This window comes from Magnolia sinica, chromosome 14 (assembly GCF_029962835.1).
Source record: "Magnolia sinica isolate HGM2019 chromosome 14, MsV1, whole genome shotgun sequence".
Taxonomy (NCBI): Eukaryota; Viridiplantae; Streptophyta; class Magnoliopsida; order Magnoliales; family Magnoliaceae; genus Magnolia; species Magnolia sinica.
The window spans coordinates 64168714-64240802 of record NC_080586.1 but is presented as its reverse complement, the minus strand read 5'-3'; the positions used below and the strand labels follow the sequence as shown (position 1 = coordinate 64240802).

Below are 72089 nucleotides of genomic sequence, written 5' to 3'. Positions count from 1 at the left end.
AAGATCGAAGGTGAGAGAGAGAAGGCTACGGTGGTTTGCGTGGGTCCGCGCAACCAGACTGCCCTGCAATCTATGAAGATAAAGGGCTGTTATGCTGCCGAAATGGTTGAAGTCTTCAAGTTCCCTTTGTTCAAGTCTAAAGGAGAATAATCAGCAGAAGAGCATATTCCTCCTAAGTCCTAGGAGATGATTGAAATCACTGACGAAATGCTGCCGAATTTAATATTTGACTATGATACTTAAACTCATAATAATTTCTTTATTTCGAGTAATCTATCTTAAATTCAAGGGATACTAGAAGGGTGTAAATGAACTCAGTATTAATAAAGTGTGATGATCATTTTAAATACTCTTGCTCTGTTATGTTTAAATAAGATAATCTCCCAAATCAAATGCATTTGTTTCCTGTTCGAAACAGCAGATCCAAATCTTAGGTAAGCGCCCACCATTTATATATGTTTTATCCAGGCTGTCCATTTATTTTAACGTCAACAAGTCCAGCAACCTAATGTGTTGGCTGTCCAGCAGTGGCCCACCTGTTGTGTGTTTTGTAAGCCACGCTGACCATCTCTGTGGGGCCCATTGGTGATATGTGGGGCCCCCACACCCTCCACCTGATTCCCCGAGCCCACTCCATGGTGTGGGCCTAATTCAAATGTAGTAGATCCAATCTCAAGTGGACGCACTACAGGGAGCAGTGCGGACTGGGACGTCCACTGTGCTACTCTCTTGTGCAGTGCATCATGAGTGTATGTTATATACACACTGTTTATCTAATTGGACCGTGGGCCCATTACCTTGTGCGGCTCACCGTGATGTGTGTGTGTGTCATATACACAATGTTCTTTCATTTTTTTAGGGTCGTGGGCCCCATTGCCTTGTGAGGCCCACCCTGATGTATGTGTATAGGCCCATTGAAGGGCTGCCTTGTGAGGCCCACCATGATGTGTGTGTCGCATACATGCTGTCCACCCATTCCTACCAGCTATCATAGGGCCGTGGGCCCCATTGAGAGTCAGATCCAAATCCCAAGTGGACCGCACCATAGGAATAGTGGTGGTTAAACGTCCACCGTTGAAAACCATACCTTGTACAGCCCACTGAGATGTATTAGGCTCATGTGATGTGACCCATTGTGATGTCTATTAGGCCCATGCGATATGACCCATTGCGATGTGTAAGGCCCATGTAATGTGGACCAGTGTGATGTATATGAGCCCATGTGATGCAGCCCATTGTGATATGTGAGGCCCATATGATGAGGCCCAGAGTAATGTATGTGAAGCCTATGTGATGAGGCCCGATGTGATGTATATGTGGCCCATGCAATGCGACCCACTTGATGTATATGAGGCCCATGTGATCCGGCCCATTGTGATATGTGAGGCCTATTATGTTGTATGTGAGGCCATAGGCCTCACTATATGTTTGGCCCTATGAGGGCCACTCCTTGGGTGCAATGTTGGTTGAATATCTACATTGATGGGCAATGATGGTTAAATGCCCACATTGTGACCTTCCCTTAGGCCTCGTTAGGCCCATTCTTGATATGAGTAGGTCGTCTAGGCTCATCCTTGACATGAGAAAAGTACATCATCATCATATAACATGCTTAGTATAGCTCCACGATCCATGCCCATATGCATCATATGTATGCTTGTAATGATGAGTGATTGATCATAGCACATGCCGTTAGGTGGATTATTGCATGACTGGATAATATGACTCATGCATCTTGCATTTTGTGATATGATCATCATACACCCTAGCAACATTAGGGTCGTGGACTCCACAGGCATGTCGTGGATGGCTAAATGGGACATTGAAAATCTTTTTCTACATGGGGTGCCATAGATGTCCCTAGGTGAAAGTCCTTAGACCCTCTTAGTACTAGAGGACGCTCTAATGTCGAGACCGAGTGGATACATGAGCGTACGAGGGCTATAGACCAGTAGGCCGCGTCTCCCACTGTGTTGTGGTGGGTTGGAAAGGGGTGTGACCTTACCCGCCTGAGTGAGGGGGCAATATCTAGGTTGAGTTTAACCAGCTTGAGGAATGGGTCAGCTATTGATGAGCCGGGCCCGATATTAGCAGGCAAATAGTGAGGTCTCTTCCACTTACCCAGTTGTGCAATCGGATAGGGGCGGCAAGCTGGTGTAGAGTGTACTATACCCCAATGATGATCCCAGAGATTTACAGTACTGATATGAATATGTATTAAGTAGGAGTTGGATACTTAGCATTTTACTCATTCATTCATTCTTTCACTATCCACTCGGGCTCGTGGTTTACAACTAATTGTTATATGTACCTTCGCGATAGCCAGGATTTAGTTGGGGCGCACGACCAACCTGAGATCAGGATTTTACCACATTGAGTCTGCCTATCCAAATTTAGGTATGGGACTAGTTTAGATAAAATTTTCTTGTAATGGACCCCATAGCCTGCGATGATACGTACTATCATCCCGATTTCACACTCCAACTTGATCATTTCATTCGCACTGCATATTGCATTACATCCTCAACATATAGTATTTGGTTTACTATGCTTCTATATTGCATAGCCTGAATAAGCTTGACGGTATTATGGACTTGTCAGGATCTACATATTGCATTACATCTGCAGCATATGGCATTTTGAGTTGCTATATTTCTACATTTATATGGCCTAAATGAGGTTGACGGTATTCATGGACTCGTCAGGATTTGCATATTGCATGACATCCATAGTATATGATATTTGGCTTATTATGTCTCCGTATTGCATAGCTGATATACATTGCTTCCTCAGTATATGATATTGGTTATTATGTTTTTGCATCGCATAGCCTGAATAAGGCTAATGGTATTTATGGACTTATCAGCATGCTTTCGCATTGTTTTGATACTGCACACTTGACACTTACCTTACGTACACACTTACACCACCCTTTAAGCTTTTTATAAGCTTATGCACGATAGATGCGTACAGGTGTCGTTAAGTCGTAGCAGCGTTGAGCTTGGAGCGTGCAGTTGTCTTCTAGAGCTTCAATTTTTGATATATATATTTCCCTTTCAGCACTATATTCAAATGTTTATATTAGTAGATATGTGATGATGATGTTGCCATTGTGATTTAGGCAAACTTGTGGTTATGCTTCTTACGAGATAAATGTATGTTGAAAAATTCTCCTTATAGGATTTCAGGATCGAAATTTAGCGTATAGGCGTTGGGAGCCGAGAATGAGGTACTACGGAGGCTATCGGCACCAGATTCAGCAATCGAAAATTTTGTGAGCCTGGTTTCCAAGTTTGGGGCATGACAGACAGTATCCCAAGTGCAAAAGATTTTCAGAGCAATTGACCTCTATGATATAATGACTATGACCCGGTCCTAGCGATGCACTTACTGTACATGGACTCGAACCACTTGCAGTTTAACTAGAAAGTGTTCTTAAACCAGAACCAGAATAATAGAAAGAGTTTTTAGAAGAGGAGAATAAAATAATTTTCGTACTTTAAAAGATAGAACGGAAGTCCTTATATAGACTCTAAAGTGGTGCAAAAGCACCCTTTAGAAAGGGTTAGGTCTGTTGGGTTTAAACCCAACAGATGCGACTAACCGGAACGACACATCTCTTTTATTTAAAATGAAAAGGGTGCAAGTGCGAGTACACTCTCATAAATAAAGTCCTGCGAGTATCTATATACACACACACGCGCGAGTACACTCGCACCGCACTAGCGCACTCACACGCGCACACGCACACAGACTCGGACTCGATTAAAGCTATTGGCATAGCCCCCCACAGGACCAAATTCACATACCCCCTGAATGGGGCTCAAGCCCCAAGGCAAAAAGTCTATCTTATATACACGATATTTTTCTTTGTCAAATTCGATGTAGGACAATCCACAACTTAAAAGCACCAAAATTTTCAATTGTAAACGGAAACCAAAATATTTGAAACTCAATTTTAATGTTTATTTTGAAACAAAATACAATAATCCCCCACATGTTTCAAAATAAAAAAAATCTTTCGGGTTAAAGTGTTATAGTTGTGCAATGGTGTCGATGTCACCATACACTTAAACCAATATTAGAGTAAGCAAGACAGGTTTACAGGAATTAGGTGACACCATAATCTTGAATCTAAATCCTTTTAATATAAATTGCAAGTACATGCCACTCACACAACTCTTCCTCTGCAAGTAATTCTACGAGTCGGTGCATTTTGGCCATACACTATTACCTAGATTTCATGAGCACTCTAGAGAATTTGCCTAGATTCTCATAGGAAGCAGCCTCCACCTCCACACCCATATAAGTGAATTTCATCAAGTGTATGCAGCAATTGTATACACCACCAAATATATATAACTATAGATCCATTAAGAGTTCTAAAAAACTCATCTTTCTACGTTGCTGCTCGCACTGTACATCATAGAAGGGGCTCATATAACTCAGTATAATCGTCTACCTCATGTCTTATTGCTTACCCATTGAACCTATCTCATGGGATCTCTACTTGTATAGGTTGGGTGGCCGACACTGGCAGCTCATATATTAGGCTCAGCCCCATTCCCTTTGATATATCATTGACTAATATTTTAAATAGTCCTTTGGTCAAAGGATCTACCAAATTCTTTTCTTACCTCAGAAAGTCAATAGATATGACTCCATTACGCAACATGTGTTCCACTGTATTGTGTCTAAGTCTAATATACCTGCTCTTTCCATTATATATTTTACTATTTGCTTTTGCTATAGCTGTTTGACAATCACAATGAATAGACACAGCCGAAATAGGCTTTGGCTACAATGGTATATCAGTCAAGAGATTTGTAACTCACTCGGCTTCTGATCGAGCCTTTTCTAAGGCAATAAACTCAGATTTCATAGTTAACCGAGCGATACATGTCTGTTTGGTAGACTTCCAAGAGACTACTCCTCCACCCAAAGTGAAAACATATCAGCTAGTGGATTTTGTCTCATCTGAATCACTGATACAGTTAGCATCATTGTATCCTTCTAATACAAAAGGATAACCATTATAATATAAACCATAGGCCATATTGCTTTTTAGGTATCTTAAAATCTTAAACAAGACATTCCAATGCTCTTTTCTAAGTTTATGTGTATATCTATTTAGCCTTCTTACTACAAAAGTTATGTCTGGTCTAGTGCAGTTTGTTAGATAATAATGCTACTAATTATTCTGGAATATTCTAATTGAGACATACTGCTACCTGTATTTTTCATTAGAGTCACACTATAATCATAAGGAGTACTGACAGGTAAACATTTAAAATGGTTAAATTTTCTCAGTAACTTTTCAATGCAATGAGATTGTGATAATACAATAATACTATTTTTCCTGGTTACTTCAGTATCCAATATTACATTAGTCTCTCCTAAGTCTTTCATATCAAATTTAGATGACAAGAATTTCTTAGTTACAATAACTAATTTAATATTAGTTTCAAAAATAAGTATGCCATCAACATAAAGGCGTATAATAACATAATCATTTTCAGAAATTTTACTATATACACATCTATCTACATAATTTATATGATAACCATTTGATTTTAAAACACCATCAAATTTTTCATGCCATTGTTTAGGAGCCTGTTTTAGACTTTATAGTGATTTAATTAGTTTACATACTTTATTTGCTTTACCTAATATCTTATAACTATCAGGTTACTCCATATATATTTCTTCTTATAAATCTTCATTTAGAAAAGTTGTCTTAACGTTCATTTGATGTACCACTAGTTTATATATGGAGACAATCACTATTAAGACCCTAATAGTTGTAATTCTAGTTACAGGGGAATATGTATCAAAATAATCTATTCATTCTTTTAGTTTAAAGCCTTTTACTACCAACTTGGCCTTAAACTTATCAATAGTCTCATCTGATTTTAGTTTCTTTCTAAACACCTATTTATAGCCTATTGGTTTGTTTTCAGGTGGTAGATATATAAGTTCCCAAGTGTTATTAGATACAATTGATTTCAACTCACCACTTATTGCTTCCTTCCAAAAGGTTGCATCTGGATACTTAATCGCTTCTTTATAAGTTGTAGGATTATCTTTTATTAAAAAGGTGAAAAAACCATTTCTTAAGTTATTTTTTCTTCTAACCCTAGTATTTTTTTGGTTGTATCTCTTCTACTACTTTCTCGTAAGTACTTTTACTTTTAGACGCGATATCTGATTCATTAACTTCCTCTATTCCTATAGATTTAGATTTCATAGGGAATACATTCTCAAAGAACTTTGCATCTTTAACTTCTATAATTATATTAGGATTAAAACATTATCTTTAATTCTTAAAACTAGAAACGTGTAGGCTGCACTATTTTATGCATAACCTATAAATACACAGTCGGTCGTTTTAGGGCCTAATTTTCTTTTCTTAGTTTTAAGTAATTCTACTTTAATAAGACACCCCCACACTTTAATATATTTATAACTAGGAACATAATTCTTCCAAAGTTCATAAGGTGTTTGTTCAGAAGAATTAGAAAGAATCCTATTTAGGATATAATAAGTAGATAGAATTACTTCTCTCTACATATTTGATTGTAAGCTTGAACTATTTAACATAGCATTTATCATCTCCTTTAGAGTTCTATTCTTATGTTCTGTTATTCCATTCTGTTCTGGTGTATAAGGAGCCGTAGTTTCGTGAATTATTCCACTCTTTTTATATAATTTTCTAAATTGAAAAGATCCATAGTCACCTCCTCTATCAGTTCTAAGTCTTTTAATTTTTATATTTAACGGATTTTCAACTTCAATTTTATACTTAGAAAAATTATTTAAAGCTTCATCTTTGTTCCTTAACAGATATACACTAATAAACTTAGAGTAGTTATGTACAAAAGTTATGTAATATTTTTTTTCACCTCTAGACATGTGATTTCTAAATTTACTTAAGTCACTGTGTATCAACTCTAATAGAATAGAGGATCGTTCTATTTATTTAAAAGGTTTTCTAATGAATTTTGATTCTACACATATTTCACATTTATCGAATTCTTTATTAAATATATTAGGTAATAAACCTAATCTTTTCATTTTCTTCAAAGATATTACATTCACATGACCTAATTTACTATGTCATAGATAAAAGGATTCAACGATATAAACAGAACTAAATGTCTTCTTATTATTATCACTGTATATATTTACAATGAATAAATTATCATTACAGTATCCCTTACTAACAAAAGTTTGTTTCTTGATCATTACAAGCTTATCTGAATCAAATACTAACTTGACACCAGCCTTATTGAGGAGTACAGTATCCCTTACTAACAAAAGTTTGTTTCTTAGTCATTACAAGCTTATCTGAATCAAATACTAACTTGACACCAGCCTTATTGAGGAGTGAACCAAAGACCAAGTTTATTCTAATATTAGACATATGTAGGACATCATTCAACATTAGAGCTTTTCTATAAGTGAGTTTCAAAAGTACTTTCATTTTTTCTATAACTGGAAATGTTCTAGCATTACCCATGAACACTTGTTCATCATCTCCTGATCTTGGTAGGAAGTAAACATGCTACGATCCTTGCACACGTGCCTAGTCACACCAATGTCTAATACCCACTCCAAGTTATTTATAAGGAAGACTTCTGACACCACAGCTACTATCATGTTAGACTCATTATCTGTTTCTGTAAGATTAGCCTTTAGCTTATCTTTGTTTTTTTAAGCCTGCAGGTTTTAATGTGATGCCTAGGTTTTCCACAGTTGTAGCAATTTCATTTTTTCTTGAATTGATTGTTTACATTATTCTTTTTGAGCCTGCATCCATTTGTATAATGTCCAGGTTTGCCACAGTTATGACATTTGCCATTTTTCTTATTATTTTTTCGACTTGATTCCATAAGATTCGCATTTTAATCTATCTTATTTTCATTTTTTTGGTCCCTAATTCTATTAGTCTCCTCTATTCGTATGTGTACGATAATAGTTTCCAAAGAAACATTGTTCTTTTTATATTTCATTCTATTCTTATATTCTTTTCATGAGGGCAGTAGCTTTTCTATTAGTGCTCCTGATAGAAACGCTTCATCCAACTTAATTCCTTCAGTCGACAACTTATGAACTAGATTTTGAAAATCATAAATCTGATTTGTGACACGTTTATCGTCTGTAATTTTATAATGAAGGAAATTAGCGATTGCATGTTTCTTAGTGCATGTATATTTCAATATATACTTCTTTTATAAAGTAGTTCATATGTCTTTAGCAGACTCGTAAGAAGCATACACGTCATATAGTTCATTAGACAAATAGTTTAAAATATAATTTTTACAATTATTTTCATCTGCTACTTCGGTTTGATTTGCTGGATCTATAGTAAATGATTCAGATAGAATGTATGAAACTTTAAGGGTGGTCAGTGCGAACATCAGTTTCTGTTTCCACCGTTTAAAGCATTGTCCAGCGAACGGTTTGATTTTGGCTAACTCAGTAGAAGCATTTACTATTACGATAGCCAAATCTATGTAATTCAACAAATTCAAGATTGTTGGAATATTTGGTTGAATTAAATAGACTATTAAAAATCAAGAACTAAAAAAGAAAATAAAATTTGAGAAAGAGGACTTATTAAATTGAGTCGAGGCGTGACATGAGTCACTCGGCTTGAAATCGAATTTGCTCCCCTTAGACAGCATCCCACGCCCAACCCAGCCCGTTACGTCGCATCGCGCACACACACACGGACTCTGCTCAGCTTGGTGCGCGTGCATGTGTGTGGTCAATGACATATATTAGAACTATTGGCATAGCCTCCCCCCTCCCCCCCAGGACCAAATTCACATGCCTCCTTAATAGGGCTCAAGCCCCAAGGCAAAAAGTCTATCTTATATACAAGATATTTTTCTTTGTCAAATCCGATGTGGGACAAAACCCACAACTCAAAAGCACCAAAAATTTCAAATGTGGAGGGAAACCAAAATATTTGAAATTCAATTCTTAATGTTTATTTTGAAACAAAATATAACATGTTACACACGTGTGACTCTTAGCATATAAATGAAGTTTCAAAAGGACCTATTAATGTATTATACTTCGTATGTTGGCCATCTCGGATCCATTAAAATGAAATTTTTTTCCAAGAGACATCTAAGACTCTCTTGGAGACCACAAATTAATTAATTAATTACAAAAGAAAAACAACTATTAAAAAATAGAAACAGATCACATATAGTAACGTTGTACATTAAGAATTCTAAATCCTAATAGGATACAACCGCTACATAATCAGAAGATTTATGCGTGAATCACTAGACTTATGTGCAACCACTACCTCTTAAAAATCTATAAAAACAACACTCGGAAAAGAGAGTGGAACCTCACCAACAACAATAATCAAACACTTCATAGTTATTTATTTAGCTTCTTAGCTTGGTCACTCTAATTCTATCCAGCCATGCTACAACAAGTCTAGAGCCTTAGTGCATCGCTACAACATGCCCTTAGGAGTGGGTGAAATATCCATGACCCTATCATCGGAACCCCTATATTATCAAGTTCTTATTTGATACGTTTTCAATTATATCTTGCTTACTTCACACCACGACCGTCTCATGACCGTTTAGTTGTTTCCACAATCATTTTGCCAGCACAAAGTCACCGTAGATATTTTATTTCACGGCAATTAAACCGATATTGACCATGGTCAGGGCAAACGAAAGAAGATTGAATTTTCATATCTCAGTTATCATCCCCAATGAATCTAACTTACCCACCCGACCATGGAAAGACAAATCAGCTATTTGCATATTTTCAATAAAAACCAGTTCGCCAAAAATCACATAGGCATCCTTATTGGAGATAATCATGCAGGCTAGATCATATTTATAAAAATCATTTGTAATTAATATACAAAAAACCCACAAAGCATCACTCCTTAATGTGGGGGTGACTTTTATAAAAAATTAAAAATTAAAAAGAGCGTCAACCTTTCGAGGCACCAAGAGATCTTCCATATCTCTGACTGGGGGGTAGCGCAGAAGCAAATAAGATCTAACAACTCTCGGTTTCCCCGAAACCGTTGGGTCTACATGTGCACAAAGTATGGTCAGTCTGGACTCATAGTGATAGAACGGTCGTACTAAATATTAATGCTATAAATGGATGGCAGGCCAAGTCCTAGTCAAAGAAACTGTTCGAAAAGGTGGAAAAGACAAATTGTAACATAAGTATCAAAACCAACAGAGTACGCGAAAAGGGATCACCTACACATACCTGATCTCGAATATTTGCATACCTTGATCGAGTCCAAGTCGGGGTAATGAGATCCCTTTAAGGCCGCAGAAAGTGCAGGATAAGCTAACCACTTTTGATGATCAAAGGAAACAAGTACTCCTGGGGTGATAAGAGAAGTAATGGACATTTCAATGCCAAACTATATATTCATAAGGCCACAGAAAGCGTATGGGCTCTATTGTATTGGGTTCTCCCAATGTTAGTACCGATCAGGATCGAAGATGTTGCGATTGGTTGTCCATAAATCCGCGAAAAGTGCAAGGACAATCATAATGTTTTTACCAAACCCTGGTGATATGTGCAGTCATCTACTTTCGAATAATCAACTAACTAAGATATAAAAGCAGGCAATGAGTCTATACTGCATCTTAATCTGACTACAGAGGGTATGTTGTCTACTCGATTTGGCATAGAGTTAGCATAACCTCTACTAGAGAGGAGCATTTGTAAACACCCCACCTAGGGCCGATAAACTTGATTGAACAGAAACCTCAATTCGTACCCTTAACCCTAATCTGAACCCTAAACCCTAATTTAAACCCTAATCCATACCCTTAACACTAATTCGAACCCTAATTCAAACACTAAATCCTTATTCAAACCCTAATCCAAACCTTAGAACCCAAACCTTAAAACTGGTTCTAAACCCAAACTTTAGGAAAAACCTAACTGTAGAGTCGACCCTTAAGTCAACCCACTAAGTCAACTCACATTATAAAACCAAGTCCATAAATCCATTTTGGCCCAAGCCCATTTCAAAGCCCAATTTGAAGAAAAGGGGAGATAGCAGGGTAGCTTCTGAGGACTAAACCTATCCACATATACAAGGGGAGCCTCCCTTTAAAGCTAAAGCAAAAATGAATGGCGAGTAGCACATAGGGGTGCCGCTCGTCGCGTGGCACTACCTGTACTTTGGCCAGCTGCTCACTTATGTGTTATTGTCCTCATTGTTTATTTCATGCATGTGCAAATCTATAAATTACTTTGATGCCCCTCCCATGATTCAAAATTAGACCCTATTCCATCCAAACCAATACATGAGATCTTGTTATTGTATTTGATGTCTTAAATCTAATTAGATTCTGCACAATTTTTTTTCGCAAAACTGCGAAAGTGCGGGATTTATTTTCGATTTCGTTTATGATTCTTTCTAAAACTATATATATATATATATATATATATATATATATATATATATATATATATATATATATATATAAAGAAATATATATATATATATATATATATATATATATAAAGGTGGTATTTTAGGGGATTCTAAGGTTTTCTAAAAGGGTTCTAGGGTTTCTAAAAGGGTGGACCAAGGGAGAGATTTGAGGATTGCTCAAGTCTAGTAAGTCCTTCCTCTTTGTAATTTCCTCTTTCATAATGAAGATCTGTAGCTTTGTGCCATGGTTTTTTTTCAAAAGATTTTTTCACGTTAAATCTTTGTATTCTCTTGTGTTTGCTTGGTGCTCCTGGATTATTATCCTAGATCCATCTCTATGTGATTCTGCAGTCCAAAACCCAATAAGTGGTATCAGAGCAATCGTTGGGGCACGGATCTGGATACGCAGGATTAACATCAATGGGAAACACCACGTTTGATATTGAGAAGTACTCGGGAAAAAAATAATTTTGAGTTATGGAAGATTAAGATGATTAGTCTATTAACTAAGTAAGGCGAAGTTAAGGCTCTTGAGGAGCGAAAATCGACTATAAATGACGAAGACTGGAATACTCTTGACATGAATGTTTTACCTTCCATCCATTTATGTCTCATGGATGAGGTTTTCTACAATGTTTTGAGGGAGAAAACTGCGACTAGTTTATTAGCGAAGTTAGAGGATATCTGTGCGAAAAAATTCTCTGAAAATCACCTACACTTGAAGCTACATTGGTACACCTTCAAGATAGCAGAGGGTGGACATCCAGAGGCCCACATCAGCAACTTTAATAAATTGTTTTGCAAACTGTTGGATATGGAGGAAGTGATCAAAGATGAGGAATAAGTATGTATGTTGTTGAATTCTCTTCCGACATCGTATGAGTCATTCAAGGACACAATGTGCACTGCAAATAAAATCCTGAGTGTCGACACTGTTATTTCAACCCTTCAAGGGAAGGCTATGAGAAAGTTAAACGGCGGCATGGGGACATCTTCCGATGCACTGATTACGAGAGGCAAGAATACTGATCAAGGTATAGGATCCTCAAGACCTAGATCCAAATCCAAGGGTAAGTATAAATGAAAACTAAAGTGCTAGAATTGTGGGATGGCTGGACACATGAAAAAGGATTATACTAATCCTAAAGCGAAAAAAGAAAACTCATAGACTTTTTTCAAGGAGGCCAATGTTATCATATTTGATGAAGAGACAAATGGTGGTAATGTTCTGTCTGTGTCCATGATTGGTCACTTGCACGATAATCATAAAGATGAATGGATCCTTGACACAGGAGCATCATATCACATGACTCCTTATCATATTTGGTTCACCAATCACAAGGAATGCGTTGTGGACACGTCTTTATGGGGCAATGACAATGCCTATAATGTTATGCCTATTGGTACGGTGAGCATCAAGATATTTAATGAGATGGAACGTACCTTGACTGATGTCAGATACATTCCTGATATGAAGAAAAGTCTGATTTTTCTCAGTGCACCCAAGACTATAGGGTGCAAGTTCACTGGTATTAATGGTGTCCTTAAAGTTTCAAAAGGGACACTTGTGGTTATGAGAGGGCAAAGGCACGGAAACCTTTACAGGTTGATCGGGAACACTTCAGCAGGTGGAGCGGCAGTAGCTGTTGCAGATTTCATGTCTGTATTATGTAGCATGTTCGTCTAGGCCACATGAGCGAGTGGGGCATGAAGATACTATCTGATCGTTGTTTGATTCCAACTTTTAAGAATTTTGATTTAGATATATACGAGTATTGTATATGTAAGACCCGTATCCTAGCCCGTACTGTTCTGTAGGCTTCCGCGATCCTCTTAGTCGAATTCCGACAACCTGCGACGCATAAACTGCATTTGCACGCAATCCTGAGTCATGTCCCGTATTCCATAGTCGGCTCGACCCGAGACTTGTACCCTAGTGACCGCGTCGTCGCCGCGTCTCGAGGGCCGAGGAGATACCCAGGCCAGGAGATGTGGGCCTGCGTTTAGTTCGAGAAAAACACCACGGTTTGCAATCCTATGAGAATCTCTACAACATGTCCCATCACTCAATCAATCAATCAATCAATCACCTTATGTCAAGTACAAGAGCAACCCTAAAGTCAACTCTCTCCCTCTCTCTCTCTTACACACCCATACATGTCAAGTATAACTATCACCTCACATCCATCACCTCTTTTACAACCACCCATTTTCTCTCTTTCTCTTCACATTTTCTAAGCAAGCAAAGGAGTGCACGTCCAAGCACTTCCAAGAGAGAAAAGAGTGAGTTGTGTGGCTCACTTCCTATGCCAAGATCCATCATCCCAGCCCTTCATTTCTCATCATCTTCCATTAAAGATGGACACAAAGAGATCAGTGTTCCGTTGGACCAAGAAGATCGAACGGTGGGTGTTCTATAGGCCTAGATTTCATTATTTTGATGATGGGCCAAGTGGGACCTACCGATTGATGGTATGGATCTCACTTTGGACCCTAGATGTGGCCGATGTCCCACTATGACTCTCATGATCATTCCGTGATGGGGCCATTCTCCATGGACCCCATCATGATATTTACTTTCTAGTTTGATAGAGGTCATCTAGACCTTCCATTTTGGTGGAGAAGGAATCTCCACCGTTAAATCTTGATTTGGTGGGCCCACATGTATTGGGACCCACTTGATGTATGATTGAATGCATGGAAGGGAGGGTCCATAGTGTCGGGGTCCCTCCATCGCGCATGTCTCTCTCTCTCTCCCTTATTTTGTGGCCCACATGATGAGTGTATGTGACATCTGACCGCCCATCCAACGGACCATATGGCGGTCCAAACATGGGGATTAACCCACCTTGCTACCCTTTTATTTGAAGGGTCTAGATGATGGGGAAGTGCAAGCATTTGGTGGACCCCAACACGGCCAGATGGGCCAGCCCAGAACTTGCTGGATGTCCATTGTCCAGACCATCCAGCAAGGTCTGGATGTTGCTGTGAACAAAACAAAAATATCAACTTGGTTCAAAGCTTTGGGCTGAGCTGCTCATGTAGGCCCCACCTTGATGTATGGATTTAATCCACGCTGTCCATCCTACTTCCCAACTCATTTTAGACATTGAGTCGAAAAATGAAGCTAATCCGACTTTTTGGCGGGCCATAGCATAGAAAACAATGATATTTACCATTCAAATCAATTAGGGGCCACTTTAATTTTTCTATCTGCCAAAACACATTGAATATTGGGCTCATTTGGACTGTCTTGAGCCATAGAATCCAATGGTTGGGTTGGATTTTCCAAATGTGGGTCCCACCTAGGAAAAACCTTAGATTTAAAATAATAATAATAATAATGTGCAGCAGCGTCCTGCTGCTGCGTAGGCGTAAGAGAGGCAGGGACCGTTGGGTCCCAGCCATGGGCCCCACCGTGATATGTGTAGAACATCAACACCGTGCATTTGGTGGGCCCCCTTATAACTGTGGGCCACCCCAAAAATCAGCCGCATGTGGAACTCAGGTGGTCCACACTACAAGGAACAATGGTGAATTTAACGTTTGCCATTGAACTCCTCTGGATTCCCAGAAGTTTTGCATAAATATGAAATTTATTATTTATTTATTTATTTGGGTCTGTGTGATCGTGTCAACAGATGGGATGAGAAATAAACGTTATGGTGGGCCCCAAGTGGGACCCACCTCCAATGGGATTGGATTGGCAGGTGTACCACACACCAACCCTATAGCTGCTGTAGTGGCGTCACCAAGTTCTGTGGGTCCCACTTGTTTCATCCACACCATCCATCTATGGGACCCACCATGATGCATGTGTTGTATCCATACCGCCCAACCATTTTGGCAAGCTCATTTTAAGGCTTGAAGTAAAAATAAGATAGATCTATTTATTAAGTAGACCACACTGCACAGTGAGGATTGAACGTTTGCTATTGAAATCCTTTGGGAGTGTAGAAGTTTTGGATCAATAGGAAATTTATTTTTCCTCTTAATTCAGGTTTGTGTGACCTTATGATCAGATTGGATGGGAAATAAATGTTATGGTGGGCCTTGAGGATTTTAATAGTGGAAATCATTATTACCATTTATATTTGGGTGTGGCCCATTTGATATACATATGGCCCATGTGATGTGGCCCACTTGCCATATGAGGGCCCATTGTGATGTATCCAAGGCCCATGGGTTATGGGCCATTGCAATGTACATAAGGTCCATTGGTACAGCCCACTTAATGAATATAAGGCCCATGTGATGCAGCTCATTTGATGTATTTAAGGCCCAATGAGATATATATAGGTCCATTGGAATGTGTGATTTCATCATGGTTTATGTAATGATATTTATGGCAGGCTATGCCTTGAGAGCAATGATGGTTTGACGTCCACATTGTAAGAATAATGTTGGTTAAATGTCCGCATTATAACTCTCCCTAGGGCCCATTAATAGGTTCATACTTGTTATGTGTAGGCCGTCTAGGCCCATCTTTGTTGTGAGGATAGTTCATCACCACATAACATGCTTAGTATAACTCCATGATTCATGCCCATACGCATCATATGTATGCTTGATATGAGGAATGTTTGATCATAGCATAAGCTGTTGGGTTAAGACATTTACGGGACTCCTTATGAGACGAACTGCCCCACATGATCGCGCGGTATGCACAGGATTGCTGCATGACTGGTCGGTGTGACTCATGCATCTTGCATATGTGTGACATGATCATTGTACGCCCTAACGACATCAGGGCCGTAGCCTCCACTGGCACATCGTGGATGGCCGGCTTAGATACCGGAAATATTGGCTCAACACTATAGGCACGTAGGATGTCCTTGGGTGAAAGTCTCAGAACCTTTTTGGTATAAGGCGATGCTCCAACGTCTAGACCGAGTAGATACACGAGCGCCCGAGTGTCGAATACCAGTAGGCCGCATCTCTCACTGTATCGTGGTCAGTTGGAAGGGGGTGTGGCCTTATCCGCCCGAGTGAGGGGGTTGTAAGCTAGGCTGAGTTTGACCAGCTCACAAATGAGTCTGCTATCAACGAGTCGGGTAAGTATTGGCAGACTACTGGTCAGGCGGATAGTGTGGTTTATTCCGCTTGCTGGGCTGTGCGGCTAGGGAGGTGGCAGTCGGTGTGGAGTGTACTAGACCCTGGTGATATCCCAGAGAGGAACGGTGCTGATATATGTACTTGATGAGGACTGACATGCTTGTATTGCATCTCGCACATGACATCTGGCTATGTAGGTCTCGCATCACATGGCCTTGGTATGGCCGATAACATTCATGTCTTGCATCGCATAGCCTTAGTGTGACTGATGGTATTCATGGACTTACCAGTATTCTTGTGCATTACTCTGATACTGCATACTTGGCACTTGTCTTATGCACACACTTACACCACCCTCTAAGCTTTTATAAGCTTATGCACGATCGTTGCGTGCAGGTGGCGTTGGATCGCAGCAGCGCTGAGGCAGGAGCGCGCATTAGATTATTTTGAGCCTTTTGATCACCTTGTATTTCCCTTTCCACACTGTACTTAAAGTTTTTGATATAGTAGATATGTGGTGATGTTGTTTTGTGACTTGGTTATACTTGTGGTTATGCTCCATTACAAAAAAAAATCATACTGAAAATCCTCCTTGTAGGATCCCAGGATCGGAATCTGGCATATGATGTCAGGAGCCGAGAATGGGACAATACGGAGGCTGTCGACGCCAGATTCGGCGATCGAAAATTTTGTGAGCCCGCTTTCTAAATTTGGGGCATGACAGTATATATGGTAAACAATCTAGATTATCTTTTAAATCTGGAAAAGATGTATGTAAGGGAGTACTTGATTATATGCACTCTGATTTATAGGGATCATCGTCAGATGTTTCCATTGGGGGGAGGGGGGTCGTCATGATTTGTTTCATTTATTGACAACTACTTCAGGAAAGTTTGGGTTTACTTCATAAAACGTAAAATTGAAGTTTTCACCATATTCAAACAATGAAAGATAATAATGAAAAAACAGTCAAGGTGAAAAATAAAGGTTTGGAGGACTGACAATGGTGGAGAATTTACTTCCACTAGTTTTAATGAATATTGTAAAGATGAATAGATCATTAGACATAACACAGTGCGCCACATGTCCGAACAAAACGGTGTGATTGAGCGGATGAATCGGTCTCTCTTGAAGAGGGCCCGATGCATGTTAAGTAATGCTACATTGGGTAAAGACTTATAGACTGAGGCTATTAACACGGCTTGCTACTTGGTGAACCGATCTCCATTTATGACAATTGAATATAAAATATCAAAGTATGGAGTGGTCATACGCTGGACTACTTAGATTTGCACATATTTGGTTGTGAGACTTACTCTCATGTACTGTCAGTTGAGAGAGATAAGCTAAACCATAGAACCAAAAGTATATCTTTGTCGGTTATAATATTGATGTAAAAGGTTATAGGTTATTTGACAAGGTCACACGCAAGGCCATCATTAGCCGTGGCGTTAGATTCGATGAAAGCTCCTTATTCTATAAGAATGGTTAAGAGGAGCAAGGGGAACCAGAAAGGTTGATCATATACGTCCAGATTGACACAGATGATACTCAAGCAGAAATAGACGTGTAGATAGAGGTATAGGAGAAGGTGGAGCGGCCACCTGTGAGAAGGAACCTATTGCCTGATCATAGGTTAGCGGCAAGATATAGGGACAACTCTAATATCGCACTGCCCTCATTACTGATGAGGGAGACCCATTTACTATTCAGGAGACTCTTAATGAGACTGACGCAGAAAAGTGGAAGGCGGCTATGTATGATGAGATGGATTTGTTGCACAAAAACTATACATGGGAGCCGATGGAGCTTCCAGTGGGTCGAGAAGTGATCATATATAAGTAGTTATTTAAAAGGAAATATGATAGATACAAAGCGAGACTGATAGCGAAGGGATATGCTCAGAGAGAAGGAATCGACTTCACAGAGATATTCGCTCCGGTGGTTAAGCAAGTATCTATCAGATTCGTGTTGGCGCTAGTTGCCTAATACGATCTCGAGCTGGAACAGATGGATGTCAAGACTGCATTCCTACACGGGGAGTTGGAAGAACAGATCTACATGAAGCAACTAAAGAGTTACGAAATTAAAGGGGTAGAGAAAAATGTTTGCAGGTTAACGAGGTTGTTGTACGACCTGAAACAGTTCCTTAGGCAGTGGTATAAAAAATTTGATTCTTTCATGTTGAGTCAAAAATTTACTCGGATTGAATACGATCACTGTCTATTACAAAACAATGAGTGATGAAAAATTCATCATCCTAGTATTGTATATTAATGATATGTTGATCGTATGTTATGATATATATGAGATCAACGTACTGAATACTTAGTTATCAGGGACATTTAAGATGAAAGATTTGAGGGCTACAAAGAAGGTTCTTGGCATAGATATTCATAAAGACAGGAGGAGGAGCAAGCTTAAAAAATGCTAATCAAGTATGGGATGGACTAGGCAACCGATGAGCATTCCCCACATGGCTCACTTCAAACTTTCCTCAAAACAATGTACTAAATCAAATAAGAATAAATAACTTATATCTCATGTGCCTTATTTAAATACGGTTGGCAGTTTAATGTATGTCATAATCTGTACGATACCAGATATTTTACACGCTGTCGGTGTTGTGAGTAGATATATATCAAACCTCGACAAGCAACATTGGGAAGCGATGAAATGACTACTTCGATACCTTCGAGGTATAAAAAATTATATCTTAACTTTTGAGAAGATAGGAGCAAAGTTGGTAGGGTATGTGGATTCAGACTACGTAAGCAGTGTGGATTCTAGAAAGTCGACTTCATGTTACTCGTTTGTTTTAATATGTGGAGCAATTAGTTAGATGTCGAAGCTTCAGTCTATTGTGGCTTTTTTAACGATCGAAGTAGAATATATGGTAGTGATAGAACGTTTAAGGAAGGTGTCTGGTTAAGAAACATAATAAATCAGTTGGGGCTTCAGCAGGAGGCCGTGCCGGTTAATTGTAATAGCGAGAGCGCTATTAAGTTGGCTAAAAATTCTGTTTATCACTTTCGTACTAAACACATTGATGTTCGTCACCACTTTTTTTTACATGTGCTTAAAGAATGAGAGTGACTTTGGAGAAGATTCACACCAGCGTGAATCTAGCGGACATGCTCACCAGGGTTGTTCCTACAGAGAAGTTCAAGTTCTATGTAACTTCTCTGGGCTTGGCGATGACGTAAAGGGAAGATAGAGTGTGCACGAGAAGCATTGATAAAGCTATGATGTGAGACAGAGATGAGAGAAGAGGACAATGAGCTACACGTTTAAAGATTAAAGACATGGTAGGATTGTTGTATTTGATGTCTTAAATCTAATTAGATTCTATGTAGATTTTTTTGCAAAACTGCAAAAGTGCGGCATTTGTTTCCAATTTAGTTTACGATTCTTTCAAAAACTATATATATGGGTGTAAACGGGATTGAGATGAATTCTAGGGGATTTTAGGGCTTTCTAAAGGGGTTATAGGGTTTCTAAAAGGGTGGAGCAAGGGAGAGATTTGAGGATTGCTCAAGTTTGGTAAGACCTTCCTATTTGTAATTTTTACTTTCATAGTGAAGATTTGTCGCTTTGTGCTGTGGTTTTTTCCCGAAAAGGTTTTGTCATGCCCTAAACTCGGAAACCGGGCTCACAAAATTCTCGATCGTCGAATCCGGCGCCGACAGCCTCCGTAGAACCCCATTCTCGGCTCCCAGCGCCCATTTGCCAGGTTCCGATTCTGGGATACTACGAGGAGGATTTTTTTTAACATCAGTTTGATTCGTAATAAGCATAACCAAAGGCATAACCCACAAACAATAACCAAAAACTCCATCACATTTTCACTATGATAAAAAATTTTACAAGTACAATGAGCATAAAGGGAAATACAATGATGATGAACAAAACTCCAAAATAATCTGCCACGTGCTCAAGCCTCAGCGCTGCTGCGATCCAACGTTACCTGCACGCAACGGTCGTGCATAAGTTTATAGAAAGCTTAGAGGGTAGTGAAAGTATGTGCTCAAGGTGGTAATACAGTTATGCCGTATTAGAGTAATGCGGAACATGCTGATGAAAGCCAAGAATACCATAGTCGTACCAAGGCCATGCGGTGCAAAGCATGAATGATGTCGGCCCTACCAAGGCCATGCAACGCGAAATGCAACTCAAGCATACAAATCCTCATCTAAGTCCACATATCAATACAGCTTAAAATCTAAAATATCACCGGGGTCTAGTACACCCCAACCAGATTGTCGCCCCATCACGTGCAATAAGGTGAGTGGAAGAGACCTCACTATCCGCCTGCCAATATCGAGCTCGGCTCGTCAATAGCAGACCCATTCCTCGAGCCGGTTAGACTTAGCCTAGCTTTGCCCCCTCCTCTCGGACGGGTAAGGCCGCACCCCCTTCCAACCGACCATGACATAATGGAAAGCGCAACCATCTGATAATCGGCACTCAGCGCTTATGCACCCACTCGGTCTAGACGTTGGAGCAACCTCTTGGTACCATAAGAGTTTAGGGACTTTCACCCAGGGATGTCTATTACACCCCATGTAGAACAATATTTTCGGTATCCAATCCTGCCAACCACGATACGTCAGTGGAGGCTACGGCCCTGATGTCGCTAGGGCGTACAGTAACCATATCACACAATGCGAATGCATGAATCATACAATCCAGTCATACAACAATCCTGCTCGTATCATGCGCTCATGTAGGGCAACACCCCCTATCCGGGAGCCCCTAAACAATCTACCCGAAGGCATATGCTATGATTAGTCACTTCTCATATCAAGCATACATATGATGCGTATGATCATGAGTTATAGCTATACTACACATGTTATAAAGTAATGCATTATCCTTACAACGCAGATGGCCTAGACGGCCTACACATAACAAGTACAGGCCTACCAATGGGCCTTAGGGAGAGTCATAATGTGGACGTTTAACCAACATTTAAACATGCAATATGGACGTCAAACGAACATTGCTTCCAAGGCATGACTGTCGTAAACATCATTACATAAACCATGTTGGGATCGCACATTGCAATGGACCTTAGGTACATCCCATTGGGCCTTAAATACATCAAATGGGCCAAATCACATGGGCCTTATATTCATCAAGTGGGCCACATTAATGGGCCGCACCAATGGGCCTTATGTACATTGCAATGGGCCATAACCCGTGGGCCTTAGAATACATCATATGGGCCTAATCTCATGAGTCTTATGTGTATCAAAGGGGCCACACCAATTGGGCCTTATATGTACATCAAATGGGCCTCAACCCATAGGCCCCAATACATCTTAATGGGCCTTATATGCATGCCAAGGTGAGGTACTATGGATCTGGCCCATTCTCTAAGCCCATGCCATAAAATAACCTTTTTAAAATGGATGGACAGATTGGATGTAGCACCTGCCTCATGGTGGGGGGGGGGGGGGTCCACATGAAGGCCCACCACCTAGTATATTATATATAATATAATATATATTTTATATATAGTATATACAATATTATACATATAATATAATATTATACACACACACACACACACACACACACGCACACACACAGACACACACACACACACCCACACACACACACGCGCGCGCACACACACACACACCCACACGCACACGCACACGCGCACACACACACCCACCATCCCCTGGACGGTGGGGATATAACACATAAATTACAGTGGGCTCCACCGTCCAGGCGGACGGTGGAAAAGAAACACATATATCACTGTGGGCTCCACGTGGGGCCCACCATAATGTTTATACACCATCCAACCCATTGATAAGGTCACGTAGACCTAGATGGAGAGTAGAAACAAATTTCATCCTGATCCAAAACTTCTGTGGACCCAAAAAGGGTTTCAACAGCAGACGTTCATCATCACTGATTCCTGTGATGCGGGCCACCTGAACTCCAGATCAGGCTAAATTTTGGGGTGGGTGCACTTCAGGGAGTGGCCCACCCAATGAATGGGTTAGATGACAGATATACATCATGGTGGGGCCCACGGCAGGGGCCGTGGGTTACTGCTGTCCGCCCGTCCGCTGGCAGCTACACAGGCAGCGCCTGCTGCCTTTTGACACAGCAGCAGCGCCTGCTGCTGCTGTTGCTATTATATATATATATATATATATATATTATTTCTATTTTTTTAAGGTTTTGCTCATGTGGGGCCCACATTAGGTAAATCCACCCCGTCTAATGGCCCTTCATGGATCAAAACAAGCAAAACAAGCCCAATATTGGGCTTGTTACAGTGTACAAAAACAACAGGGGATATTTCAATGGTAAACCCGCTATTTGCCATGTTATGGCCCGCCTGAAAGTCTGATTGGTCCTATCTTTCGGCTCAACGCCTAAAACGAGCTTGGGAAAGGAATGGATGGCGTGGATTGAATACATACATCAAGGTGGGGCCAAAATAAGTGGCCCACCCTTAAGCTTGGAAACAAGCTGATATTTGTGTTTTCCAACAAACGTCCAGCGTCCTTGGACACTGGACTTAGCAAATACATTAGAGGTGGGCCCTGCTTAGGTGGGCCACCTCATAGAGGATGGTGTGGGTACAGTACATATAAGGTGGGCCCCACCCATAGACGGCTTGGATAAATTACTTACTTCATGGTGGGGTCCATTCAAGTGGGCCACACAACCTCATTATCATCACAAAAAAAAACATAAAAGGGAAAGAGAGATAGAGAGTGGGACACGCGTGATGGAGGGACCCCGGCACTATGGGCCCTCCCTTCAATGATCTATAATATAAATCAAGTGGGCCATTACATGTGGGACCATTAAATCGAAATCCAACTGTGGAGATCCCTTCTCCACTAAAATAGACGGTCTAGATGACCCTAGGTATGTAAGGAAAATAAACATCATGATGGGGTCCATGGAGAATGGCTCCATCATGGAATGATCATGATGATCCAAGTGGGCCATCGGCCACATCTTAGGGTCCAAAGTGAGATCCAAACCATTGATTGGTTGGCCTCACTTGGCTCATAAAAAAAAACATTAAAACTACCCTATCAAAGCATCCATCGCTTGATCTTCTTGCTCCCTTGGCTTCCTTAGCTCCTTAGCTTTGATTCCAACGGAGGAGATGAGGTTTGGATGGTTGAGATAGGAGATGAAAGGGTAGGAAATGGGCCACACTTGAAGCTTGGGAGATATGGGGAGAGGCTGGGACGTGTGGATTCTCTCTTGCTTGGGAATGAGTTTGAAAATGAGAGAGAGAGACTTGTAAAGAGAGAGAGATGGGTGATAGATGTGTTGATGTGGTGAGTGATGAATGTAAGAGCCCTTTTTGACTTTTGTGGCAAATGTTGTAAGAAAAGTATGGGTTTTGTAAGAACTTTTTGACTTTTGGGGCTTGCTTTGGAAAGGGTGAAAGGTGATGTGTACTTTACATGTACTTGATATGATGGGATTGATTGATGTGACAAGTCGTAGAGATTCTCTCAGGTTTTGCAACGCGCGGCGTTTTTCTCACACTGAACGCTGGCCCACATCTCCCGACCAGGGTATCGCCTCGACGCGTGAGTTGCGGCATCGGAATCGCAGCGACGACGCGGTTGTTATGGTAAAGGTCTTGCGTTGAGTCGACTCGGGTTAACGGCATGCAAATCAGGGTCGCGCGTAAATACCGATTAAGGGTTGAAGGTTGCCGAAATTCGACCGGGAAGACCGCGGAAATCTATGGAACGGTACGGTCTAGGATACGGGGCTTACAGGTTTTCCATGTTAAATCTTTGTATTCTCTTGTGTTTGCTTGGTGCTCTTGGATTGCTATCCTAGATCCAACTCTGTGTGATTATGCAGTCCAAAACCCAACACTTGTCACATGGAAATATCAAATCTCAACAATCCAAACCTTTTTTTACCCCAAGCTTTACGGAAATTACTAAAAAATTCGGCTGGAGAGTTCTAAATTATACCTCACTTCCTTTCACATTTCAAGCATCCCACAATAATCCATGAAGCATCCACTCCCATTTAAAACATCCACAATTAAGCCTCCTAACCCACTTAGCCATCTACCACCAATGAGAGAGAGAGGGTGAGGAAGAGAGCCAAGCCCAGGTCTAGCCTTAACACTAGATTCTTGAGTCAACCCAAGTTTCATCAAAGCCACTTGATACGATCATTGCAGCAGTGCTATCCACCCAACTGCCTTCATCAAGTTTCACCTAGCCCATAGCATTTGTATAACATAACATTCATTTTGTCACTTAACATACTTTGCACACAATTGGCTCGAAAGTATGGTATGAGGCTTGCTGATTTGATCGGATCTTGCCCAACAAAAAACTTATCAATTACTTCACAAGCATTGCATATATTCATATATGGGAATTAAATCCTAACCCCCAAGAATAGTCAAGATCCTATGAAGTAGAGACCATATATCTGTATAGGCAGATTGAGTGCTTAACACCTTCCCTTTCTATAACCGTGGTTCTTTACTCGGAATCTCTAATCACAGAATCAAATAATTATCTTAGAGTAGGAAATCTTCGGATCCGCACCCTAACAATTCTATGGGATCTAGTTGTCTATATAAACGAAGAAATTGGTTAGTTGCAACTGTGGTCAAACATAATTAATCAATCACAAACGTAAAGCCCTCGAAAGAGGCAACCTATGAAGAAAGCAGCCCTCGAGTCAATTCTAACCCGGGATCCCAACGTCCACATCTAACATGTTACTGATATGGACCATGACTATTCCAAGTCAATGACCGACATATCCAATTTCAAGTTCTCAGTGACTATAAGACGAAACACTCATAAACAAACTTATAATAAAGATTCAATGTAGCACTATACATACGAGGATCAAGAGGATGTCCAAAAACTCATGGTCATCATGATCTACTACTGAAGTTGGCCTAATCACATCCACACTGAAGTTGGCCTAATCACATCCGCACAATTAATTGATTAAAGCTCACCTTGATTTTTTAAGGCACAAGCTCCAACACCACCTTTATGTATTTGGATTATATCAACCTCATCCATCCGTTTTGAAAACCTATTTAAAAAATGATCCAAAAAATCAAGCAAATCTAAACCCAAGTGGACCATAATACAAGAAATAATGCTACCATCCACAAAAGTTTTGGATCAAGTTGATATTTATGTGGCCTCTTTCATTCACATCTTTTTATCTTAAGAACAGGGTGGATGGCGAATAAAAATTCTGATGGCCCCATGAAAATTTAAATGGCAGGGATTCAATCACGACCGGTTCCCGTTGTATGTTCTACCCAATGGATGATCTCCTTTATTTATTTTTATCATACCCTAAAATGAGCTGTCAAAGTGGATGGACAGTGTGAACGTAAGGAACATGCATCACACATTACAGTTGCCCCACGAACAGGGATCTGTCCCAACAGCGCCCCGCCTGTTGATGCCCCGTTTAGGGAGCAGATTGCCTGCACAGAGATATCTATGCGCTGGAGCTGTGTGGGGTTATAAAGATGTCTTTCACAGATCCATTCATCCAGCCGTTTTGAAATACTGCAATAGAATAGGATTCTAAAAATCAGGCAAATCCAAAACTCACGTGGGCCACACCACACGAAAACAGTGCGGATTGAATGCCCCCGCAATGACAAAAGTTTTGCATTAGGATGACAGTTTATCCGAGTCCTAATAATTTTATGAACGATTTGGATGATATATATATCATCATGGTCAGCTTTAGAAAGGTTTCAACGGTGGACGTTTCGGTTCCCACTGTTTCATTGGTGAGTTTTGAATCTGCCTATTTTTAAAATACTGTCTTATTACAGTCTTTCAAATGAACGGAGTGGATTTGTCACGGACATCTCTGTGGATCCAACCGACGCGGGCTGCGTCGTACCGCCGAACGGGACGCGGATTACGTCTTACCCCCACCCGGACGGTCATCGGTCTGGGCAGGGCTCTGTGGGGTCCACCGTGATGTAAGTGTTTTATCCACGCTGTTCATCACTTTTCTCAGATTATTGTAAGGTATAATTCTAAAAATGAGCCAGGTCCAAGTCTTATGTGGACCACAAAGTGAGGATTGAACGTCCACAATTAAAAAGTTCCTGGGAGCCGGAGAAGTTCGGATCAAGCTTATATTTGTGTTTTCACTTCATCCACATCTACATAGCCTTATTAATAGGTTGGACGGTAAAAAAAACATCACAGTGGCCTTAGAAAGGCTTCAATGGTAGTTGTCATTATCACTGCTGCTTCTTTTGGTGTGGTGCACTGGAGCCGTGGAGCTGCGTCATTTTTAAGATTATAACTTATAAAGGTCTGATGAAAGCGATAAACGGCGTGGATTAAATAATTACATCACGGTGGGCCACACGGAGCACTGCCCGGACGGATTAGTAGGATGCAATCCGCGTCCATACCCAACGCAGCCTCGGTCCGGGATCGCCGGCAATCCGCTTCCAGAGTGGAAGGATTTATTGACGGGAGCGGATTTTGGGAGATTTATTTGCGGGAGATAGGTGCGTTCCCGGAGTTACCCAAGATGGTGCGGCCCTATTGTGGGGCCCACATTTATCCATCAAATCTATATCACACCGTTCATCTGATTTTAAAGATCATTTTATGATATGAGCTAAAAATGAAGTAGATTGAAATCTTAGTGATCCATACCACAGGAAGCAGTGATGATTGACCGTTAACAACTTATAACGAGCCACAGAAGTGCTGGATCAAGATAATATTGTTTTTCCCTTCATCCAGATTTACATGACCTTATTAACAAGTTTGAATGGAAAATAAACATTAAATAATCATTACGGTGAGCCCTAGAAAGTTTTTAATAGTGGGACAATTAATCACCACTGTTTCCTATAATATGGCCCACCTGATAATTTAATCTTCTTCATTTTTAAGTTCATGCAATGAAATGGTATGGAAAAACTGATGGATGGAATGGATATAAAATAAATTAATCAATATGGGCCCCACAGTAAGGGACGCACCATCTTGGGTGAGGCCAGGCCGCACCTAATCCGCTCTTTGAATGGAGGGCACGCCGCAATTAAGCTCTGTCCACATAAAGCGGAAGCTGATTGCGTGGTGTGACCGACCTTGGCAGTCTGTTGACATAGCAGATTTCTCTAGGCGCAACATGATATATGTTTTACATCCACACCGTTCATCCATTTTTCGAGATCATTCTAGTGAATGAACCCAACAATGAACTAAATATATATCTTAAGTGGACCACACCACAGAAAGTAGTAGGCACAATGATTTCCTACCGTTGAAACCTTTCTAGGGCCCACTGTGATATTTATTTCTCATCCAAACTATTTCATAGGGTCACACAGACCTAGATGAAGGGGAAACATAAATATAACTTTGATCCAAAACTCATGTGACCACTACAATATTTTAATGGTAAGCGTTCAATCTCCACTACTTTCTTTGGTGTGGTCAACTTGAGATTTGGATTTGAATCATCTTTGGAGTCATACACTAAAATAATCTTACAAAATGGATTGACAGTGTGGATAAAACACATACTTTATGCTGGGACCCAGGTCGGTGGTGTGTGGCACACCATGCAGTCCGCTTCTAAAGTCTGAAAGGCTTCCATTGGAAGGTGTTCGTTCGGTCAGTGGGCGGTATCCACTCACTTAAAAGCACGATTCGGGGACCAAGGAAAGAGAGAGAGAGAGTGTGTGTGTATTCCGAAAGAGAAGGGATTGAAGGAGACGAAAGAAAACAAAGAGAAGAGAAAATGAGCGGAAGCGGGAAGTTGGTGTGCGTGACGGGCGCTTCTGGTTACATTGCATCATGGCTGGTGAAGCTGCTTCTCGACCGCGGCTACTCTATCAATGCCACTGTTCGCGACCCCAGTAATTTCTCCCTTCTTCCTCGTGCATTTTTTTTTTTTAAATTTTTTATTTTTAAATGTCAATTCGTCCCATTCTAGTTGTCGATACTGTTGTAGATGGGGCATAGTCTCAAACTCACACTGATTGGGTGATTCTAACCGTCCGATTGCTGGCATTTGAATGGACGGCTAGATGGAGGATTTATTGGCTGGATGAATACAATAGACAAAATCTGGTGGCTACCATTGTGAGATTCATTTGGGTTTTGGGTTTAAGCTACATCCACAATGGTTGAACGGTTTGGATCGGCTTTATCGATGTGCATGTATGCTGAATTGATTACTTTCATTTCATCAATATTAGCCTGCAAACTAACAGGATCATATGTTCTTATATAGTTTTCATTGCAATTGCGGGCTCTGGTTAGATTGTATCGTTTTTTCTGTCATGCAAGTAGATGTAGATGATTAAAGTCGGGCAACTAGCTGTGCGTTAAGCCCGCTGTGGTATGTATTGTTGTCTAATGTCTTAAATCTATATGTTGAGTGGGTTTAAGGTTTTGTAGTAACAAACATTCTCATGTTGTTAGTTGTTAGCTTGTAATAACTTGTTATGCACTGCCACTATACCTTCCTCAGTTCTAACAATATTGATTTTATCATTTTAATGATTTTATAATAATTTGTAAAATAGTATTAAAAAAATTTGTATAACTTGACTTGACTTGACTCGAACAACTCGCTCGACCCGACTCGATCCTAGCTTGACTTGGCTCAAACCAGTGAGCCGAGGCGAGCTAGTGGGGTGAAGACTGAGTCGAACTGAGCTCGAGCTTAGGTCATGGTGGGGTTGAGCTGAGCCGAGCTTGGCCTTGCTTGACTCGAACTCGAACTCGACGCACGTTTAGCTCTACTAAGGACCTAACCCATGGGATGTGGGGCCTGGGCTATGAGATAAAGGGATTGATTCATCATGCTCTGTCAATTTGAGCTTTTAGAGCAAGTGGTTAATTGTCCTGCATTAATTTTTTATCTTATTTTAATTATTTGATTTGGGAATGATAATGGTGGGAATACCAATCCCATCTATGAGGGTATTGGTTTCCTTAAAACCACTGATCTGGAAGACCATCTTGTTGTTGCTTATTACTATATGAACTATAAAGATAATCCGAGCGTATTTTTCAGAAAAAAAGACAAACTGAGGTTTGGCTTGTTGGATTCTGGGCAACATTGTTTAAGATATGACTATTACTTAGCTGTTTTTTTTTTTTTTTTTTTTTTTTTTTTTAATGTATCCTGTGATACATTGCACATAAATTCCTAGAATCTCTTATGTGTTGTGTGACTTGTGTCACATTTTTCTTAATTAAATGTCAGTTCAAAATGAAGAAAAATAAGGAAAAAAAATTTTAAAAGTGAAAAATGGAAATAATTATGCATTTAAGCGTCTTGGCCCAAGTCAAGCGTGTATTGGCCCATTGGCATTAAAATCATTATTATGCTGCAAATTGTAACAGGGCTTGAGTCATATCGAATTGCAAATCTTATCACAAATTGTACGTCTCCCCCCTTAAAATATCAGAAAAAATGGAAGAACAGAAATAAGTCAGAAAAAAAGTTAAGAACTCATCAATCATCCATTTCCCATCAGGGGAGAGAAGGAGAAGTAATACATGTCATGATATTGGCAATTGAGAACTTGTATAAGGTATAGATATCATGATAATGTTAAAGGAATTTTTGTCTTTCCTTATGTTTTGCGTTCGAGAGCTTACCTTAAAAACATTGAAGAGTGCTTCAACAATTTGACCTTTTCGAGTGTAGAATCACGTTGGAAAAGTGGCATTCGATTCTATTGACCAAAGAAAAGATAATGGGATGTTTTCGTGTTGGATTTTGGAATATCAAAATCCCCGAATCTCCTCTCTCAAAAGATGAAAATAAGGATTTTTAATAGGGGAGCCCTATTACATGTTTTAAAAGCAAAAAGGCGAAAAACAAGAAGAAAAATGTATAAAAATAAAAATTGAATTTTTATGTGAATTTGTGCCCCGTTTATGAAGTCGGCATTTATCTTATGATTTGTATGATTACAATACAATTCGGTTATGATTTTTGGGGATTTGCCATTGAACTTACGATTCAAATCATGTGGCGTGCAATACAATATGACTGTATGATTGATATCACAAAACGCACGATTTGACAATGTTGGCCTGGTATAGGCCGTATTGGTTGATGAGGTTGCATCTATGCTGAGATGCACATCAATACACCAGAGACAATGATACACGCTCATATCGTGTCTCTGGTTGCTCTGATATGGAGATGTATCGTCCATTGTGCCCGATATATCTTCCATTTGTTCAATACATGGCGGGTTAGCTATTCTGTTTATATTTTGTGAATTGTGATAGATTCAGTGTCAAGTTGTAGAATTCTCTTATGGGTTGATATTGAATGTTGGCTTGGGACCCTATTTCTGCTTATATGGAGATGTATCGTCCATTGTGCTCGATACATCTCCATTTGTTCAATACATGGCAGGTTAGCTGCTCTGTTTATATTTTGTGAATTGTGATAGATTCAGTGTCAAGTTCTAGAACTCTCTTATGCATTGATATTGAATGTTGGCTTGGGTCCCCACTCCCCATTGATAGGGCAAAAGAGTTGTCATCTAATTATTCTAGTGCAAATTCAATGATCAATCCAGACAAAATGCCTTTCAATCTTAATCTTGCTGCTCAATTATAACTACTAGTACAAGCATCTATCGCACAATAAATTTTCATGTTGATTTGATCTTTCAACAGATTTAAGATGTTAACCTTGATCTCGTTTATTCATAAAATCCGAGCGTACGTCATTGCAGATGATCCCAAGAAGATAGAACACTTGCTTGCTCTGGATGGCGCCAAAGAAAGACTTCATTTGTTCAAAGCAAACTTGTTGGAAGAGGGAGCCTTTGATGCTGTGGTTGATGGGTGTGAAGGGGTTTTCCATACAGCATCCCCCTTTTATCATGATGTCACAGATCCGCAGGTTCGTCCCCATATTATTTCCTTTCTGATAGCCTTGTTCAAACACTTAATATAAATTTTAGTTTTTGATGTAGAGGTTTGCTAAGTGCACATGTGTGTGCAATAAAGCTTGTGCACATGCCAAACATTTGCCAGCATGGCACATATGTGTGAGATCTTGTACATGTTTTCCCAAAAATAAAATATGGCCCAATCAGCATGTGGGCCCTAATATTGGAAACAGATGGATGGGTTATAGAACTTCAGGCAAGTTTTTCAGAGCCGTACATTTATTTTGCAAACTATGGCCCACCTGACCAGTGGATCAACCTGATTCCTGGGCTGGCCCGGCTGGGGCATCAAGATAGTGGTTCTGTTCTGATGGATGGATTGGATCTTGGATATATTGTGCTATGATGGCACATGTGTGGCATGTACATGAGCTTTATTACATGCGTGTGGGCTTAAGCAAAGCTGTTGTATGTATTATAAGTTTTGGTTCTTTACTTCATTCTGTGCATTTTTCTTTTGCAAGGAGTTTTTTATATTGTTCTCCCTTTGCCTTTTCCTTGGTTCTTCCTTTCACAACCTTACTTTGCATGATCAACTGCATGGCTATCTTGTATAAGCTTGACTATCTTATCTATAATTATTGCCTGATCTCCTGCATCTTGGGCTCTATATTCTTGCTTTCCTCATTTTCATTACGCTGGTGGTTTGCAAAGTTAATGTTGTGGCCAGTGCTTATTTTTGTTCTATAGTTATGTAGCTTTGATATGCAAGCTATGGTCCGGTAATATTAAAATTTAAATGTTTCTTCTGGTTTAGATTTACATAAGCAAAAGCTGGGAATGATAAATTTAGTCTATAACAGTAGAATAGTGATGCGGGTTGAATGTGGAAAAGATGTAGATGATGATGATTTGGATGTTGAAGGATGAGGATGTAATGAAACAAGAAAGATGAAATTGAACTTCTGACTTGTGTAGATTAGAATATGTACCATTTTTATGATTGATTCCATCTCTAGATGCTGTCATATGTATTCAGTTGATCCAATGGTCACCCTTCAAAAAAAAAAGAGAGATCCGATCATCATCATCTTTTTTATTTTATTTTATTTTTTAAATTTTTTATGACGACAGGGTGTCCCGACTCCCCATCCCATTTTTGAGGCGAAACTATTCCCCGCGGATGCACGCAATCACCCGCAACCATCATCGTCATCATTAAAGCCTTATCCTAATTACTTGGGGTAGTCTACATGAATCTTGTTCCACCATTTCACTCTTTCTAGATTCAAAGGCCATAACCTCAGCTAGACTGTAGGTCAAATCTTTTTTTTTTTTTACTACCTTCATCTATGTCCTTTTGGGCCTTCCCCTTGCCCTTCTAGAGCCTTCAACTTGTACCAACTGATTCCTTCTAACCAATGCAATTTTTGGTGTCCTTTGCATATGACCAAATCATGTAAGCCTACTTTCCCTTATCTTATTACCGATTTGTGCTACTCCTAAGTTCCCTTGAATCCATTCATATCAAATTCTATCCTTTTTGGTCTTGCGACACATCAACATTCCATCCCATAAAGCATGGCTACTCTCATGCTAATAAAAATTCTGTTTTAGTGGTACAAGACGATCACATAAAACTCCAGAGGCACATCTCCATTTCTTCTACCTAGCTTGTGTTTTATGGGCAAAATCCTTCTCAATCTCTCCACTCATGAATTAGCAGCCCAAGATATTGAAAGTGGTCATTTTGGGAAACTTCTTGGTCAACAATCATAACTAATTCCTTGTTTCCACTTCTATCGTTACTAAAATTGCACTCATGCACTCTATTTTAGTCCGACTAATTTTAAATCCCTTAGATTCTAAAGCACCCCTCCATTAATCTAGCTTCGTGTCTACACCCTCTCACTCATTTTGTTAAGCAAACTATGTCATCTGCAAACAACATAAACCATGGGATCTCTTCTTGCAAATGCTTTGTTAGCTAATCTATAACTAATGCGAAAAGATATGGGCTCAATGCTGTGACCGTTGGTGCAATCCTACAATAATTAGGAACTAGAGGTGGGCATGTCGGGTCCAATCCGGTGGATTCGACCCGATCAGGCCCGATCTGACCCATTCCGAACCAAACCGACGGTCTGGATCGGTGCGGATTGAATGCGTTCATTCAGATCCGATTGATTTTCGGGTTAGGTTCGGGTAATAGTCTATCCGAACTGATCCGATCCGAAAACCCGAACTGAAAGGATTCGGACCGATTCGACCCGACCCGATCTGGAACGGGTAGTCAAGTACTATAAATACCTTTTTTTTTTTTTAAAACCCTAAATCGTTTACCCTCTTTTCTTACCCTACCGACGAACGAGCACTGTGCCGCCCGACGCCCTATCTTCTTCCTCTCCTCTTCTTCAACACTCGGAACCCACTAGATACCTCTCCTCTTCTTCTTTAATTATCGTTCTTGGTTGAAAGAGAAACTTTGACGGATGATACACTGGCTCCTAGAATTACTTTGATGGATGATATGTTGGCTCCAAATAACTTGGGATTGGATTGGGTACGGGTGAAGTCTAGACTGAGGATTCAGACCCAACCCATTTATCTATAGTGGTTTGGGATGAGTCTAAATCGAGTGGGTCTAATTTCTAACTTCCTACATAACATTGGGGGTTCTGAGTTTCTTATTTGTGGCAAACATGGAGCTTTCCTTTTGTGCACCTACTTTATGCATGTGTTGGCTTATGGTTGTTTTATCCAAGCCACTTATCTGATGGCCCCATCTAGACCGAGATGCCCAAAAGTTCTCCCAAATTGGAAAATCTCATTCATAAAATGTTTGATCTTTTTTGTTGAATATGGATTGTTGGTGTGTCGTGCATCTGCATGCCAATTGAGGGTATTTTTTGGGCATGGTCAATCCATGATGGTGAGATCCAAGTGGGCCACACCACAAACCAATTTACCCATTAGGTCCTTTATCCAAAAAAGGACCAATCTGAACCTTGCCCAATCCGATCTGACTCAGTTTTCTTGATCGAGTCGGACTCGGATCGGTTCAGGCCAGCAGGGGTTCGGGTCTGTCTGGGTCAGATGACCCGGACTCGGTCCGAGTTCGGGTTGGGCCACGTAGAATCCGGACCGAGTCGAGTTGGACCCAATCCGATCCGACTTGGTCCGATGCCCATCTCTATTAGGAACCCACTTGTCTCTCCACTAGATGATCATCAAGAAATAACAACAAATAATGTTAAATATGTGGAACCACTCCAAAAAGAACCCCGAGGAGTTAGACATAGGGGATCTAGTAGAATCTCTTCAAAGTTTTGAATCCTATTGCAGGAAACATGCCCATCCAATTTTAGTCATTCAAAAGTCCAATAATCTGTCCATAATTGGGTCTTTTAAAAAAACCCAAGCCAAGGTTAAAAGCCTCTATACATAAAAATCTCCTAAAATGTTGCAGCTTGCATCAAACGATCAAGTGAATTTAAGGATAAAGTCTGAATACTACTAAAACTCCTTATACACCATCCATATGGGTTGAGTATGCACAACGTTTTATGTATAATTTCTATACATGTCCAAAAATATTGTCCATCCTTTTGCATCTCAAAAGAAAAAAACTTCATATAAAAATTGCAAAAAGGGCATTTAGTTGGACTTGTGGGCTCCATAGGTCAAGTGGATAATCAATCTTGTCTAGATCACTCATCAGGACTATTAGTGGGGTCTTGATCTTTCATCAACTCAATTTGGACATTTGATATAGTCCAGATCTTCAATATAAATGGTTTGATGGTCCATATCTTCAACATGAATGGTTGGAATTGTTTAATATTTAATCAAGACTCGTGGATGGGCTTAATATTTCATTGATCACCAATGCGACCACTTTTGGTATCCCATTAGATGATTGTACAATCTTGCATCAATTCCCTTGTTTTGAAAAGAACTCGTCTAATTGGAAGCTGGGTTGATCCTTGATACAAATTTGCCTATGTAGTGAGTTCATCTTGGTGGTAGTAAGCAATTAAGTCCCATGTGACCTTTTGATGTACCTTTGTGGTTGTTTCCAAGGTTGTCAATTGCATGATTTTTCATTTGAATTATATGATTTGAATTGTGTTGCATATGTATACGAAGCAAATCATAGCCCAAGTTGCAAATCCACATTAATCGTATGATTATTGTTTTACCATACCAAATTGTATGATTATGGCTATAGAAATAGGGCCCAAAATGACCTAAAAGCAACTTTTTTTTTTTCATTTTTCTTCCTTTCTTAACCATTCCGAATTGTACGATCATGGCTATAGAAATAGGGCCCAAAATGACCTAAAAGCATATATATATGTATGTATATATATGTGTGTGTGTGTGTGTGTGTGTGTGTGTGTGTGTGTGTGTATTCATTTTCCTTCCTTAACCCATTCGATTTTTAAAACATGTAAAAAGGCTCTCCCTTGTCAGAACAAACCTCTCTCTTTTTTTTAATCATATATATATATATATATATATATATATAGAGAGAGAGAGAGAGAGAGAGAGAGAGAGAGAGAGAGAGAGAGAGAGAGAGAGAGAGAGAGGAGCATGGCCCATAAGGCAACGGTTGCAGGGGCAATGCACCGATGAGATTCAATGGGCAACGAGTTGCTATCATATGCAGCCAGTTTTGTCATATGCGATCTCATAAGTGCTTATGCCATCGCACATGCCATTTTGTACCAGTGAACCGCATATGCCATGGTGGCATATGCGATTAGTGTGTAGTTGGGCCTTACGTGGTCGCACAAATAAGTATGCGACTGCATAAGCCATAGTTATGCAATTATGCCATCTTGTATACGGTATGCAATAGCATAACCTCCCAATGGTTAGATTTTTTACTGTTGGGACTTTTTTTTTTGCTTTATTTTCTCTAACTTTCTCCCACTCTCCCCATTTTACAACTTTATTACTCTCTTTCTCTCTCTAATACTCTCATCTCCCAATCTCTTTAGTCTATTAACACTTTCCCTCTCTCTCTTTCACACTCTATTACTCTCATGTACACTCACACTCTGTTACTCTCACTCTCTCTTAAAATGACACCAATAAAATTTATTTGTTTTTTGACATTTTTGGGTATATGCATTCATTTGAATAGTTTTCAGTTGACTTTATAAAGTCTAATAGTCTAATGAAACTATAAAAACAATTCCCTTCACTTGTAGTATTTTTACATACTTCTTCATAATTTTTTATTATTTTCCATTTTTCTTCAAAATTTTCATTTTTTAATTTTTTCAAAAAAAAAAAAAGAACAAAGTTTGGGGGGTTTTGCCATTGCATAAGCACACAACCCCCTTGGGTTGCACGGGATTGCTTATGTCATTTGACAATTGGTTGTAGTAGAGGTAGAGGTGTAGGGTGGTCATGTGTGTTCAATAGACAACTTGCGACTCGCGAGGTAGCGGGTATTGGATTGGGTGGAATATATATATTTTTAATATATATATATATATATATATATATATATATATATTTTCTTTTCTTCACTAGTTGGCAAGGTTGTGAGTATGGCATTGGGACAACATTGCGGGTGGTGGATCAAGGAGGGCTTTCAAGTGCTGGATCAGGACAGGAATGTGAATGCTGGATTTGTGTGTTGAATGCCATGATGGAGATAAAGCATTGGAGAAGTGTGTTGTGGAGGTGTAACAACGAGTTTGGATTTGGCACTAGTGTCGAGTTCAGGTCTGGTGATAATTGTGGGATACAACGTCGAGATGGCAAAGAGATTGGGATGCAACATCGAGATGGCGATGGGGTTGTGAGAGGTAGCATCGAGTTTGGGTCTATCGACAATGTTTGAATGGGCCTCGTGTTTGTGGATGCAGGGTTGGTGATGATGCAACAGATCATGTGGTGAATTGGGGTAGTAGGTAAATGGGTCTGATGGTGGTGGTGATAGGGTGCAAATTGTGTATGGGTTTGGATAAGGCAAAAAGAGTTTTGTAGAAATCATGTGGGATCCCACACACTAGAGATAGGGGATCATAAACGCTAGTCAATGGGCTCTGATACCATAAAAAAAGACTTGGAGAAAATTTCTCTTATGCAATCCCCACTATGAAAGGTTTGAAAAGCTTGGACTGTTGTCTTATTGAACATATACGTTTAGGTCAGTCTAAATGATGATGAGCCATGATCCTTACCACGCCCTTGCAAGTTGATGGGTCAATCACGAACCACAAGTCTGTCGGTGAGATGCCAATGCCAAGAAGAAGAGAAGTCTTTGGTAATTAGTACATTGGTCTTGTGCGGCCAAATAGCTAACATCGATATCGTTACGAACAACCTTTTCTCTATTGAAATTATAGTCAACTTCCACATGTTTCATGCATGCATGAAAAACAATATTAGATGAGAGGGATATGCACTGGTATTGCCATGCCAAATAATTGGAGTGAATGAAGTCTCTAAGAAGTATGGAACTACGATAATTCAACTATTGTTTGAGCAAGAGATCGATACTCTAATTTGATGGAAGTGCTAGCCATAGTAGCCATAGTAGATTGTTTCTTAGCACTCCATGAAACCGACTTAGAGCTTAAGAAGACATAATAGCCACTTGTAGATTGTTGATCATCGGGATCACTAGCCTAGTCCACATAGGAATATGCCTGTAAGTGAAGGTCTCTACTACCAAAAAGAAGATCATGTGTGACAATTCCTTTAAAATACTAAATGATTCGTTTTACAACGGTAATGTGGGTTATAGTTGGAGTGTGCATAAATTGACACACTTGATTAATTGCAAATGCGATTTCGTGCAAATGAGTGTCAAATATTGAAGAGCACCCATGATGCTTCTCTAATCAATAGGATTTGAGAGACACTGTAATAACCCGAATTAATCTTGACCGTCCAATTTTAACCGTTGATCGGCGTACCAAACTAATCCAATATGACTGTTGATCTAAATGATCAACCTATCCAATCTCAACCATTGATATGAACATATTCGAATCCAATTATATATTGAAAAATAAATCTAACCATGCATTTGACCATTCGTCCAAAGTTACACCCATCTAACCGTCCATACGTTGAAAATCGTTGGAACACTTGCTATTGCATTTGAATTGACCATCCATCTTGCTGGTCATGTTGACACCTACAATCCTTCCCTTCTATTTAACCACATAACTAGTGTGGGGTCCATATTAAAGGTGTATAAATCACTTCTTCCATAAACCACTGTTCATCACCATTCCATTTAACCCATCCTTATATTGTACCCGTCCATCCCAGCTTTTATATATATGTACACCTTTTAACCACTGATCACGCACCAACTCATCTACCCATATATCTATCTGTCCATCTATTTATACATCGATTCGTCCATTCATCTACATCATCCATTTATGCACCATCGAATACATCACAACCACACACATGCACCAAACACATCATGCACACATACCTTTCACACATGTGGCATGCATGCATCAAATACATCACATGCATCACATGCACACACGTGGCACACATATGGCACATGTGTAGTGCATGTGCATTAAAACAAAAACAATGCAACATGGAACACGTGATTTAAATGGGAGAAAATATTAAATGGGAGGGAAAATGTAAGTGTTAATGCCCATTTCACATGTGCTAAGAAGGGCTTATACAAGAGAGAGAAGAAGAGAGTGAGGAAGAGAGAGAGAGAGAGGGAGAAAAAAAAGGGTTGCTGGTCATTCACGTTGGAAAGAGAGGGAGAAAAAGGAAGAAAGAGAAAAAGGAAGAGAGAAAAAAAAACTTTTTTTCTTTTTATAAAAATGTGAGTTTCTCTCTCACTTGATGTTTATGAAAACTTTATATAAATTTTTTTTTTGGTTAATTCATTTGTACATATAATACAAATTTGCCATCTTAGATGTTCTTTTTAATTTGATGTAATTACTTTCCCTGCTTCCTAAAATGCTTGTTTAAATTTTTTAGTCGCCATTGTTTTAATATGCCTTAATTGATGTTTTATAGTCTTATTGTTAATCATACCTTAAAAATTCATTTATTTGCATTTAGATTTTGTTTTGTTAAAATTTATTGCAAAATCTTGAGTTTATATATATTTTTATAGATTCTTAAATCATATAAATCATGTTGCATATTTATCTTTTTTAATCAAGATTTAATAAATCATGTTGCATGTTTATTTCTTTACGTCATACTTTAACCAAGATCTAATAGATTATGTAGAATATTTATTTTTATTTTTTTACGCAAAATTTTAATTATCTACGTACAATTTACATTGATTGAAAATTTTGTTTTTAGTTTGATAAATTATGTACATCAAGTATTATGGATTGATCGAAGAATAGCGGTCATTGAAGATTTTTAGAAACATTTGATTCATGCAATATTAAAATCACGCATCATTGAAACATTCATGCAATATTAAAATCACACATCATTGAAATAGTTATGAAACACTATAAAATAGGTGGGGCGATCAAGTCCTCTGGGTTGAAAATCCCTAAAGCATAAATAGGTGAGGCAATCAAGACCCTTGGGTTAAAAGTCACAGAAACCCAATTGGTACCTCTTAGAACTTCTACCGTACCCTTTAGGTGGGTGAGCATGTCAAGATTGCAAAAGGTTCGGTAGGGTAGTAGTCTGACCAGCTAACGTACAAATGGGTCTCTTACCAAGTGCCCTTTGGATGGGTGAGCATGTCGTGCAAGAGGTTCCCATTGCCAGGCTAGGTGTTGTATTGGCGCGTGTGTTGGCCGACCGGTGTAAACTGGCCCTGGTGTTAAAAAGAATAAACCGTACTTGTTATTGTGGATTTAAGTATATGTTGATTTCATTCATTCATTTTTCTTTGAATTTACATTGAGAAATCTTGTTTATTAATCTCCTCATCTGTTGCTTTACTTAAATAGGTATTGTATCTTTTAGTATATTTTATTCAGATTATATGAGGTTATTTTTGAAACTTGTGTTGAGATTACTCACTAGGCTTCGCAGCATACCTTGTTGGGATTTTAAAATTTTAGGATCAGGATCTTGTGGAGGCGCTTAAAGAGATTTACTTTTATTTATTTTGTTTCTTTAGCATTTTCTAATTAAGTGTAATAAACATTAAGTATAGTATGATAGTATGGAGATGACATGAATTTGGTGATAATCTTGAATAGTCGGAACATGAATATTTTATTCTTCTCTAAATAAATGTTTGATTATTTAATTTTTAAATGGTTATATTTTATGAATGAGAATTATTTTGTCAATATATGTGTGGATTATGAAATGTAAACATACAAAACATAAGTCATGTTTTCGGGTACAGAGTCAAGGTCGGATATACCTAGGTGCCAGATTTCGGGGCGTGACACGCACTCCCAAAACAAGCCTCAATTTCTCCCTTCAAGTAGATGTATAAGGTTTGGCACCATCCATGGAAGCCTTCTTGAGAAGATCCAAGACATTTAGTTTGATATGAGAAAAGCCCATTGGAGTGACGATGAACTTCAAGTCCTAAAAAAAGATGAAGCAGACTAAGATCTTTCATTGCAAACAGGGTTCTTGTTGGGTTGATTAAAATTGAAATATAATGGGAGCTACTGCTAGTGATCATGCTATCATCAACATAGAACAGTAAGAGAACTTTTGGGGTATATGGGATAAACTAGATCTTTATTAGCCCTTTCCCTCCTACTGTACAAGAGATTTTCATCATGCATGGAAGCAACATGAAGATGCTCGAAGCATGCAATTCCTCTCCTGCCTTAAATCTAGAGTATGATGGTGTTCGGGAGCAGATTATAGTTATGGATCCTCTTATTGTTTTGACCATTATTTGTGCTATGTTCAGAGGGTCACTGCCTCATCCACCTCTACGTTTGTCCCTCTTGATCGATCTGCATATGCAGTTGGAGCAAATCCTTCTTTTAGCCATGGATTTAGAACTCCGACATGGGGTACATAGGGATGTAGTTGTGATTTTAGGCCTACTAATCAAGGCAGGGGCCATGAAAGTGAGTGTGGTATCCGCGATAGTTGTGGTCGTAGTGGATGAGGATGTGGTTGTGACAAACCCCACCTCTATACTCATTGTGAGGGCACAAACCACATAGTTGATCGATGTTGGAACTTCATTGGGTGTGCTTCATGGGTTGGTGCATCCTTGGCCTAGTAGTGCTTCAAGTGTTTTTGAGAAGTCTCCACAAATGACTAATCCTAAGAAGCCTTCTTCAATTGACTCTGTTCTCTTGTCGCGTGAGGCTAATGAGGCCTTGATGAGACTGCATGCTTGTGATGCTACTGATACTTCCAAAGCCGCTTCAACACAGTCAAGTAGAGCCCTCCATGTGTCTTCTCCTTCCTGGCTCATTGACTCCGGAGTCACATCGCATGTGACTGGTAAGTCCCACTTGTTTAACTCTTATCTCCCTTCAAGCTAGCCACACTTTGTCACTGTTGCAGATGGGAACCAAACTCCAATATCTGGAACTGGTTCCATCTCTTTCCCACCATACAATTATCTTTAGTCCTTCATGTTCCCAACTTTCCTCTTAATCTCTGATCTGTTAGTTCTCTTACAAAGTCTTTAAATTGTTCAATAATTTTCTTTCCTTCTCATTGTGTGTTTCGGGACTTTCAGATGAAGTAAACATTGGTGGGGGCCATGAACTTGGAGGAGTCTATTTCCTTGATGATGCACCCGTATTGGTATTTAGTGCTTTGATTTTAGATCAAGAGTCTGTGTCCAGATGGCATTGTCGTCTAGGACATCCATTTCTGTCTACATTAAAACTTTTGTTTCCTTCAATGTTTATAACTAAACCCCTATGTTGTGAGACTTGTGAATTCTCCAAACATCACTGAGCCATATATCCTCCTAGTTTGTCCGCGAGGAAATCCAGACCATTTGAACTTGTTCATTTTGATTAGGGCTGTACATTGAGCCGAGTTGAGTCGAGGTGGGCCAAGCCCGGCTCAACTCGACTCGTCCATGCTATACTCGAGTTCGAACTCGAGCTCGAGCTCAACATTGAAGCTTGGCTTGTTTGCCAAAACTTTCGAGTCGAGCTAGTGGTTCGAGTCAAGTCGAGTTTACCTCGGAAAAATCAGGAGAATGAGAGAAAGAGAGAGATAGAGAGGGGCAGAGTGTCTCGGGTTGCCGTGCTAGGGGCGGCCGTGCGATGTGCTGGCTGGCGGCTGCTCGTGCTCGGTAGGGTAAGGGAAAGAAAGAGAGGGAATGGGGATGGACGGTCGGGTAGGGTTTTTTTACTTTTTACGTTTTAGTAAAAACTTGTAAGTTTTACTTATATATTTTTTAACATATGTATATATATTATTTAATATTAATATAATATATTATATATATAATATATAAATATAATATTAAAATATATTATTCAAGCCGAGTCGAGCTTGAGTTCGAGCTTCGAGTCGAGTTGAGTTGAAATGCACCATGGTCTAACTCGGCTTGAACTCAACTCGAGCTTTAGAAAACAAGCTTGACTTGCCCCGAGTCGGCCTTTTAAGCCGAGTCAATGCGAGTTGACTCGAACCGAGTCGAGTGAGCTTTTCGAGCTAGCTCGACTCGTGTACAACCCTAATTTTGATGTTTAGGACTTGTGCTTGTTATCAGTGTTTGGAATATCAATATCGCGTTACGTATCGCACCTTTAGGATACGGATACGTATCGGTTATCGCATGGGATATATCGGTTGTATCGCATAATGTATCGCTGTTGTTGGAAACATTGGAAATTGGTTGATGTTTTCAATGAAATTTTAGTGATTGTTAAAAAAGACATCAATACACACTTACAAATCAAAACATTATAAAAAACAAGTGCACATAATGGGTTTTCTTTGTATGGGATCCTAATCTATGCGTTATCTAAATGAATTGATGCAAGTATATTCATATAATTTATAAATGTAAGAAGACATGTGGGAACACAAGCAATACATTTGAAAGCAAAAGAAGAATCACTAAATTAGGTTGCATACATGTTTAATTTTATGTTTGGACACAGATTGCAACCAATTTGTGAGAAATTGGAATTTTTTTTTTTTTTTTTTCAAAATTTTGCAACTTGGTCCTCCTACAAATCTCAAAATCGAAGCTCCCAATCCATGATTTTTCATGCAAAACATGAAAAAACATGGATTTGTAACAATTTGACATTGATTTAACATGATTTACAGAAAAAAAAGGATCGAAAATAAAAAATGCTCACCGGATCGAACATGTGGGATATATCCCACCACTTGTGTGTTTCCTATCGCACAGGTGGGACACAAGAAATATCATGGGATATATTGGTCGATATCGTCAATATTTAAAGCACTGCTTGTTATCTCTCTTTTTGGATATAAATATTTTGTTGTGCTCCAGGCTAACTTGGGCTTATCTTGTTGAATATAAACATGAGATGTTTAATGCATTCAATTATTTATTTATTTATTTATGATGAAGTAGTCACTCAGTTTCAATGTCCTATTATAATTCTACGTTATGACAATGGGGGAGAGTATTTGTCAAATGTTTTTGTATTATAATTCTACATTATGACAATGGGGGAGAGTATTTGTCGAATGTTTTTGTCCTTTTTGCAGGATCATGGTATATTATCTTGTACTTCATGTCCACGAACCCCTTAACAGAATAGTGTGGCTAAGCAAAATAATCGTCATCTTTTTGAAGTAACACTTCCCCTCTTACTTGTTATTAATCTCCCTAAAAAGTTTTGGGGTGATGCTTTGCTTATTGCTACCTTTCTTATCAATCGCATACGACTCCGAATATTGTACAAATCCTCATTTGAAAATTTGTACTCACATGAAAAACCTTTTCCTTTACCTTTAAAGGTCTTTGAGTGTGTGTGCTTTGTTCAAGTCCTTGACGGGAGCAATGACAAGTTAAGTCATCGAGCTATTAAATGCGTCTTCTTAGGGTACCCTCGATCTTAGAAGGGGTATAAATGTTATAATCCCCTAACCAATAAGAGATATGTCTCAACGGGTGTGACTTTTTTTTTTTAAAAAAGAGATTCCTTATTTTTCCGATGAAGGGTGTTCACTTCATGGGCCTCTTATTCGTTAGGGGAAGCTTAACTTTATGCCCCTTCTTGTCTCTTGTCTTGATGATTTTCCCACGTCTCCTATCTCCTCCAAGTTTATTCTGGTGTATCATCGATAGACTAAATCCTCCACTGCTCAACCACCTATTGCTTCATCTGCTTTACTCAGTTGATCATGTACTATCTCTCACCCTCCATCTCATGATGACCTTCCCATTGCTTTGCGAAAATCTTCTCGCTCCTATATGAAACATCTCATTAGTAGTTTTGTTTCCTATCAACGTTTCTCACCCTCCTAGTCTTTTGTAGCTTCCATATCCTTGTCCGTTGTCTCTCGTACCTTGAAGGAAGCCATGAGTGGGCGTGACTGGACTTAGGCTATGATGGATGAAATGCAAGCTCTTGAGAAGAACAATACTTGGGAGTTGGTACCTCCACATGAGGGTAAGCAGATTAATGGATGCCGATGGGTTTATACCATCAAGTATCTCCTAGATGGTTCAGTTGACCGTTTTAAGCTACGGTTGGTCGCCAAGGGTTAAACTCAAAGTTGACTGTTATAAGGTACGGTTGGTTGTCAAGGGTCATACTCAAACCTTTGGCGTGGATTACTTTGAAATGTTTTCTCCTGTGACCAAGCTCCACACTGTTCGAGTGTTGATTTCTCTGGCCGTAAATCTGTCTTGGTCTTTATTCCAGGCTTCCAGCTGGACGTGAAGAATGCTTTCTTGCATGGTGATCTTGCCGAGGAAATTTCTATATGCATCAGCTCCTGGGTTTTTCCCAATTAAAATACTTTGCTCTTGTGTCGATTGAAGAAGTCCATTTATGGCCTCAAACAGTTTCCATGAGCATGGTTTGCTAAATTTAGTCATGCTCTCCTCAGGTTTGGATTTGTTTGAAGCCATGCAGATCATTCTCTTTTCATTTGTCGGAGGCCCACTGGGATTATGGTGCTCATTGTCTACATTGATGACATTGTGTTATTAGGTAGTGATACCGAGGGGGTGTTGGCCATTAAGTCCTCAAGACTCGGTTTAAGATTGGCGACCTTGGACTCTCTGGTATTTCCTAGGAATTGAAGTTGCTCAATCAAAGACTGGAGTTGTGCTATCTCGGAGGAAATACACACTTGATCTACTTTCTAAGAGCGAGATGCTTGGATGCAAGCCTGTTGCTACCACACTGTATACTTCTAAGAAAATCATCCCCGATGATGCTGAACTCCTCTCAGATCCCAGGATGTATCGCAAGTTGGTCGACTTATCTATTTGACTATTACTTGGCCAGACCTATCCTATGTTGTGGGCATTGTTGGTCAATCCATGCATGCTCCTTGTACAACACATCTGATTGCAGTGTATTGTATTATTCAATATCTCAAATATGCTTCAAGTAAAGGTTTATTGTTTCAATTGCATGGTCATCTCTATCTTTTTGGTTACTCCAATGTTGATTGTGCTCGCGGTTTACATGATAGGTGGTCTACATTAGGGTATTGTACATTTCTTGGTGGAAATTTTGTCACCCAGGAGAGTAAGAAGCAGTCCGTTGTAGCTTGATCTCCTGCTGAAGCTGAGTGTAGGGCAATGACTCATGCAACATGTGAACTAGTTTGGCTTTGCACCCTTCTCCTAAAACTTGGCTATTCTGCTTCAGGTCTCATTCCATTGCATTGTGACAATTAAGCTGCCATTCACATCGCCAGCAATTCGGTGTTTCATGACCACATGAAGCACATTGAGGTTGATTGGTATTTTATTCGGAAGAAAGTCGCTAACAAGGAAATTGTCACCCCTTTTGTTCGCTTTAATGAGCAATTGGCCGATGTTCTCACTAAATCTCTCTGTCGGGATGCTCTTCGTTGTATCACTGGCAAGTTTTGCATAGTCAACATCTTTGCTCCAATTTGAGGGGGAGTATTGAGAGTTAGTAGGGTGTTTGTGTATTTTTATTTTGTATCTATGGGTTTTTTTGGGTGTATGCTTGTGCACAATGCTCGATTATCTTGAGAAGTATGTTGTTGTGAGTGTGTTAGGGTTTTTTCGAACCTAACACACAAAATATATTTTCTTCAAAACTCTTTCTTCTCTCTCTTTTCCCTATTCTCTTCTCTCTCTTTCCTTATTCAATCTTAAGATTATCCAACTTCAACTTACTATTCACCTTAATTTAATTTTAGTTTTTATTTTATTTTATTTTATTTATAGATCTATTGGGAAAAATGATATAAAATTGTAGAGACTGTGTAGTGTGTATGAGTGATCCAGGGTTCAAGCCCAAGTAGTGTTGCATTAAAAGGAAAAAGAGAAATGATATCAAATTGTTAGGTATATGAATTACATAATCGGACATAAAAGTCTCTGGACTCTGCATGTTGAAATGGAATGTATGCGAGTTGCAAGGTATGTAATACACCAATACCATAAAATGAGAGCAAAACCTGTAAATATGAGGTGTTTTTGTATTACATTCATTCTAATAAATTTATCATTGATAATTTTTTTTTTTTTTTTAATTTTTTTAATTTTTTTTGACGACAGAATGTCTCCGCCTCTTTATTTATCACTGATATTATATAGTTAGAAAATTAAATATAGAAGGTTTGTAGTCAATCCTAGGTTGTCAGGTTCATAAATTCATCAGACAACTCGATACAACATTCTCACCAAAGAGTGGACCGTTAAACTACCATAAACATGTTTAAAACAAAAAATGAATGCGCTTTTGGAAGATGCACATTTTTTTTTTTTCTGGATATATTTCCAGAATTTTTCGATTAAAAAAAATTCAACCGATACGGGGGCATATCGGCTGTTATGCCCCATGTATTGGTCGTTGCGCTAATACTCCGTATCAGTAACGGTGGTGACCATTATGGTGACCGTTACTTATACAGAACACCTTGATGGTTAATCTAAAGTTGTTAAATGTTTTCAACACACCATCATTGGGCAATGTTTCAAGTTTTATTCCAATTTGATATCAAATGAATGAGGTCCCTTAAAGATAAGATGACATGCCATAATCAATCCAGTGTAGATATGATAAGCAACTGTTAGATCCAGTCCATTCATCTCACCGAGCATGATGAGGGGAGTCTCTAGCTCTGATTTTAGGTGAATTCTATCCCCTTCATGTGGTCCCACAATGATGATCCGAGCTGTCCATCATACTCCCATTATCCCGAGCACTTTATGTTTAGTCCAAGGTATTCTGTATTGGTATTGGTGGGCGTAACAGTGCCCACTGATACCGATACGGATATGGGGGTGTAATGGCGATACGGGGGCGTAACGGCTTGTAACGGTGCACAATTTTTTTTTAACCAAAAAAATTTGAAAAATTATGGATTAAATCCGGAATATTCTAAGCATTCCAAATATACATTCATTTATAAATTGGAACACGTTTGTGGTGGTGTAACGGTCCACTTTTTGGTGAGAAGTTGTATCGGACTGTCTGATGAATTTATGAACAAGACAACCTGGATTTGACTGCAAAACTCATATATTTAATTTTCTAACTATCTACTATCAATGATAGAAATATTAGAATGAATGTAATATGAAAATATCTTACATGTGTAGGTGTTTGCAATTATTTTTTATAATTTATTCTATATTAAGTTATTAACAATTTAACATACTTGTGGCTGTGATTGTGATTCCTGTCCTGTGACCTGTCATCCTCAAGTCAAGAATATTAAAAAAAAAATAGTAGTGTCTGATATACTCCCCTACAACTTGATTAAGGATTACTTGATTGGTTGTCAGGGGAGCTATTTTAAATACAAGTTCAACAGTGTCAAGTGTGTGCTTGGCTGCTTGCAATAATACTGCTGTAAGCTGTCTGCTGCAAATACTTATCTTAATACAAATATATACTTACAATCACAAGTCACTACCAAAATGAAAATCTGCCTTTTTGTGGTTGCTCGACCTTCACATCATCGTCATCGTCATCATCAGGCTAAGGCTGTCCAATAGGTGGAGGTGCTGCATATCCTTAATTTCCAGTGCCAAAAGGAAATACTAGATCAACGAAACCAGAGGATGATTGATTCTGACTAGGCAACGACTTCGACTCTGAGTAAGGATATCCACCAGTGCCCGTTGAATAGCCATACTGGTGCTCGTACTCAGGCTGTTGAGAATCTTAAGATTGAGAGTGTGTTTGTGATGAGTAACTTGGATTTTGATCTGGATATCTATAATCATATGTATATGGATCGGGAGGACTACGACATGAATGTAATGGAACAGGCTCAGTATAACCATAATTATAATCTAATTGGTTATAAGAATATCCATCATAATAACCAGGACCATGAGCCTGCTGATGTTCCGGACCTCTCAGACCCGGTGCACCACTAGACCTACCCTCCTCCTGTTGGCTGTATCGTGAGTCAGTACACTCATAAGTCCAACCTCGTGTACTACCTTGTAGATGTTCATCGGCATCGTGATCTGTAGACGGTTGTATGGTGTGCTGAGCAACACCAGCAGTGCCAGCACCAGGGGCAGGGGCGTCATCATACCATCATCCGACACGGTCACGTTAACACTGCTCATACTCTTTTGTTGATCTTGAGCCATACTTGGCATAAAAGCTACCCCTCTTACTGGGTCCAACACATCTGCACGACTCTCTTGTTGCGCTGTGCGTATTAGTGGGTCATCAATTTCTATTTCTTCACTATCCTCTTCAATTTGCTTTTCCCTTGCTTCCAACCAAGGTAGAAGCGGGTCATCCTCATCATAAATATTGTCCAAGTTTATTGGACAGTAGTTTGTATCATCGGCGGCTGTAAACTCCTATGACGTCGTTGCATTCTTAGCTTAATATTGTAGTGCATGAAGACAAGTCCATCTAATGTCCTAGTCTGCAATCTGTTCCTATTTTTTGAATGAATAAGCACAAAACAACTCCAATTCCTTTCATAGCTAGAAGAAGATGTTGTCTAGCTCAAAAGTTTTACTGCAATTTTTTGAAAAGCCTTTGTACTCTCTCCGAAATTCATCCATCGTTCGGCCGGTTGCAACCTAGATACTGCATGCTGTGCAAGATAATCTCTAAAGCTACCCTGACGATTTCCAAATGTATCTAATTTATTCAACGCCTTTATTTGCATATCTAAGTTAGGCTTTAATCTCTTTATCACATTCTTTAACCCGACACGAACTTCATTATCCACAACAAATGATTGAGCATATCTGTACATAGGATTTAGGTAGTAACCTGCTGCATGAAGATAGTGATGGAATTGTCTTGTCCATCTCTTGTCGATCATCCTCCAATAAGACTCCTAGCTTCTACAATCATGTTGAATTGCCAACTTTACCTTATCCATGGCATCGTATAGGAAGCCCATGGTAGGTGTTTCGTCGGTTTCAACAAGACGGATTATCCTCATTAGTGGCTCCATCACCTTTAGGATCAACTTGACCCTCTTTCAATATTTATGGTCCCGTATGGTGTTCGCAACTTCAACCGGTGTCCCTGATGTCTTCTGCCCATGTTTTGTGTTGAGTCAATCTCGGGAAGCGAACATCTCACTCAACTCTCCCCTATGTTGGTATAAACTCTCTAATGCTATAAATTTTGTTGCAAATCTAGTCGCCGCAGGCCTCAACAACTCTCGTCCTTTCGTGAACTTCCTCATTATTGCGACTACTTGATTATGGTTGTAAATAAACGTCATCACTTCTCTTGCCCTTTCGACCATTTCCTTAACATTCTTCTTCCCAATATCTTTCAATATAAGATCAATACAATGGGCAGCACATGGTGACCAAAAAAGATGTGGTCTCTTTTTCATCAACTTGTGTCCTGCAAGCTTATATGTCACAATCTGTACTACATTCTCCTCTCTAACCTCATCCACAACTTTATCCATTAGTCCAGTAATATAATTAGAATCTTTTGTTATGTCTGAGGCATTAATCGACTTGTGGTATATAGTTCCTAAGTGACAATACGCCATGAAGTTGATTATGCTGCATTTGGTTAGGCTAGTCCAACCATCACACATGATCGTGTATCCTCTGGCCTGCCATGCAAGTTTAAAGGTAGTCATGTATGCTTTCACATCTGCATACTCTGCATCTGTCCATTTCCCCCTAATATCCCTAGCCGTGGGAGCTTTAATTCCTTCACCTGCTTCTACTGTTGCATCAAATTACCACCTGCCAATATGGAGAACTGGCCGCGTTAGGATGTATGTTGGCATGTTTAAATAATTTTGCTGCTGCCATACCTAGCTTTTCAACGGAAGTTCTACTTCACATTTGTTTTATCTTCTTTTGTTTAGTTGATTTTTTCCTTAACAGGATTGGATCAATAGAGGGTCTCCTAGGCTCATTTACTTCTTCATCCAAATGTATAAGGGTATTACGTGAAGATGTTTCTCGTCGGCTCCTAAACATACGTTGTAACCCACCAAACGTCCCCCCCCCCCCCGGTATCACGTATTGACCCACTCGTGCCAAACATGCATCGACGTTCTTCCTCTTCACGACTGGATACAAGCTCTCTCCTAGCTATAGTTAATTCCCGATCTAAATCTTCGTCAGAATCAATAATATCTTTATCACGAACGCCCATATATTAAGGACCAAACACCTCATGTCGAGCCGCATCCAAAATCTCATCTTTCTTCTTTTGTCCAGCAGCACGTTTACCCTTCGACTCATCCAGACTGGCTTGCATTAAAATCATTATCTCTTTTGGTACTCTAGTACATCCCGCAACTTGACCCTTTCGATGTGCCAAATATTGTTTGAGACGTGTAATTCCACCAGTTACTAGTCTACCATAATAGTTGCACTTCATTTGGTGCATAGTACCACCAACCTTCTGACAATGTTGCCATCCAATATCCTCACTTGTTGGCCAGACCCAGACATTTCAGGTAGATACTAGATATAGATTAGATATGACCTATGTCTATGTGAGATTGTCAGTCTATTCGTTATTCTAAATTTATATACAGTTTTCAGAATCTAATCAATAAAAATGATTTTCTGTTCTAGACCCTAAGAAGCTCCAAAACCTGTCTAATATAGGAAAATATAAAATCATAATAAGAATCTGTAAAATGGACATTAATATGTTCTACTATGATTAACACATCATATTCTACCATTAAAACAACAACACATTAAATAAAGAATGATTTTTTGAATTAAAAAAAAGGGCCAAAATAGTGCGTAAATAGAAAATAATTATAAAAAAAATATAAAATCACATCCAAAATCTGTAAAATGGACATTAATATGTTCTATTATGATTAACACATCATATTCTACTATTAAAACGACAACACATTGAATAAAAAGTATAAATACCTATTTTTGAGGAATTTCTAGAAAATGGCCCACGGAGTTTCGAATCAAAAAAATCCTTAATATAAGTTATTTTTATCCTTAATTTCAAGCCTAGGGTGGTCAAAAATTGTAATAGAATGATTTAGGAAGAGTTTGGAAGAAAGAAGTATAAGAAAAAAGTGAAAAATCGGAGCTTAAAAAGAGAAAAAAAACTAGCCATTGGAGATTTGCCAACTTGAATCAATTAGATCTCCCAAATCCCAATCCACGTCTATTTTTGCTTGAATTTGGAAAAGATGTTCCTTGTTAAGGTTTACACCATCTTGTCAGTCAGAGTGAGAATTGACCACTTATTAGGTCGATAAGAAATAGAAACTAACTAATTACTAATAACAAGATTGCTTTGATATCATTTTTGTCAAAGTTTTGGAAAAACAATGAAAGTTAAAAAATTTGCAAGGTCCATATTAATAGATTAAACCTAAGGATCACCATTTAGATATCATGAAGTTTCTACAAAAAACCAAAATCAAAGTTTAGGTTTAGATATACCTTTTGATCGTCGTTGTCAAAAGTGTTCAATTGCCAAAGCTGTACCTTCAAAGCAGAAGGCTCTCTCCCAAATCTATCCTAGATGAGGAGAGGAGGAAAGCCAACACACTGACCGTAGAGCGGGGCTAGGGTAGCGCACAGAGATGCATGCACAATGGACCCTACATGTGTGGACGTGTGGATGGGGAAGGAGAGGATTATTTCTTCTCTTTTCGTGCTTCTCTTCCCGTTTCTCTCTAAGTGGTGATGCTCTAGGGGTATGGGCTTGAAGGCTTTCTCATCTATGTACTCCCCCCTTTGGGATAGGAATTTTTCTTTTATAAGGAGTTAGGGTTTCAGGAAGATACACCAATATGGTGCTTCACCACTCCATAAATTATGGTATGCCCTACTACATTTAAAGTCCGCAATCTTGTCTAACTATGTGCCGAAATTGACTTCATGCCTCCATTGAATATGGCCATCCATCCTTGATCTAATTCTATGCAAATCAAGTGATGGAATACAAGATCTCAACTGTTGGAATTACCATCAAGTGTGTCAAAAATATTTTAATGGTTAAAACAAAAGATCAATGGTTGAAAACATTCATAGAACCATTTGAAACCTTTGGTACCAACACCAATGAAAAACCACCTGATGGATGTTTCGATCTACCATATCTTAGTTATAAGAGTGTCCTTAGGAGACCAGTTGATCTCTTGTTGGGTCATATGGATCTGAGTTGTATCTTAATGCATAAATCCAATAATACCCACATATGAGCCACTATAATTGACTTCGTGAGGTGGATCGAAGCACTTTACATCATTAGCTTGAACTCCCCATATGTCCTCGGGCCGAAGGATTAGTTAAAAGCTAGTACAGACACAAGTTGATCATAGGCCAGGCATGATGGATTTTTGGTCTAAAGACTTGAATTGATCCTCTAATGCAAGCGTCCAAGCAACATGTCTAATACTAGGAGCCTATTCCCATTGCACGCTTACACTCTCAGGTAGGGGAGGGCACAAGCACACCGACTTGTTGTCAAACCCAATGGAACTTCCATCCCAATTCATCATTGGTTAAGTTGCACAGGATGATCACATAAATAATGATAATGACCATAGGTTTCATACTACAACCTACTAGGTAGTCATGGAACAAAAGGGTATTGAGATCCATGGAACACAACTCTTCCTTGACCAGTGGCCATTGTACCCAATCTCAAGTTTTTGAGGACAACTAGAGGAATCCCTCTCCCTTAACCCATATATATGTATGATTTAAGACATACCCTCATGCTAGTTATATCATTAATGACATGTCCACACAAGACCTATGTCATGTGATCATGATCTATGGACAAAATCATCAAGTCAATTGTTAAAATTAACACATTGGCTTTGTAGCGCACACAACACTATTAGTGGGCCCTCCATGAAATCAATGGTAGTCATGTCCTATTAACTTGTTTTCTGTGGTGTGTCCCACGCAGTGTTTTAAATAGCTTCGTTGTGTAGTGTGTAGCTTATGCTACGCAGCCTAGCTTAGCCTTAAGGTCATGTAGCTCATGAAAATAGCTCAAGTCATGTGTAGCTTATGCTAACATGCTAATTTCGCATATACTACACGCTATGCAGCTCATACCACAAGTTATTTTTCACTAATACATCAAAATCATTTGATGTTTTCAATGATTTATTACATTTTTCGTTTTTTTAAAAAATAAAAATTAGTTAATCTTTTGATTTTAGTAAAATAATATAAGTAATAGAATTAAGTTTGTGAGGTTGCTCTTTCTTTACCTTTATACTTAATAGTTGCCTATTTTTCCCATTATTTTAGGTTGTATCGGGTTGCATGAAATTCATTATTAATTAGACTAATTTGGTGCAAGATATCATAAAATTTCATGATATTTTGTTCAACCTAGCACAACCTTAATTAAAAATCTAGGAGTAACCTGTAGCTTAAGCCTCACGCTTCAAAGGAGTGAACGCTATGTTACACGCTATTCGCTATTTAAAACATTGGGCCTACCTGATTCACAGATCACCCTCATTTTAAGTTCTCAGGAGTAACATGTAGTGATGCATATGATGAACTGGTTGGGTTTTATGCATGCATCACGCTGGCCCCACATCTGCCCAGTACCATTGTAAGCTACAGAAGTACCCGTACCACTAGAGTGTGCCCCCTGTTTAGTTCATGATATCTTATTATTATGTACATGTTGAATGACTATTATTGTACTACTAACAGTTTTTTTTATTACCTAATATTTCAGGCTGAACTAATTGACCCTGCAGTGAAGGGAACTCTAAACGTTCTTGGTTCCTGTGCAAAAACTACCACTGTTAAAAGGGTGGTTGTTACATCCTCCATGGCTGCAGTTGCATTCAACAGGAAACCTCGAACGCCTGATGTGGTGGTTGATGAGACTTGGTTTACTGATCCAGACTTCTGTACGGAGACAAAGGTCTGTATTGGAGCTCATTCAGCTCTATCTTTTCCTTTTCCGTCCATGTAAAATTCTTTTGAAAATGATTTTACTGTTAGATTTCATCTCTTATTTCCGTAGATGATCTAACTTAAAACATGAATGGATCTTAAGTACTCTTATGATGTGGGTTTCTTAGGACAGTTCATTATACTAGGGGTGTGGCATGTGCATTGCATGTGGAGAGAGTAGGGCGTAGAGAAGGAAGAAGGGGAAAGTGATGGAGGGAAAAACTGTGGTTACATGCAGAGAGAGAGATGCTTCTGCTATTGTCCACTGATAGGAAGCAATGGTCATAAAACGTTCACCATTAAAAAGTTTTTTCTTCCAAGGCCCATGAGATTGTTTATTGTCATCTAACCTGTTCATAAGGTCACACAAACCTGAATAAAGGGATTACACAAATATTAGCTTGATCCAATACTTCCGGGGGGCCCAAGAAGTTTTTGATGGTAGGCCTTCAATTCCCACTATTTCCTGTTGTGGTTCACTTGAACTTTGGATTTGCCTCAATTTTGGGTTCATGCCCTAAAATCAGTGGGCAAAACGGATGAACGGCATGGATAGGCCACATACATTACATTGGGTCCCACATGAAATTTGCACCCCTCCTCGCTTTTAGTATTAAAAAAGTAAACTGTCACTGTCTGGATTGAAAATGGCGTGTGAATTACACATTGAAATTTGTACCTCTCATTTTTGGTGTTCAAAAAGTAAACTGTCACTGTCTGCATTGAAAATGGCACAGGAATTACACTGGTAATTAATTATTACCCATTTGCAGGGATTTACATAGGTAAATAAGAAAACAAACAGCCCCTAAAATTTGTACTGGATTATAGCTCATCATATTACAGTCTCAATTCACAGAGCTACTAAAAATATAGGATTGCTTATTTGGTGCATAATTATAGGTTGGCCTTTTGTTACCTGTTTTATTGTTTACAATAAATGCGCTGAAGATGGAACCTGCTGAGTGTTTTGTGGGCTATGCTTATAATGTGGTGACAAAGTGAGCTGTAGCCTTGAGTATTTTGTCTAACATGTCCATGACAAGTACTAGTGCTGTTGTGAACATTGTTGATTTTGCAAGACTCCTCGGATGTAGGGTGGGTTCTTTTCCTTCTTCATATCTTGGTTTGAACTGGCTAAATACTTGTTGGATAAAGTCATAGAAAGATTTGAAAGAAAATTGTCAAGGTGGAAGGTAGATATCTTTCTTTAGGAGGAAGGTTAACATTAATCAAGGCGGCAATTTCCAATCTACCAATTTATTTCATGTCTACTTTTAAATGGCCAAAGTTAGTATTGGTTGAATTGGAGAAGATTAGGTAGGGTTTCCTGTGGAAAGGGGTAGAAGAAAAACAAAAATTTCATGTAACAAATTGGGAGGAAGTCTGCAAACCCATGGATTAGGGGGGTTGCTGGTTTAAGACGTTTGGAGATAATGAATTAGGCTTTCCTAAGAAAGTGGATTTAGAGGTTTGGAGTGGAAGAAGGTAGCTTTTGGAGAGAAGTGATGGGCAAGAAGTATGGGGTAGAGGAAGGGGCTAGTTGGACAAAATCTTCATCATTGTTTAGGGCTTTGTCACTTTGGAAATCGGTGGCTTCAATGAAAAAGCTTAGGCGAGAAGAGTGTTTTTCTTTGGGTGATGTAAAGAAAATTAGGTTATGGCAGGATTACTAGTTAGGTAATTAAAAGTTGAATAAAGTGCTTCCTTGATTAGTAGGTAGAGCTGGGCATATCTGACCCGTTCCGGTGGATCCGACCCGATCAGACCCGATCCGACCCGTTCTGAACTGAACTGACAGCCTGGATCAGTGCGGATCGGGTAGGGCCATTCAGATCTGACATTTTTTCGGATCGAGATCGGGTCGTGGTCAATCCGGACTGATCCGATCTGATTCGAAAACCCGACCTGAATGGATTCGGACCGATCCGATCCGACCTGATCCAGAGTGGTTCTTATCAATAATTCTACTTTTTCCTGTGGTATGGTCCACTTGAGCTTTGGATATGCATCAATTTTGGGTTCAACCACTAAAATGATCTGGAAAAACGAATGGATGGTGTGGATAAACCACATGCATTCACGGTGGGCCTCAACAAAGTTTACTCAGTATAATAAGAAGATGATTCGCTGGTGTACCATACACAGCTATATAGTTGCTGTTGTAGCCTGTAGCTATAGGTATGTGTTGTGCGGGGACGAGCACTGACGCTCCTCGAGCTCTGAGTTATACGAACGGTTCAAAGGAGATCAAAGTTATATGGGCCCCACAGTGATGTATTTATTATATCTACATCGATCATTTATTTTTAGAGATCATTATAGAGCATTATCCAAAAAATGAATCATATCCAAAGATCATCTGGACCACACCACAAATAGTAGCAGAGAATGATTTTCACCATTAAACAATTCGTAGGGCCCACCATAACGTTTATTTTCCATCCAATGTGTTCATAAGGTCACAAAGACCTGAATTAAGAGGCAAAACAAATGTCAAATTGATCCAAAACTTCTGTGAGACTATGACCCCAAAAAGGCTTTCAATGGTAGACGTTCAATCCTCACTGCTTTTTTCAGTGTGGTCCACTTGATAGTTAAATCTATCTTATTTTTCGTCTCAAGCCTTAAAACGAGCTCGCTAAATGGATGGACGGTTTGGATATAACACATACCCCATGATCAGACCCACAGAACTTGCTAACGTCAATGCAGGCACTTTCGTGCACATCGCGATACAGCTGCACGCTGTGCACAACACGTCAACATAGTTGTAGCGCCTCATGCTCCTAGTTTTACGAATGGCTCAAATGAGATCAACATTACATGGGCCCCACAATGATGTATTTATTATATTTATACTGTTTATCCATTTTTCGTGATCATTTTAGAGCATTTGGAAAAAAAATGAATCATATCTAAGCTTAAATGGACCACACCAAAAATAGTAGCGAGGATAATGATTTTCACCGTTAAAAAAGTCAATCCGAAGCGTACCCAACCCGATTCGACTCGGTTTCCCTGACCGAGTCAGACTCGGTTCGGGTCAGGCCAATCGTGTGCCGGATCGGTTGTCTGAATCCGACTCGGTCCGATGCCCAACTCTATTAGTAGGTATTTGATAGAGGCAAATATTATGGTTGATCATTGTTTCTCTTATCTTGTAGATGAAACTATTTGGACTCCTCGTTGTAGAAGAAATTTGAATGATGAAGAGGTGGAAGAATTGGTTAGGTTGCTAGATAAGTTGGTTAAGGTGCATCCCTCAAGTTTGGAAAAAGATTTGATGGTATGGTTAAAAGAAAAGTCAAGAAAATTTTCGGTTAAATGCTTCTATATAATGATTGCCTGGGGGTCTAGCACACATGGCGTGATTCATACAACCCATGTGTGGCATTATGGTCTCTTCTAAAGGTGGCAGCTTTAGCTTGGCTAGTGGGGAGGAATAAGGTTCCCACGGTTGATAACCTGAGTAAGAGGAAAATGGTTATTCCAAATGTGTGTTTGATGTGCTTTCAAAATGAGGAATCGGTTGACCATCTTTTTATTCATTACCCTTGTGCCAAAAAGTTGTGGGAGTGTTTCTTTATTCTGTACGGAATAGTATGGGTTTCTCCAAGTTCCATTGAGCAGTTCTTCCTTGCTTGGCATAGTGGGGCAAAGGTAAAATCGGGAAGAGAGTATGGCGTCTTTATTTATTAGCTGGGATATGGTGTAATTTGGTTAGAAAGGAACAATCGGTGTTTTAGGAATTGGATAGGGCGAATATTGGAGGTTTTCAATATGGCTAAACTGAATGTATTGGAATGGACGAGAGCATCAAATTCAATATCTATTGCTCATTTCCCTGATATATGGCTAGATTTGTAACTGGTTTTTGTTTTTATTTTTTTGCTTTCCTTTGTAATTCGTTCGACTTCAGCCCATATTCAACAAAGGTATCATCATTTCAAAAAAATAAAAAAAGTTATTCTTTGTATGTAAAGCCCATTGGTCTCTCGTATCATCAAAGGAATTATTTATAGTTTATTCAAGAGCTTGTTTTAGTTGAGTATGATTATATTAACACTGAAGCGAGGTTTGGTTCTCTGGGGCAATAACAAAAGTTTCAGTTCCTTCCCACTGTGTAATACACTTCCCTCCAAAATTGCTGTGTTGACTGTTGTATTAAGGTATTTTCTTCTCTGCATGATTTTTTGGGAATTTCAGCTCTCCAATGCTAAATTCATCCACTTTGTGCCTCTTCAGCTCTATTATCCTCATGAGTATTTCAATGACATTGATTTAATATTACAAGGAAATGACATTATATGATTGAACATTGAGTAAAGAAAGATTCAGGAGCTTTCACTGTGTGCTAAAAATGCACTGATTATTGTAGGGTGACATGCCATTGGCTGTTTGTGTGCAACTCAAGTTTTAAACTCTTAGGGGGTGTTTGGATCGTAAGTTACTTTGGATAAGTTACTTATGCCATAAGTAGCTTATCGTGGTTTCTACTTATTCAGCCGTTAAGTATGTTTGGTAACCAACATATCAACCAACATACTTATCAACCAAAAAGTAAAAAAGCATAGTTGGTTTCCAACATCATAAGCAATTATCTCTTAAATCTGATCCCCCTCACATACACCATCCATCATGTGGGGCCACCCTTTGATGTGGGCTATTCATTGTGTGGGCCCCATCTTTGATGTGGACCGTCCATCATATGGGGCCCACCTTGGATGTGGGCCATTAATCACTATGCCCTGACCTTTAATGTGCACCATTCATTATGTAGGCCCACCTTAATGTTGTTGATCCATCAAGTGGGGTCCACCATCAATGTTATTATCCATCATGTGGGGCCCACCTTCAATATCCACCACCCATCAAGTGGAGACCACCTTTGATGTTGACTGTCCATCATGTGGGCCCCACCTCTGATGTGGGCCATCCATCATGCAGAGCCCACCTTGGATATGGGCTACACATAATTAGGGCTGACCTTTGATGTGGATTGTCCATCATGTGGGACCACCTCAATATGGGCCTTGCATCATGTGGGGCCTAGCTTCAATATTCATTTCCCATCATGTAGAGCCCACCCTTGAAGTGGACCGTCCATCATGTAGGCCCCACCTTTGAAGTGGGTCATCCATCATACCAGCCTACTTTGAATGTGGGGTTTATTTTGCAGGGTATCCCAAATCGGTTACGTATCGGCCATAACGGCCGATACGTAACGGTAACGGTGGGACCCGTTACGCGATACGGGGTCGAAATGGCCGTTACGAAATTCTGTGATCGTAACGGCTATTACAGGGCCGTTACGGGCCCTGAAAAAAAAAAACAAAAAACAAAAAAAAAAAAAAAAAAAACCTACCTTTTTTTCCTTTCTTTTCTTCTTCTTCTTCTCTTTCTTCTTCTTCTTCTTCTTCTTCTTCTTCTCCTCGAGCACCTGCGCCGCTTCTTCCTCTTCTTCTTCTTCTTCTTCTTCCTCTCTCTCTCTCTCTCTCAATCTCTTCTTTCCCCCTTTCCCTCTTTTTTTCTTTTCGTTTCCCTCTCTCTCCAGTTTTTTTTTTTTTGGTTTGCAGCAGCTAGCTGCTGCCTGATGTAGGTACGTGTCACGCAAAGACGAGCGCTGACACTCCTCGAGCTCCGAGTTGTACGAACGGTTCAAAGGAGATCAAAGTTATATGGCCCCACAGTGATGTATTTATTACATCTACACCGTTCATCTATTTTCAAAGATCATTTTAGATCACCACCTAAAAAATGAATTATATCCAGAGATCATCTGGACCACACCAAAAATAGCAACAGAGATAATGATTTTCAGGTTAAATAATCGTAGTGCGCATGGTAATGTTTATTTTCCATGCACGGTAACGTTTATTTTCCATCCAATCGGACTCGAGTGGGCCCACTATGATGTATATATTTTATCCATATCGTCCATCCATTTTGCCACGTCATTTTAGGTCAGGATTCAAAACATTAGGAATATCCAAATCTCAGGTGGACCACACCATAGGAAATAGTAGTTATAGAATGCTCACCATTAAAATTTCTTAAAGTCCACTGTAATGTTTATTTTCAATCTAACTTGTTACTTGGGTCACATTGACGTGGATGAAGGGAAAACACACATGTCAGCTTGATCTAAAACTTTTCTAGCCCCCAATAAATTTTTAACGGTGATCGTTTAATTATTGTTGTTTTTTATGGTGCAATCCATCTGAGCTTTGGATGTGCCTCATTTTTGGGCTTATGCCTTAAAATTATTTGGCAAAATGGATGGACAGTATGGATATAACACATTCATCACGGGTGAGGCCCAAAAAACTTTGACACGTGTGCTGCACTTTACATCTGAGTCTCTCTTAATTCAAGCTTTAAAAAATTGTACACAAGATATATATTAACTTAAAATTTGACAATTAAATTATGGACTGCAATTGCTAACTCACAATGCCAAAATCAAATTATTTGAATAGTTTTAATTGTTAATTTGTGAACTTTTATTTTTTAAAATAGGGCCTTTTGATTTATTTTTTATTTTTTATGATTCACTATCCAATAAATGTCCACCAATTTATAAGTGGGATAATGACAATAAATGACATGAATTTGAGGCTGATTTGGAGAATAGCTTGGTCCTCCAAGTCAGCCCCAAATTGGCAATGCCATCTACCTGAATTTAATTTCATTTTTTTAAAGAACTATTGGGTGAAATGATATCAAGTTGTTAAGTATATAAATTACATATTTAAAAAATTAAATATATGAATTTTGTAGTTAAATTCAAGTTACCTGGTTAAAAAATTAATTAGACAGTCCGATACAACTTCTCACCAAAGAGTGGACCGTTACACCACCATAAACATGTTCCAATTTATAAATGAATGCATATTTGGAATGCTTAAAATATTCCGGATTTAATCCATATTTTTTCATATTTTTTTGGCAAAAAAAAAAAATTGCGCCGTTATGGGCCGTTACGCCCCCATATCGCCGTTACGCCCCCGTATCCGTATCGGTTTCGGAGGGCACCGTTACGCCAACCGATACCGATACGGGACACCTTGTTATTTTGTTAATCATTATGGGCTGACCTTTGATGTGGACCATCCATATATGGGCTCACATTAATATGGGGTCATCCATCATGTGGGGCCCACCTTTTATGCGGACCATCCACTGTGTAGCCCCACCGTCAATGTGGACACTATACCACATGGGGCCTCCTTTGATATGGAGGGTAAGGGAGAGCCTCCTTTGACGTGGGCCGTTAGAGAGAAGTAGAGAAGTCATAAGTTAAAAAGCTAAAAGAAATTACTTATTAAGATAAGTAGCTTTTGGCATATAAGTTACTTTTGCAATGACGCTTACCAAACTAAGTGAAAAGAGTAACTTAATTACTCAACATAAGTTAAAAAGTAACTTATTTGTTGGTATCCAAATGGGCCCTTAACATTTGTTGAGTTTGAACAAAAGAGAAAGTGTGCGTGTTGCAATTTTTTTTATATCTGATTTTTTTTTTTTTTTTGGAATGAATCAATTAATTTTTAAAGAATATCTTATGTCAGTCTTATCATGCATATGGACTTGATTAATCAGCCATATTTTAAACTTCCCTGCAACTTACTTTTATCTGTGCCATTTCAATAATTGCGGGGATCAATAGGCTCATGTTCCAACTCAGACGACAAAGGCATTGTCTAAGATTTCTACCATGGTTTTCTGTCACTGGTCCAGTTACATTGAAAAATATAGATATAGTTTCATGGGAATGAGGTTTGTTGTAGGTCATTGCTAGAAATTCTGGAAAGATCAGGCATGAATTCATGAACTTGAGGCTTTTGGGCCGAAGTAGAGCCATAAAAAGCAAGAACTTGTAGCCATTTGTTGGGATGGACCTGAGCCACGGCATAAATTCATGAATTTGCAGTCATTTGTAGGATCTAATAATGTTGTTGGGGGGATGGAGGGTAGGGATGTGATTGTCTGGAGAGCTAGGCCCAATAGTCATGTTTGCTTGGGTGCCCCTCACCTAGTAAGGTATTAGGTATCCCTTTTTCACCTAGGTGGTTGCTGGGGACAACAGCAATGCCTTGTACTAGACGTAGTGTCGTCAACTACATCAACTCACAAGAAATGGGAACTATAGCTTGGAAAATAGCCTAGACACTCATTCAATCTATAGATAGATTGTCTTCAAGCAACATATCCAAGTAAGATACGCTTTCATAGTAAGTCATTTTTTTTTTCCAAACTTAACTGATGTTTTCAACTTATTGTTCTAATGTTTCAGAACAATGTACATTGAATCTTCACTCATCAATGTGATATGGATCGCATTTTCCTTTGGTGTTCGGAATTAATTTCAATAGTAAAGTTATATACACCGGCTTTAAATGTTTTTGCATTGATTTTTGTTTGGTTGGTAGAAGGACTTATTTCCATACTGATTACACTACATAAAGCAGTATATATCCTTAATGTAGTCATTTTGATAACTCGGGCCTCTTTTCTTTTAACAAATTTCTTGGTTTCTTGCAGTCTTGGTATTTACTCTCTAAAACATTGGCTGAGGAGGCTGCTTGGAAGTTTGCAAAGGATAAAGGAATTGATATTGTCACGATCAATCCAGCAATGGTGATTGGTCCTCTTCTTCAGCCAACCCTTAATACAAGTGCTGCCGCAATTCTGAACGTAATAAATGGTAAGATTTTGTTATCATTGAAATTAATATGTATGTGTTATCCTTGTAAATGAAGATCATGCCTTTTGCTTCTTTCTTAGTGAGTAAAGATGCTCACTAGATTACCCTCAGGTCCCAAGAAAGATTATTAAGTGGAAAGAAGAGAAATGTAACTTGTGGGTTATATGCAATGTTGTCAAAATCGTCTTTGTATCGCAAATCGTAAAAGGGGTTGAATTGTATTGAATCGCAAATCGTAAGATTTTTTCTGATTTTAAAAATGTACATATAAAAAACAAATGAAAAAATATAAGTAAATCAGAAAAGATAAAAAACTCATCAATCATCCATTTCCCATCAACATGTACCAAAAAAGTAATACATATCATGATATTATCAATTGAGAAAATGTATATGGTATACATATCATGATATTAAAGGATTCTTGTCTTTTTTCTTTGTTTTCTTTCGTTGTTTTTTGAAAAAAATTTACCTTAAAAAACATACAAGAGTCCTTTAATAATTTTGTTCTTTTGTGCCTTTCTTAAGTGTAGAATCATGTTATAAAAAATGGCATTCGATTCCATTGTGAACGGTATCTTGATTTCTTTGTTTTAGGTTTTTGTATATCAAATCTCTCTCTCTCAAGGAAAAAAAAGAGAGGATGTATTTAATAGGGGAGGCCTTTTTCATATTTTATGAGCAAAAGGGTACAAAGAAAGAAGAAAAAAATGAATTAAAAAAAAAACAGATTTTTAAGTAAATTTTGGGCCCATTTATGTAATCTACGATTATTGTACGATTCATACGATTTGATACAATTATCATACAATTCGATACAATTATTTGGGACTTACGATTTGGGTGTATGATTCAAATCGTACACCCATATGCTATGTTATGAATCGTACAATTCATATCGTGAATCGTATGATTTTGGTAAGATTGGTTATGTGTTGCTTTCTTAGGAACATGGGTTTGGAAGGGGATGACTTTTTAGTGTCAAGAATTTATTATTTCAATGTTTCTAAGGACATGTCTGGATATTTGGAATCCAAGGGAAAACAAAGGGAAAAATTATAATAATATTCTTTGAAGATGGAAAAATAATAAATTATGCAGTGATGATTTCCATGAGAATTATTGAAACATAGAATCCAATTTTGAGTTCTTGTTTGTATAGCAACTAGAAATCTCATATTCCTCTCACAATACTAATCTTGTTATCTGTGCCAAGAATCCAAAATATGGAAAAGTATAACGATTGTTTGGTGGAATACACCCTTCTCTTTGCTATCAAGACAACACAAGTCATCACATCAAAGGAAACCCTTTTCCTTTTCCATCAGTTGGCATGGAATCCATGGTCTCCAAACATGGCCTAAAAGAAGTGCCTCTTTCTCTTGGGAGGCTTGCTGGTTAATCATTGCATTTTACATGTTTGTGCCCAATTGCTTCACATTCATGACAACTGCTTTCTGTTTGTATTGTCCATGCTGATACATGTAGTATAATGTATGGCTTCCAAGAACCTGCGTTTTTTTGGGAAGATAAGGGAGTTTCTACATTTTAATAGTCCAACTTGAACACCACATGATATTTCTGCACCATATCACTGTCTGTGTAGGTTTGTGTGATGGCAAGAAGTGATTTGAACCCATAGCTCACTGGTAGATAGGGTGCATTTGAACATTGAGTTCTTGGGTTCAAGCCCAGCTCTACCCCCCTCCCAAAAGGAAAAAAGGGTGGGCCGTACAACCCTCACCACTGTGACAAATATTGCCGAAATTTTGAAATATGTCAACAGTATCGTGGAATTTTGATTAAACGTTATTATCACAATAATATCGTGAGATTTGAAATCTTGGAGTTTTTGAATTTTCTCTATTTTATTGCGATTTTAATGGAAAAAATATTTATAAGTTAAAATAATTCTGTTTATACTTTTATATTCAATTTTTTAAAATTATTTAGTAATTTATAATAAATATTTTGTTTTCAGTGAGATTTTCCTGATAATATCGCAAGAAAAATGTCAAAATCTGAAAATCTCCCGAGAAATTCCCGGGCTGAGAAATTTCCAAGAACAAGATTTGTCACTATGTGCCTCACTTCCCGGTTTGATCTTGAATGTTGATAGTTTGGTTTCCTTTCCTTAATTTATTCATCACTAACCCTTCTTGATGAGGTGTAGACTTAAGTATACAACTTTGTTCAGAAGTTCTTGTAGGACATATTTATGTTTTGTTTCCTGCATGTTTTGGCAAAATAATGTTTATTTATGAGGTTTTAACCATTATACTTTCGCATCTAGTGCTGAAAATCATACTAAGATTCACGTTGTTTCAGAATTTCAGTGCCTTTTTCCATTTTGTAGTATTGACTTTGGCATGATGTGTATAGTATGAGCTCTATGGTGCATCAATGCTTGCAAAATAGCGTCTAGTATCATGCCTCATGGTTCATAATTGTCTGAATTGAGACCATAAACATGTTCCTTCAATCATCAGAAAATACGATGAAAAATTCCTCATGTCTTTCCCTTTTGATCTATTGAGTTCTTGTGTTGTAATAGCCTGAGTTTTTATGCGACGCAGGAAGTCCTACGTATCCTAATGCATCCTTTGGATGGGTTCATGTTAAAGATGTTGCTGAAGCACATATTCTGGCATTTGAGGTTCCTTCAGCAAGTGGAAGATATTGTCTAGTTGAGAGAGTTGCTCACTATTCAGAGCTTGTGAAGATCTTACGCGAGCTTTTCCCTGCTATCCCGCTTCCTGAAAAGTAAGATTGTGTTTCCAATAGAAATTCATTTCCAATATTTCCTAGGATTCTATGTGAGGAATGGATTCCATTAGCTTGGATTCATCATGCTTTTTCTACAAACTCGTTGTACATTAGGGTAGTGAGCTTTATTAAGCCCACACTTGTGTGCAATGAAGCTCATGTACATGCCACATGTGCCAGCATGGCAAGATAGGTCTGATATTGGTGCAATCTGGGTGTCGAGATCACTTCGGTCTCTGGATTCCCTCAATGCCAGAGCTCCCCTACTTTAGTAAGATTGTCAGCCGCATGTGTGAAGTTGATTTGCCTGCTCTATGAGCGCATTGCTGAATTTGATTACTTGCAGGAACTCTTCTTTTGTACCTCCTTCGAAACCATTAGGAGATGATGTATAGTCGGCAATTCCCCAACAATCACCTGCTCTGATACCTAAATGGTGCAACCCGGTTATCGAGTCAATGGGATTCGGCACCCAAATCGCAAAGAAATGGAAAAGAGTACACCAACACGAATATTAGAGTAGAGAGGGAGAAAACTTTATTGATATCAAACTTTTTCTCATACAATACTCATGAAAAACTCACAATTCAAAAAATATTGGAATGACCAACTCCCTACACTAACACCCCTTTTATAGATCTTAAATGAAAATCCCCCCAACTATTTAGATTGATTTGAAGCTATCTAATTGATTCAACTTAATCTAATTTACCTAAGATCACAACAAGCCTAATAATGGTTAAAGTAAATCTAAAAACCATCTTCAGAATCTTCAATCTTGTCTTGAGTGGTATTTTTAAATCAACCCCATATCATCCAATCACATCCTTCTATATCTCCCACAAATAGTAAATTATAGCTTTTGATATTTAGGCCCCAGATCTATATAAACAATCCAAAATCAGAACATGTTGCATCCTATGATGATCCATGGGTTGTGGGTATGCATCAATTCTCCTTGGCTTTGAAATAATTCGTTCTCGAGTTAGAAACCGATTTCAGCCTTTGGACTAGTAATACCTCTATGACAAATCTTGTTCTTCTTTGGTGGAAGTTGATGGCACAATCGTAAGCGTCGGCTCGGTACAACCTTTGTTGGAGTTCACTGTAGATGATGTCTCTTTCACTTGCATTTTTGTGGGTGCCAACTTGTTTGTTGTAACTTCGTTGATTCTTAAATATTTGCTCCGTTTTTCATGTCACAATCATCTTTTGCAAGGCTGCTTCAATTTGATGTTGAGACTTATTTTTATGTCTATCAATGTGACTGCCACTGTCAGTGGATCCATTGGCAAATTCAAGTGAAGGTCCAATGTTAATGCATCGAGCATGTAAGATGTCAACTTTTTCTTTGACTCAGTGGATCTCTTTGTTGTTTTTGGAATTTCTACTTCTATTCCAGGTTCTTTGTCACATTCCAACAGTCGAAGGGTTCGATCATTAATATCTTCATAAGTGGGGCCACTCGTTGTTGGTTAGGACCTTGTTGGAGACCTTCCCCTATGTGTCCTCGTGCTCCAACTTTAATCTCTGGATTCCCTTCACACCGGAGCTCTCCCACTTGATTAGTGAGAATGCCTACTGCATGCGTGACTTGATCGACCCACTCTGTGAGTGCGTGAATCAATTGGATTACTTGCATAAACTCTTCTTCTATCACCTCCTTCGAAGCCATTAGGAGATGGTATAGAGTCGGCAGTTCTCTAAAGATCGCCCACTCTGATACCTAAGTGATGTAACTTGGTTATCGAGTCAATGAGATTCGACACCTAAATCACAAAGAAATGGACAAGAGTAGACCCACATGATTATTAGAGTAGAGGGAGAAAACTTTATTTATATTGAACTTCTTCTCTTACGACACTCATGAGAAACTCACACTCAGAAAAATATTAGAATGACTAACTCCTACACCACCACTCCTTTTATGAACCTTAAAATGAATCTTTAATGAAAATCTCCCCAACTATTAGATTGATTTGAAATCAGTCTAATTGATTTCAAATCTATCTAATTGATTCAACTCAAACTAATCCACCTAAGATGGCAACAAGCCTAATAATGGTAAAAGCAAATCTAGAAAAGAATACTCAAAATCTTTAATCACATCTTCAATCATATCTTTAAATCAACCACATATCATCCATCACATCCTCTCATGTCTCCCAGGAATAGTAATTTATAGCTTTTGATATTTAGACCTTAGATCTATAAATATTCTGTCCAAAATCAGCACATGTTGTGCCCTACGGTGGGCCACAGTATGTAAAACAAATGTATGGCTCTGAAAAACTTGGCTGAAGTTTCCTAACTATTTGTTGGTATCCAATATTGGGGCCACATGCAGATTTCCCATCCCAAGAATCAGGTTGATCCACTGGTCAGATGGGCCACAGTATTTAAAACAAATGTACAGCTCTGAAAAACTTGGCTGAAGGTTCCTAACCATTTGCCAGTTTCCAGTATTGGGGTCACATGCTGCTTGGACCAGATTTTATTTTTGGGAAAACATGTAGAAGGTTGGACCAACCTGATGGATAGACTAGATCTCGTGCCTATGTGCCATGCTGTCATGGGTGGTGGGTAAACAAGCTTTATTGCACACGCGTGTGCTCTTAGCGGAATTCTCAACGTAGTTATAAAGAAAGAATGTTACAAGTTATAGTGTTCGTATTGTGAGCTCATAGCATGCATTTTCTCATTTCTTATTTCCATGAAATGGATTCATGCATTGCAACAAGTTAGGTAATTTCATTATGTTTCATGGATACATATGTAATGGTAAGTAAAGTCAGTATAGATTTGCCGGTAGTTCAGAAATTTGGATGTTTATCATAGCATGTGCAATAAAGCTCAAGTACATGCCACACATGTGCTAGCATGTCACATAGGTGCGGCATCCAAGCCATCTATCAGGTTGGTCCGACCTTGTACATGTTGTCCCAAAAGTAAATCTGGTCCACTCAGTATGTTGGCTCCAATATTGGAAAGAAGTGGATGGTTAGATAACTTGAGCCAAGTTTTTCAGAGCCATATGTTGTTTTGCAAACTGTGGGCCACCTGACTAGTGTATCAACCTTATTCTTGGGCTAGGGCAACAATGTAGTGATTTTGTTCCAACTTGGGTATCCCAAAATTATTACATAACGGCCGTAATGGCCGTTACACAACGGTAATGGTTACTGTTATGTGTTATAGGGTCGTAATGGCCGTTATGGAAAAATTGACCTGTAATGGCCCCATAATGGTCTCATAATTGCTGTAACGAGCCCATAATGGTCTGTTACAGGGCTGAATTAGGTTTATTTATTTATTTTTATTTTTATTTTTTTTAAGCCACAACAGCTGTTACGGCCCATATTGTAACAGTGACGGTGGTGGCCGTTACGGCCACCTTTACTATTATGGAATACCTTGGTTCCAATAGATGAATTGTATCTTGGACCTATCATGCCATGTTGGTACATGTGTGCTGGATCATTAGCTTTATTACACCTTGTGTGCTTACCAAAGCTCATCTTTCCATTGGGATAAGATTTCAGATCTAGTTGTGTGTAATTTCTCTTTGAAGATATCTTCTCTTGAAGTTGTGGTTAAATTCGATTATCATGGAAATAAGAGTAAGATTGATTCTTCCTTCTTTAGGACAGTAAGATTGGTTGTCACAGCGACTAATCCTCCTCTGAGCAGTCACCTAGGAAATAAAACTATTAAGACTCTTTCCCTATTCATTAGACGAGGTCAGTTGCTTAGGCTATTTCAACTGCTTGACTAGCGGTGCAACTTGGGTGGGTTGGGTTGGGTTGAGGGTCAACTCGGGCCCAACCCGACCTCAGGAGGACACCCAAACCACATCCCAACCGCACCCAAATTCAACCTGAGTTGCCTAACCAGAATTCCCTATACTCTATCCAACCAGATCCATATTCATGTGTCCATCAGATTTTTTAATCGATACTGGTTGCATCTGACTACCCATCAGATTTAACAGCTGCTTGTGTTTTTTTGTTAATGCAGGTGCGCAGATGATGAACCCTTTAGGCCAACGTACCAGGTATCCAAGGAGAGAGCGAAAAGCTTGGGCGTCAACTACATACCTTTGGATGTGGCCCTCAAGGAGACCGTCGAAAGCTTGAAGGAGAAGAGTTTCGCCAAACTTTGAGTGGTGGAGATTGCTCATGATGACAGACATAAATAAAAGATGTGGGTACTTTTGATCTCATCTACTACTCTCATGCTTCATAATTTCATTCTCTTCACTGATGGGAAGAACTGCAAGAATATAGGAAGGTAGATGGGATCATTCAGACAAAAGAAAAGAAGTGGACTTCTTAAGTTGTGTGAGGTGCAAATTCCAGTAGACTCAAAACTGGGTATATAGAACAAGGATTTGGTATGGAATGATTGAAGGACGATAAGGAGAGGAATAAAGCAATATTTAGGTATAATTGCAAACCTCTATTTATGGAAATAAAATCTCCTAATCATGACATTGTTGGGGCCCGCAGAAACATTAAGTAGAATCAAGCAAAGTAATTGTAATTGTACAAATGAACCCAACAAGAAGGCAATCCAAATTTTACGTGGAAAAACCTTTGCGGGAAAAAAACCACGGCACAAAGCGATGAGTAATGCACTATGAAAGCAAAATTGCAAGAGAGTAAATCTTACTGATTCGAACAACTTTCAAATCTCCTTTGAAACCCTAGGTATGCCCTTGAACCCTTTAGAACAACTTAGAAAGTCCTAATCTTCTCCATAATCTTGATTACACTTGATGTGTGTATGCACGCGCGCTTGCACACACACACACCCCAATTGGAATAGGAAACAAATTGTGTACTTGCACAAAACTACGTGCCTTCGATTGCATTGGCATCCATCGAAAACCAATTGATGACATCGAGGATCCTTAAATGCCATCGAGTAGCAACTTCTAAAATTGTCTAGCAATCAAATAGGATTTTTTTGAATTTTCTCGATGGGATCGAGTGGTCTATTAATGGCATCAACATCATCCACATTTGCTCAATGGGATCGACAGACCCTGTTACAGACAGATTTAAGACATTCATTAACAATCTCTACCATGTCTTCAGTCTTTAGTCTTCATTGCTCATTTACAATCACCATTTGTAATCGTCTTCTATCATAGTTTCATTGTTGCTTCTCGTGCACACACTATCCTTATTACAGCTTCGCCAAGCCTAGAGAAGTTAATGCAGGGGCATTTTCACACCAGGCTTAAGTGGCGTTGCTTGTGGGATGCAGGGGCACACTCGAGGTGAGGCGGCCCGTGTGAGGCGGGTGGCTTGTGTGAGGCAGTACCCATGTGATTTGAGGCCCATGAGGGGGGTTTGGCCGAGGTTCTAACCTATGAGATGTGGGGCTTGGGCTATGAGATAAAGAGATTGATTTGCAATACTCTAACAGTCCGAGCTTTTAAAGCAAGTGGTTAATTATCCTGCATCAAATTGGCATCAAAGAGTTCTATGCGGTCGTCCAATCCTTGCACCATTGACGGCATTATTTATTATCGTAAGAATTTGTCTTGTTTTCTGACCACGAGGCCTTACGTTACCTCAGTTCCCAGAAGAAACTAAATCCTAGACATGTTAAATGGGTTCAATTTCTTCAGGAATACCCTTTCGTTCTTAAACATAAGAATGTGGTCAAGAACAAACATGCTGATGCCCTTAGTCGTTGTGTGGTGCTA

The 72089-nt window shown here is 39.0% G+C and overlaps 1 protein-coding gene across 1 annotated transcript; it reads left to right on the top strand.

Moving 5' to 3' along the window:
• The first annotated feature begins 28197 nt into the window (after positions 1–28197).
• Positions 28198–70821, top strand: LOC131225917 (phenylacetaldehyde reductase-like). Its single transcript, XM_058221530.1, has 6 exons — positions 28198–28412; positions 31266–31435; positions 54674–54865; positions 63445–63607; positions 66184–66370; positions 70391–70821. Exons 1-6 carry the CDS (start codon positions 28295–28297, stop codon positions 70533–70535), a joined length of 975 nt encoding a protein of 324 aa, XP_058077513.1. The 5' UTR covers positions 28198–28294; the 3' UTR covers positions 70536–70821.
• The last annotated feature ends 1268 nt before the right edge of the window (positions 70822–72089 follow it).

Bases quoted from the DNA above. Each gene is read 5' to 3' on its own strand.
- LOC131225917 (XM_058221530.1), top strand. From the start codon at position 28,295: ATGAGCGGAAGCGGGAAGTTGGTGTGCGTGACGGGCGCTTCTGGTTAC. The intron at 31,436-54,673 runs GTTCGTCCCCAT...CTAATATTTCAG, and splicing joins ATGATGTCACAGATCCGCAG to GCTGAACTAATTGACCCTGC. The intron at 66,371-70,390 runs GTAAGATTGTGT...TTGTTAATGCAG, and splicing joins GCTATCCCGCTTCCTGAAAA to GTGCGCAGATGATGAACCCT.